Here is a 70,752-nt window from a genome sequence, read left to right on the forward strand (position 1 = left end):
CTACAAGAAGATTGAGACATATTGCAACAAGATTCTCCAAACCAAGAACCCAGGGCTATGATGATCCCAGTGTCCTAGATCAACAGTTCTCTAGTTGTGTGATCTAGGGTCCCTAAGCCTTTGAAGGGAGTCCACAAGGTCAAAATTGTTTTCATAATACTAATTTCTACTATGGTAGTAAATAGTGATAGCTCACATAAACAAAAAGTTCTATACATTCCATTATTTTAAAGGTTTCCAAGTATTTACTACTTTCTTAGACCCACCTTGGTGTAAAGTCCTTTTAGCTATGTCTGACTCTCCATGACCCCATTTGAGGTTTTCTTGGCACAGATACTAGAGTGGTTTGCCATTTCCTTTTCCAGCTTGTTTTACAGATGAAGAAACTGAGGCAAACAGGTTGAAAAGACTTTCCCAGGGTCACTCAGCTAGGAAGTGTCTGAGGCCAGATTTAAACTCAGGAAGATAAGTCTTCCTGATTCCAAGTCTGGCACTCTATCCACTGCACCACCTAACTGCCCAGAAGCTATGGTGCCTAATCCCATTCCTCTTCCTACTTTAATCTGCTGATAATGAAATCCTGTCCTTTGTAGTCCCTCCTACCCTTCCCACATCCACACCAATAACCTTCCTCTTACCAGATTGATGTCCTCTTGTAAGGCAGTCTCAGGGGTTCCATTGGTGGTAGGTGGGCTATAGTCCAAGACTTCTTTGTTGGCAGAGCCACCCAGTGCCCACACCCGAGGTGCCTTTTTGCCTTTCTCCTTTGGTGCATCTGATTTTGAGGATTTACTGAAAGGGGTTGGGGTTGGCAGGGGAAATAAATAGTAGATGAAAAAAGGAATAAGTCTATCCACCCATCCAGAGAATAGTCCTAAGTCTTCCCTGCCATCTGGGGTAGGGAAATAAAGAGTAGAGGGTGAGAAGGTCAGCTTACCTGGACTTCTCAGCACCTCTCCCATGCTTCTGCATGAATTCCTCACGCTTCTTGCGCATCAGCTCTTCTTTGGACAGTTCTACCCCATCCCCAGGGCCAACTGGGAGATCAGGTTTTCCTGTAGGGGCCCCTTTGCCAGCAGGTGAGGAGCTTTCAGGACCTGGAGAAAGAAACTTCATTAATGTAATGGGGACTGCTGTTGGGAGTCAGAAAGAACAGACACATCCTGTCTCTGACACTAGCAGTATGACTATAAGCACCTCAACCTCTGGGCCTCAGTTTCCTCCTCTATAAAGTGTGGATGAAGTTCAATGAGTATGTAAAGCACTTTATTTTTTTAAATTGTGTAAATGCCAGTAATTACTATATGAAGCTTTGATTAAGCCCAAGCCAAATTTAATTTGGGGAAAAAGTCTCTCATCCCCAAAGGGACAAGACACCTAGGAATACTCAGAATCCCTCTAGAGTCACTGGGGCCTCCAAAGCAGGAATGAGAGGTGATAATGAGAGCTACCAGGATAGCTGCTAAGGGAGAGTCTAAGAAGAACCTGAACGTATGGGTCCCTAAGTTTGTTGTTTCTCAACAGCCCAATACCTCCAAGCACTCGCAGATCCCAGCCTCACCCTCTTTCTTAGCCCCTTTATTTTTCTTGTTGCTCTTAGCTTTCTCCTTGGGCTTCTCCCCACGTCGTATCTCAATCATGGACCTCACAGTTTTCTTGGCCTTTTCAGAATCTTCAAACTTTTTCATGGCAGTGGGAGCACGGATCTTACTGCTCTCCTCTGCTTCCCTGCAGATTGATGAGGGAAGATGGTTATTTTTTTTCTCCCCACACAAAATAAAGGAAACCCAAGGCTAAGTAATGCAGAATTTCCAGGACCCTACCTCTTACTTAATTCAGAGATCTGTGATTTTGTCACACAGACTGAAATTTTTCTACATAGTAGGCCTTCAAGGGTTGTTGCGGTAAAAATTTCCTCTTCCAGCCAATTCACATCATACACTGCCCATAAGCCTGCCCCTATGGTGTCTATTCATTTGTGCCAGCTAATGGCAAGGAGTGGGGGGCCCTCTTACCGAAGCAGACGCATGAAGTCACTGTGAAAGTCAAAGGTGCCATTTAGTAGACTCATGGCATTATGTTGTTGGATTTCTGTTCGATACTTGTCTCGGAACAGCCGATGCACATCATCTATCAATTTGTCTACATATGTTAGGGTTAAGATTTTCTGAAAACCAACCTGTCTCAAGAAAGAGAGAACAAGAGGATGTGTTTATAGTCCGACTTCCAAAGGAAGAAGCCAAATGAATAATGGATTGCCTGGAGCTTCACCCAGACGTCTGTCTAGGAGGGGGCCGGGCTGCCCTACTCTTCCTCAACTACCCAAGTCACCCACTCTACCTGTGGAGCAAAGGCAGTCCTCCCAGCACCAAGCAGGCTGTCTAAGCTCCGTTACAAACACAGTTGCTTCTGCCCCCACCCCACTTACCACAAACACCAGCTCAAACTGGTTGTCCAGCTTGTATTTGAGTGTGAGTGCCTCATGGTTGAAGGAGTTGTTGCCTCCCCGCTCCTAGAGAGAAAAAGTCCCGGTGAGGGGGCTACCCCAGACACACCAACCCCTGCGAGGCGCTCGGGTGTGGGGAGGGTCTTGTCTCAGTGCTGCCCTCTCGGCACACCTGGCAGGGCCGGCGCGCGGCAGAGGGGATGGAAAAGAAAGGAGGACGGGAGGCCTTCGGGAGTGATGGGTGGAGACACGTACGTGTACACACACACAGATGAGACGCCAGCTGCCTTTGCCTGGGGTCCCGGAAGCCCGAGGGAAGCGGGAGAGGTCCGGGTGCGGGGGAGCCCTCCCAGGGCGCCGGAGGAGGGGAAGTGCGAGGCCGTGTGGCAGTTGGCGTTTCCCGGGGAGGAGGCTCAGGGGAGGGGTCCCCGAGGTCTGCGGTTCGGGGAAGGAAGGGGGACCCGGGGGCCGGGGTTGGGGGGAGGGGGACGGCTGGGGAACGGCACCTGCAGCAGCACGGAGCGAATCAGCGCGTTGACGGGCCCGGTGCACGAGTCACTCACGCCCTGGAAGCACCAGAGCACGAGCCCGCCCTTGGAAAAGATGGTGAAGAAGTCGAGCATGGCGGCGGCGGGCGGGGAGGGGAGGGGAGCGGACCGCAGCCGGGGGACTCGGGCCGCGATCGCCGCTGCTTCCTGCTGCGCCAGGCGCCGGACACGTCACACCAGAGGCCCCGGAAACCTGACAGCCGCACTTCCGCTTCAGGTCTCCAGGGCTTTTTTTTTTCCTCCCTCCCCCAACCCTGCCCCGTAAGCCTGGCGTATACCGAAACTGGCCAATGAGTGTCGGGGGCGGAGCCAGAGCTAATTGGAAGTTGCGTGTGATTCTGGCCAATGACGTAAGGGGAGTGTCCCGGAGTAAGCCAATGAGAATTGGCTGCGGGAGGCGCGGGGCGATGACTCTAGGTGTCGGTACCGGGAGCTGTGCCCTTCGCTCTAGGGTGCCATGTTCCGCCTGGCACTGCAGTTGGGGCTTTCCCGTGGGTTGCTGAGCCGGGGCTTGTGCACGCGCAGTAGAGGCCCGTTCGACGGTAAAGTGGGGAGAATTGGGATCCAGGGCTGTGATCCACTTCGCGGTCCGGGAGTGCTGCGCTGGGAAGCCTGCGTGCACTGACGTGACCTCCCTTCCAGGCAGAGCCCCTAGCCCGGGGCCACTCTTAGGAGCTCCCTTCCCGCAGAGCTGAAGGGGCGGGGGCGGGGAGAGCCCGGCTCTGCCCACGTGCACCTCGCTGGGTCAGTTTACCCACCTGAGTGAGGGGTCATTCAGCAAGAATTAGGGGAAACTTTCCTAGCAGTTTAGAGGGGGAGTGACGTCACTCACGGAGTCCCTTCCCCGGGTTCTGTGGTCGAGCACCCCTAAGTCTAGAACACGGCCCCTACTATGTGCCAGGCACTGTGTCAAGCACTTCACAGTTATCTCATTTGATTCTCACAGGCCTGGCAGGTAGGTGCCATGATTATCCCCCCGACATGCCCAGGGTGACAGCTAGTCAGCATCTGAGGCTGGATTTGAACTCGGGTCTTCTGACTCAGGCCAGCAGCCTCCCCATGAGTGGTAGGAGACTGCTGGGACATGCGAGACTGGGGAATGGCAGGGATGAACACAGCTGAATCTCAAACTGGGGGTCAGAAGGGACCTCTGAGGTCACTAGGCTGATCTGCTCATTTGACATTTGGAGAAACAGGCCCAGAAGTAGATTCTCCTACAGCAGGTGACCCTAACATTTCCTATGTGTCACAGACCCCTATGGCCCTCTAGTGAAGCCTGTGGACCTCATCTCACCATAAGGTGTGTAAGTAATTGAAAGAAAGGTTACATTTCAGTTAGATTTTAGAGAAGCTGAAGACAATTTTTTTCCCATTCCAAGTTCACATCCTTCCTTGAAATGCATCTGTGGAACTCTGGACCCCAGATTAGGAACCCGTGCCCTATAAAACAAAGAACAAAACAGGATTCAAACCCAGGCCCTCTGACTCCAAGGCCTAAATCCACTGAGTTGGAAGTTAAATTGAGAAGATACTTAAATGCCAGGTTAGTGAGTTAGGGTTTCATCTTTTAGACCATGGATTCTGTGCTTGTTCAGATGGATCTGAAAGGATAAAAGGTTAAGAATTCATGGGATATTATCAAGAAAGCGACTTTGTCATCTCTTCTAACTCCCTCATTTTACAGATGAGGAAACCGAGGCCCAGAGTAGATTCAGTGACTTGCCCAAGGTACTCCAGCTAGTAGTGTAATTGTTTCAAAGTGATGGGCCTGGTATCACTTGAGGAGTTTTAGGGGAGTAGGGAAAGGCACTAGGAGCCCACTTAGGAGACTAACTACAGTAAAGAAATTACAGTAAAAAAATTACATTGAGAGACTTGAGAAGTGGAGTTGAGTGGGAAAGCCATTCCCATGTCTTAGTCAGTCTAACCTGAGAGTTCTCACTTCAGGATGAGAAAGGAAGAGAGTGTAGAGTAGCTCTCTGTTAACTGTAGCCTCTCCCTATAGACAAAGATGAGAAGTGGGCAGAGTTTAAGAAGAAACTTCAAGTGACCTGGCCTGGAGGATCCTGGGAGCCATTTGTAGACACGAGCCACCTGCCCCCAGAACATGCAGATGTGGTGATCGTAGGGGGTGGTGTGATGGGTTGGTCTGTGGCCTATTGGCTGAAGCGGCTGGAGGCACGGAAAAATGCCATACGGGTACTGGTGGTGGAAAGAGATCCTACGGTGAGGACTGGATGGGAAAAAGGCAGGGGGGGGGGGGAGGGGGGTCAGATTATACCTCACCTGGGAGGGAGCTTTAGAGAGAGAAAGTGTTCCTCACTGCTAACTAGGTCAAAATGCAAAAAATTGTTGTTTGTGCCCAGTTGCCTTGGAACCAGTTATCCCAGGGCTCCTACCTGAGAGGCAGCTTACAGTAATTAAAGTGTTTTATGAAGATGGCTATCCCCAGTCCCATTTCCAAGAATGAGATTTCCCAGCTCTGGCCCTTGTACCCTCACTTCAAGTTGTGGTAAAGGCAATCAGACACCATAGCCTCTTGTTTTCTGGAATCTTCTAGGATCTCCTCCCTTCCATTAGCCAAATCTTTGAAGGTCATCATATATGCGTGCCAATTTGGGTATATTCCTCCTCTTGCTAAATCTCTCCAGTAGCTTCCATTGCCCAGTGCATTAAACATAATTGTTTAAATCATGTATTTTTAACTTAATATTAAACATCAGTATCATCAATGTAACTTTCTTTGCAATTGTTTACATTTTAAAAAATTAATTCCAGTGCCTATAATATCCTGCCAACCTTTCCCATATTCTCTTTAAGTCACTTAGGAATTTTTGTGAAAATTCATTCCAGTTTAATTTTCCTTTTATTAGATAATAGTGTATATTCTGTTATGCTTTTTCACTTTTCATCATTTCTTAAGTTTTTCAAGATTTCTCATCTTTGTCAATGTATATTTCATTATGGCATTACATTAACATATCACGATTTAACCATTTCCCTTTTGAATGTTTAAGTTACTTCTAGTTTTCTGCAATTTCAAATAATGCTGCTTTAAAAAAAATCTCTGAATAACATTTTTTCTTTTTGAAAATAGTAAGGGTACATTCCCCAAAACAAAAATAAGTAAAGGGGTATGATTATTTTTACAACTTTTACTGTGTACTATCAGATTGCTTTCCAAAAAGATTACTAATTTTCAATTCCACCAGGAAAGTATTAAATTTCAGCCTTACATCTTCAGCTCCCCACTATTTCCAGCCCTCTTTACTCAAATTGATCCTCCTTTTTCTGTACATCTGCTGATCTGAATTGATTTGTGCGTTGACATAAGGTTTCTTATTGATTTGCTTTCACATTTACCCATTTTGAGGGCATGACTCTCTTGCAATTCAAATTGACACCTCTAAGTATAGCACTCTACATATGATGTTTATCCCAATGACTGATTAAACTTTATCCCATATTGTGTCTTACAGTACTCTAGGGCCTCTACCAGGCTTTCCATAGGAGACATTCGGCAGCAGTTCTCGGTCCCTCAGAACATCCAGTTATCTCTCTTCTCCATTGAATTCCTACGCAACATCAATGTACGTGAGGGCTTGGGGAAAAGGTGGGGAAGTAATTGGTCTATTAGCCCAGGAGGAGAACAGCCTAGCCAGCTGAGGAAATCAAGGTTTATATTTAGAGGCAGGAGACCTGATTCTTTCTTCCCAGTAATGGTGATTCGGAGGCTTCTAAGTTTGGAAATTTCCTAGGTGCTAGGTCACTAATGGGAAGTCAGGGAGCTTTTACCCAGTCCTTATAAGGACCTCCCTGTCATTGCAGTCAGTTGTCTTCCATGGGGCATAATGGCTTTCATCCCACCCATATTCTCTACATCCCACAGGAATACCTAGCTGTTTCTGACGAGCCTCCCTTAGATATCCAGTTCAGCCCCTCAGGCTACCTTCTGCTGGCTTCAGAAGAAAATGCTTCACAGATGGAACACAATGTAAAAGTGCAGAGGTAGGTGCCCAGCAGGGACTGTGATCAGCACCTTCCAGGTGGCTCTCCATGCTCTACCCCCAGCTCTATGTATACTTCTTTGTAAGTCATTTAAGATGGAAGTCTTAGACCTCCCCATCCCACACCTAGAGACTCTGCTTCCTCCTGAGAATAAAGGGAGAACTAGTCCCATCTCTCATGAAAAGAAAACAGACATTTTTCTAGTTCTGGTCCTCCGTATTTTCTCCACCTCTCCTTTTTGTCTAAGCTCTTCCCCTTCCATTTTTCTTAGGCAAGAAGGAGCCAAAGTTTGTCTGCTGTCCCCTGAACAACTTAAAAACAAATTTCCCTGGATCAACACAGAGGGTATAGCCTTGGCATCTTATGGTGAGACTTCCCAAGGGAAAAAGGAAGGGGCCATCCTTTTCTAAAAAACAGGATTTAAGTGAGAGTCCTGGAGTGATGGTTTTTATATATATAGTCAATCTGCACTTCATCTGGCTTTAGCTTTTGTCTACTTGGATAGGTAAAGACACTCCCTTCTCACTGTCTTCCCTGCCCAGGGCTGGAGAATGAGGGCTGGTTTGATCCATGGTGCCTACTTCAGGGACTGCGCCGAAAGGCCATGTCAATGGGGGTCTATCACAGCCATGGGGAGGTCACAGGTGAGTCTCGTACCTTGCCCTTGTACTTTTCATGAACCAAGCCCTGAATGGAGGTTTTTATTTGTTTTAGGCTAAGCAAGGTAGGCAGTGGTCTAGGTATCCTCCTTCTTGCTTTAGCCAATGCCAGGCTCTACGATAGCCTGGGTTCTCTTTGAGCATCTCAGTCCTCTTCAGGTTGTGCTTAGACCCGTTCTTCCTAATTACATGATCTCAGCCTTCCCCAATACCTATAAGAAGCCCTGGTCTTCATCCTGCTTCTATACTGCCCCTTTTGGTGGGGCAGGCCTGGGCTCCTCCTCAGCTTCCATTCCTGGGACACAAGAAGCCATTTTCTCTCTCTTCTCCAGAGTTAGTCTCTTCAGTAAGGCCCATGGTGACTTCCAGAGGGGAACAAGTAAACATTAAAAGAATTTATGAGGTCCATGTAAGTATCCAAAGAAGTAAACAGTGACTATCCTTATTTTAACCTTCCCTTCTCACATCCATCTCACTTTCTTTCCTGCTTCTATGGGAGCTAATCTTTTGCCCACTGGCCATAATGCAAAAGTCAAGAACTCAGAAAGGAATGAATCTTTTCTGGTGCCTGGTGCTAGACAAAAACTGTCTCCTTCCCTACCTAGCCCAACCCTCATCTCCCTGATGCCCACAGGTGAAGATGAACAACAGCCTGGAGTACCAACCTGTGGAGTGTGCTATAGTGATCAATGCTGCTGGGGCCTGGTCTGGGCAGTTAGCAGAGCTGGCTGGAATTGGCATGGGGCCCCCAGGCACTTTGCAAGGCACCAGGCTTCCTGTGGAGCCAAGAAAAAGGTAATAGGGTTCTGGATAGGGGCAGGAGGAAGGAGGCCAAAAATTACACATTGGAGGAGGGGATGCCCACCTCCCCTGACTCTGGTCTCCCTGGAATATGGCAGGTATGTGTATGTTTGGCATTGCCCACAGGGGCCTGGCTTGGAGGCCCCATTACTCACAGACATCAGTGGAGCCTATTTCAGACGAGAAGGACTAGGTGGTCACTACTTAGGTGGCTGTAGCCCTACGGAGGTAAGCCGGGGATTCCAAATGAAACCTTTGGAAGGCAAGGGGAAGAGTTTAGATAATAAACTTTTGTGGTTAACCAATTATTTAGAGACTTTCTGCAGTGTGCCCAGCAGAGTTGGTACTACAGTCTCCTTGAAGTTTGAAATAGAGGAAAGGAGAGGTGGCAGTCTCCAAAAAGGAACTAAAAAAAGGAATCAGTTTCACCTGCTAAGCCTAAAATGTTATCTGTGGGGCAAAAGGGATCCCATCTTATCTCCCCAATACCCCAGAGATCATACCCTGCTTTCACCTTAGGAAGAAGAACCAGATACTCAAGATCTAGAAGTAGATCACAACTTCTTTCAGGAAAAGGTGTGGCCCCGTCTGGCACAGAGGGTTCCATCTTTCAGTTCGCTGAAGGTAACTGACAGGGAGAATTTTTTGTTGGGGATAGGGGGAAATAGCTTTGGGGGAATTCTGGTACCAATGGAACCTCTCTAACTCTTGTCATTGGGGAGTCGTTAAAGTGGTCCTAAAAGTATTTGTTGTTATCTATCCCATCAGGGAACTGGAACTAATGGGATAGAGAGGTGGGTTAGTGTTTGCCAAGTATAGGAGGTCAGAATGTTAAAATACTCTCCTTAACTCCATGTAGGTACAGAGTGCCTGGGCTAGCTACGATGATTACAACACATTTGACCAGAATGGCATAGTGGGACCCCATCCACTGGTCTCCAACATGTACTTTGCCACAGGCTTCAGTGGCCATGGGGTACAACATGCCCCTGGTGTGGGACGGGCTGTGGCAGAAATACTGCTGAATGGACATTTCAACACTATTGACCTGAACCTATTCTCCTTCAATCGATTCTACCTGGAAGAAAAGGTCCTGGAGGGCAATATCATCTAAACTCGTAAGCACCACTTTGCCAATCAGGCCCCATCCCTCACCCATATCTGCAGTCCCTTCCTGTAACCACAGCCCTCTTCCTATCTTGTGCCAGCATGGCCATCCTAGAGGTTCCCTTTCCCAGGTAGGAATAAGGTTGGATTTAGCTAGACTTGACCTAAGTGTCCTGTTCTCCCCTCTCTCCTTAGGTCTCTACCTGTTTGTCCATAAGGAAGAAGCTACCAAGAGCAACGTTGTCAGAAAGCCCCCTGCATTGCTGCCGCAGGGCCATGCCACCCAAGCTTGGGGGACACAGACAATTGAGGCTGGTTCCTAGGACTGCTTCCTGAGCATAGTTGGAGCTCACTCACAACAGGAAACCAGACTGCCCAGAGTACACTGAGAGTGCCAAAGTGCCTGGTGCCAGCTCTTCACTTGGCAGCTGTCTCACCAGCTTCTCAACTACTTAGCAGGCAAGGCCTGAGTACTCTGGGACTGCCTGAACCCAAGCCTATTAACTTATTGTTTTACTCTGGTCAGTAAACCCAATTGGCTCCTTCCCCACCAACACACTGTACTCTCTTCTTTAAAGCCAAGGGTAGGTGCCTTTGATAACCACTAACTACACCTGACTTTTCAGGACATGGGGAGCTGAGCTTCTCCACAAGAGCATTTCTGTGTCATAGGTCCTGATTCATGATCCAGTCATTATTGCTATGGCTGCCAGCCAGGAACCCATAGTCCTTAGTAAACAGGGTGAGGGCAGCAGGCTGTTGTCGTTATTATTTGTCCTCCATTCTGAACCAGATCGTGATATCAGGACAGTGATGCAGGTGAATTGGATTTAAGTGAGGGAGGGATGTGCAAAGTCACCAGCCTCACTTTCTCCTTTGGAAACATCTGGGTCCAGTGGCAAGATAAACATCAGGACAATTAGAAATGGCCCTTGGGAAGCAGGCAGGGAAGCATTGGAGAGCAAGACAGGTTAGATTTACCTATTAACCACAGCCCAGTATTCACAAGTGAATTACTTTGGGGAAAAAGCCCTAATTGTAAAGCCTAGTTTTCATCTACTGAATACCTGATAAATTTTTGTCCAAAAGAAGTTGTCATATACACAAGTCCTGGAGTCAGGAGGACCTGAGTTCAAGTCCAGCCTCAGGCACTTGACACACTTACTAGTTGTGTGACCTTGGGCAAGTCAACCCCATTGCCTTGCTTTCCCCCTCAAAAAAAAAGTTGTCATATAGTAAATAGTTAAGAGAAACTGTGTACATTCCTTTTAAACAATTTTCTTGAATTTGAAAATTCTTTGAATTAGGGGGCGGCTAGGTGGCACAATGAATAGAGCACTGGCCCTGGAGTCAGAAGGACCTGAGTTCAAATCCGGCCTCAGACACTTAACACAAATCTAGCCATGTGACCTTGGGCAAGTCACTTAACCACAATTGCCCTACCTTCCCCCCTCCAAAAAGCAAAAAGAAAAATCTAAAAGAAAATGCTTGAATTAGGAGGCCAGAGGACTTTTATGGAACACTCCACTGGTTGACTTCATTCATCCTTCGCTTCAGAGGTTGCTCCAGGAGTCTCAGAGGGTGGCATTGTGGTGTATGGAAAAGGAACTGAATCTGAAATCAGGACCTGGATTCAAAGCTCTGCTTTTTAATAGTTATGTCACTTAATCTTTTGAGATGTTTCATCACCTGAAAGGCAGTGTATAATGGAAAGCGCCTGGCTCTGACATGAGTTGTATGATATTGGGAGGAGAAAGGAAAGGAATAAAGCATTTATATGGTATGTACTTTGTACACTGTACTAAGCACTTTATAAATATTTGTCAGGTAGATGCTATTATTATTATTATTATCCAGTTCACAGTTGAGGAAACTGAAGCAGAAAGATTAAAAGTATCTAGCCCAGAGTCACAACACAAATGTGTGTCCCAGACTGGTTTTGAACTCAGGTTTTCCTGGCTCCAGGCCCAGCACTCCATTCAATGTGCCACCAGCTACCTCTGGGCAAATTACATAACTTCTCTGAACCTCAGTCTCTTCATCACTCATTATACCTACTATAGCACAGCTGTAAAGAAAACCTTTACAAACAAAAAGGTCAGGATTCCAGGAAAGCCATAATTTTCATTCAACAAATATTTAAGTGCTTATTACTTATCAAAAGGCAGCTAGGTGGTGAAATGGATAGAGCGTGGGGCCTGGAGTCAGGAAGACATCTTCAGGAGTTCAGATCTGGCCTCAGATACTTCCTAGCTGTGTGACCCTGGGGTAGTCACTTTACTCTGTTTGCCTTAGTTCCCTCATCCATAAAATGACCTGGAGAAGGAAATGGCAAACCACTCTAGTATCTTTGCCAAGAAAACCCCAAATGGAGTTATAGAGTAAACCATGTCTAAAACAACTGAGTAATAAATTATATACCAAGCATTATACTAGGTCCTAGGAATGCAAAAAAAACCCCAAAAACAAAAGCCCAGCCCCTGTTATCCAGGGATTTATCTGGAGCAGACAACACATAAATTTTTAAATATAAAATATAAAATTTTATATATAATAATTTATATAAAATTTTAAATACAAACTCTATACTAAAGAACTCCTGGGATCGTGGGGAAGGGAGCTCACAATTGCATATGAACTTTGAAGGAAGTCAGGGATTCTATGAGACTAGAGAGGGAGGAGAACATCCAGGCATGGGGGCAGCCTGGGCAAAGATAGATAAAAAGATATGTGTGTGTGTGTGTGTGTGTGTGTGTGTGTGTGTGTGTGTGAGATAAAAAGATCAAATGGCATGCATGGGAAACAGAAAACTGGACATTTTGCATGGGCTATGTTGCACGTGAAGGAAAATATGATAACATGCCTGGTAATGTAAACTGAAACAATTACAAAGGGCCTTAACTGCCCAACAGAGACCTTTGTGTTTTATCCTGGAGCTGCTAGGATAAAGGGAGTCATTGGAGCTTCTGGAGCAGAGTAATGATGTGGTCATGCCTGTACTTTAGGAATATTAATTTGGAAGCTGTGTGGAGGGTAGATTGGAGAGGGATTGGGATCCCAACTAGGAGACAGTTGCAATAGCCTGGGCCAGGTGATTAGGGTCTGAACTAGGCTGTATGAACGAATCAGGATCAGATTTATCATGGAACTAGAATTGACAAGAATCATCAATTGAGTGAACATAGGAGAAAAGGAAGAATTAGGAGGATTCTTACAGTTTCCAATCCAGGTTACTGAAAATGCCCTCAAAGAAATTGGGAAGTTACAGTAGAAAGAGGGAGTGTTTAGGGAGAAAGCAAGTTGTGGGACTGGGGGGTGGGGGTGGAGATGGGGCACAGTGTTAATGCAAGTATAAATCTGAACAAATCTACATGGATGTGATAGATGAACTTGATCTCAAGTTACATAAAAGAGAACCCAATAGAAGAGGGACATATCCAAGGTGCATCCACAAACATGGGGGTAGAACCAGGGTGATAATCCCTTGTTCTTCTGAATTGCAAATCACTTCAACATCATCCCTGACTCTTTCCTCCTTTGCTCCTTTCTCAGAGGAAGAGGTGACCCTTTAGCAAAGAAACTGAAAAGAAGTTGCCAGAAAGGAGAACCAGGAGAGAACAATGTTACACATACACAAAAAAATTCTTGGAAGAGAATGTCTAGGTGAAGGTGGTAGTCAACAATGCCAAATGTTGTAGAAATGAAGTTAAGCGAACAGAACTAACCAAACGATTTATATAGTTAACAACACGGTTGTGAAGGCAAATTACATTGAAAGACTTAAGAATTCTCATCAACAAACCCAGAGTACTTATGACGAAACATGCTACCAAAAAGGTAGTGGACACAGAGTGCAGACTGAGGCATATATTTTTAGGACGTGGCAATACAAAAATTCATTTTGCTTGACTATGCATATTTATTACATGGTGTTTTTTTCTTCCTTCAACAGGATGGGAGAAGGAGAAGAAAGAGAAGGTAGATTTTCATTAACTGGAAAAAAAAATTTTTTAATGCCACAAAAAAGGTCAAGAATAAGAACTAAAAGAAGGCCACTGGATTTGGCAAACAATAAATCACTGTGAACTTGGAGAGCAGTTTCAGTCAAATGAGGAGGTCAGAAGCCAGACTGTAAGGAGTTAAGAAGAGAAGTGGGATGAGAGAAAGTGGAGCAAAGAGCATATATGGCTCATTTCCTAGGAGTATGGATCCGAAATCAAGGATGGCAAAATTAAGCGAAGGCTTTTCAAGGATGAGAGATCTCTACATTGGTGAGCAACGGACAAGGAGCCAAGGGACAGTTAGAGAGAAGTGCTCATCTAATGTGTAGTCTCCAAGGGGGGGATGGAATCAAGGGCACTGCTTCCCCTGAGAATGGAGCAAAGGAGGAAAAGGTCGGGGATAATGTTGAGATGACTTATAATGTAGTGTTGAGAAGAGGCCTTGGTTTTTTCAGTGAAGGTCTCTGCTAAGAGGTAGGAAGTAGAGAAGTGGGGCAATAGAGAGAAGGTTTGGAAGAGACAGAATGGGATAGAGAGTCAAGGAAGAATAAAAGGATGGATAAGTGGTAGAAAGGACCCCATTGAGACTACATAACAAAAATGGGTAGGGAATCCACTGAATTACCTCTTTTCCTGATCCTTACACACAGTATTTCAACTGAGTGGAATATCTTTCTCCCTCCATATGAATGAGAGTAAACTTGGAAGTTGGGTTCAAGTATGGGTTTCCAGGCCAAAGAATATGGAATTAGGACAACATAGTTATGCCCCACCAACAGCTCCATCCCCACCTGTCCCTGCCCTTAGTTTGCTCCCAGCCCCTACTGTGCTTAGCTTCGCATTCCCCTCTACCTTGGCAAGTGTCCCTGAGGGTTTACTCAATAGCAGAGATAGCCCCTGCTCTGCCCTCACTAATGAACACTGGAGTTCACTGAGAAAGCATACATTAAGCATCTAATTTGTGCTAGGTACTGAGGGTGATAAAGAGTCAAATAATATAAAATTCCTGTCGACCCCACAATCTAGTATGGGGAAAATGAAACATGTATACCAATAAGCCTTACACAAATGAGGACATGACAAATGCATGATAATTATAAATAAAAGGCTTCAGGATAGGGAATTATGATAATGCCAGCAAAGGGAATCAAGGAAGACTTCACAGAGAAGGCAGAGACAATGCTCAAAGGTTAAATGGGATTTCAGTGGGTAGGTGTGGAGGAATGCAGGATTGAGCAAATAATGGTGATGGAAGTGCAGGTCATGTTTAGAAAATGATCAGTTCAATGAAGAAGAGCTTCCAAAAAGCTAGAAAGGTTGGAATAGGATCTTGAAGGGCTTTGGAGACTAAGCTAAAGAGACAATGGGGATCCATTAAGGTTTGTGATGGGATCTGAGCTGTATGTGAAGAAGAATCTGCTGGCAGGTGTAGACAACAGATTGGAAGAGGGAAGGTACTTGAGAAAGGTGGGTTTACTAGGTGGACACTGCAAGAGTTCAGTCCACAGTGAAATAAGTGCCATAACTTGAGAGATCACAGCAGAAATAGTAAGAAGGGTATTGGTGGAAGAGAGATTTTGAAAGTTCACTACTGGATATGTGGAAGGGCAAGGATCAAGGAGGGATCAAAATGGACCTTACAGTTAGAATGACTGGATAGTGAAATAGGGAGGTCACAGAAATAGGGGAGAAATAAGTTCAGTTTGAGATGGTGTGTAAACTTCTGGAAATGCCAGTCTGGATTTCAGGTGAAAGTTACAGATGTGTTTGGAAGTCATCAGCAAAGAGCTTATATTTGAAACTGAAGGAGTAGAAAAGGCCCCCAAGGAAAACAGAGGAAAAGAGGGACAAGGAGAGGACCCTGATAGTGTCAATGTTAAGAAATCATAAGATTTAGGTGCAGCCAGGTAGCACAGCGAGTAAGAGTACCAGCTCCAGAGTCAGGATGACCTGGGATCGAATCTGGGCTCAGATACTTAGCACCACACCCAGAAATAACTGGCCCTGTAACCTTGAGCAAGTTACTTAACCCCAATTGCTTTAAAAAAAAAAAAAATCAAAAGGACCTTAGGCGTCCAACTACCTCATTTTACAAATTAGGAAATTGAAACCTTTAAGGGGCTGAATGACTTGTTTAAAGTCACAGAGCTAAGTGACAAAGCCAAGATTTGCACCCCTCTTCTAACTCTAAACCCAGTGTTCTTTCCTGTACCGCAGGGGAAAGAAAAAAGAGAGGACAGAAAGGGAGCAGTTAGGGAGATAAGTGGAGAACTGAAAGAGTGGTGTCATCACAAAAACCAAGGAAGTATCAAGAAGAGAAGAATCACCATAGTCCAAGCAGCAGGGAGGATGAAGACTGAGACAATGCCTTTGGCATTTTTGACAATTTGACAATTAAGAGATTGAGGTATCTAATACAGCCTAGGACTGAAGCTGACCTAGACTCCCTCCCCTGGCCAATGAATTGCCTGGAGCTGATCAGACTTGGCCACTCCCCACCACTGGTTATTTTCTAAATCTCCCAAATCCTACCCTCTTGAGATTCCCGAGCTTTCTCTTCCAGCTTTTGCTTGTTATGCAAAACAGTCTAGGGTAAGAGATTGAGAGATGTGCCTAACCTCTCCCGCCTGCAACCTGGCCAATCCCTCTACTTAAACTTTTTACACCTTCAGCTTGGCCTCAGAACTTGTATAAATCCTGCTCCCAGCTCCCTCTTTGGGTACCCCACTATTTGCTGTGGGGCACCTCAAGCTGCACCTCACTTGCCCCAATGAAACACCTCTATTTTGCTGTGTTGGCTATTTTCTCTTGAATTCAGGTTCATGTAGGTCACCTTGGAGGGAAGTTTCAATAGAAGGAAGCCATGTTACAACAGGTTGAGGAATGAGGGGGGAGTGATGTAGGAATCAAGACAACTAAAGTAGATTTCTCATGCCAGAAATGTTGTGATGAAAAGAGTGAAAAAGAGGAGACTGTTGCTTGAGGAGAAAGAAACAGAGCAAAAGGGAGGGATTTTGTTTGTTTTAGCTAGGGGAGAGCTGTATGGCTATATAGGCAGAGGGGAACAGAGTAGGAAAGATTGGAAATTAACAATAAAAGGAATGATGAATAGAATGAGGTACTGGAAGATGAAGAAGAGATGAAAGTAACAGCACAGGTTAGCCTTAATAGGGAGCGGATTCATCTCTTCAAATGAGAGAGGAGGGAAGACATAGTAAAGAGGTTACAATACAGTTATTTTAAGGTGGAGTAGGGTTGTTGAGGACACTCATCATTAAGTGATGTCAATCTTCTCTGTAAAGTAGGAAGCACAGTCTTTGGCTGAAAATTTGGAGTGTGGAGGCAAGGTTTGGTGGATTGGAGGACAGAGGTCTGGAACAGCCTGTGTAGAGAATGAGGAAGGTGATTAAAAAAAAAAAAACAACTAAAAGATCCAACTGAGTTTATAGAGTATAAACTTAGAATGGATGAAATAAACAAGACTGTACTACTTTCTCTATCAGAACTAGGCACCTCCCGAGGGGAAATGATTAAAGCAAAGAGTAGGCCTTACTAAAGGGATAAACTAGGTAGAGGTGATGGAAAGTCAAAGTATTCTAAGGTGGTGGGAAGAGCATCCCTGAAATGCCTGACCACAGGATCCCTGCAGGCTGAGTAGGGAGGTCATAGATTCCACAGCAGGGAGGAGGGACTGATAGAGTAAGTAGGACTTGAGGTACATAATATAATGGCTATTGGAGACTGGTCTTGGAATTGCAGCTCTACCTGACACTTACAGGGTATAGTAATATACACTGATGATAATCGTTACAAGGTGGCCATGGTTGGGGGGTGGCTGAAATTCTGTGATGGAGATCATTGGAGTTAAAGAAATTGAGGAACCATGTAAAGTCCCCAAGGACAGAAGGATTGGGGATGGAAAAAGAAAATTGTAAGATAGGGGTCGAAAAAACGGAAGGGGGATTTCCTGGAGGTTAGTAGATGAATTCAACAAGAATGGGGAAGGGGTAGTTTAACCAGATGGCATGAACTTCAAAGGATGACAGGTTGTTGGGTAATTGTTGCAGAAGGTCTAGAAGTAGGAGGAGGAGAGGTGAAGGTATGCCATGCCCACTGACATCCTGAAAGTTGGAGGGGAGAAGATTCAGCCTTTTTAGAAGGGGATTGCCCAGGACATAGTATACTCAAGAAACAGCCAGGTTCCAGTTAGTGCTAAAAGGTGTTAGAAGTAATTAATGAAAAAGTCAAGTATTTGGGACAGTTTATAATAAGTGAGGGGGGCGAATCATGAGTAGAAGAGGACATGGGGAGAGGTGAGGATGAGAATCTAGGAGGAGGGAATGAGGGCTTTTACCTGATTGGATCTACTGAGATACAGACAGGAGAAAGATGGAAGAGTAGGGCAGGTGAGCTTGAAATGGGAGAGGGAGCCATGGTTCAATTCCAAGCCAGACAGAAAAAAATGTTACATGAAGATACCTAAGCTTAGCTGAGAGGGATGGGTCACCTGAGCTCCAACACCCTTTTATTTTGCTAAACATCTCAGACTTGTTGTTAACTGTCCTCTCCCCCCCTCTCCCCACTCCCAGTCTACAGAATGGAGGCTTAAGAGGTTGAGGACCTTTCTGGAAAGCAATTTGGAACTATGCCCAAAGGACTATTAAACTGTGCACACCCTTTGATCCAGCAATAACCACTGCTAGGTCTATACTCTAAATACATCACACACACAAAAAGAGAAAAGATTCTATTTGTACAAAAAATATTTATAGCAGCTCTTTTTGTGGTGACTTAGAATTGGAAATCAAAGGGATGGCCATCAATTGGGGAATGGATAAACAAGCTGTGGCATGTGATTGTAACACAATATTACTGTGCTATAAGAAATGACAAGCAGGATGTTTTCAGAAAAACCCAGGAAGACTTACATAAACTGATGCATAGTGAAGTTAACAGAACCAGGAGAACATTGTACACAGTAACAGCAATATTGTTTGATGAAGAACTGTGAATAATTTAGCTATTCTCAGCAATGCAATGATCCAAGCCAGTCCCAAAGGATTAATGATGAAGCATGCTATCCACCTCCAGAGAAAGAATTGATATTGTTTGAATACAGACTGAAGCATGCTATTTTTCACTTTCTTTCATTTTTTTTCTTTTAATCGGATCCTCTGGTACAAAATGACTAATCTAAAATCAATTGCTTATCATCTCAGGGAAGGGGGAGGGAGAGATAGAATTTGGAATTCAAAACTTTAAAAATGTCAAAAATTGGAAAATAAATAATTGAAAGAAATTCTGAATTTCAGTTGGAAATTTTTAAAATACATGTTGATGTTTTTAGCCTCGAAGGGAAAAAGATTCAGGGGGCCACAGGTTCCTTTACTTCCGTCTGGAACTACTTCTGCCTGAAACCACCCTCCTCTGACCACTCACTTCCTTTCTGAGTCAAAGGCGGAGCTAGAGAAACTACCGCAGCCTTGAGTCTAAGCGGGTGCCCTCCTACCTCTTCCCCTCCCTGGTGAGTCCTTGGGGTGGGGGAAGAGAAGTGGTGGGTTGTGGGCAGGGGACACCATGATATCTCCTAAGGAAGGACTAGTCTAGGCAGCCTGCAGACTTCTAAGATGGGGAGACAAGGAAGATTGCTGGAAAGAAAGCCTTTCAAACTCATCTGGGCAAAGCAGAACGGGACTGGAGGTGTTCCCGGGAAGGAGTACAGTACAGCAGCGCTGAATCTGAAACGGAAAGCCTGAATTCCGGCTGTGCTTTTGTCCAGAAAGGACCTTTCTGCCCCTCACCCCTCCGCCCCGTCTGTCCGCCCTCTGCGTGTCTCTGCTTTGGTGTCCTGTCCCATTCACGCAGGCTCCTTTTCCCCATTCCACCTTCTTCCTCATCCCCTCTCCCTTCAATCACTCTTGCACCTAAAAAAACGTGCAATCTGATTTCCGACTTGAGAAAGATGTCATTCTTACATTGTGTAAAAAAAAAAAAACAAAAGCAAGCAGCCGCCGAGTCTCTCCCTTTTTGTGTGTCACTGTGTTCCCGTCTCACTGTCTCCCTCTAGGGCTCTCTACCTGTCTCATGTCAACCTCCACATGTGTCTGCACAGGAAAAGCCACATGAAGGTAAGATGCCCCTTATCTGTTCTCTGCCTCTTGAAATGACTTTGCATTATATTGTATATATTTTGTATTTGTTTAGTTTGTGCATTTTATTTTATTATTTATTTTTGCTTTTTGGAGGGCAGTTGGGGTTAAGTGACTTGCCCAAAGTCACACAGCTAGTGTGTCAAGTGTCTGAGGTCGGATTTGAACTCAGGTCCTCCTGACTCCAGGGTCAGTGCTCTATTCACTGTGCCACCTAGCCGTCCCAAGTTTGGGCATTTTATATCCTATCAGTGGAATACAAGCTCCCCAAGACCAACGAACCCAGTTTCCTAGTAGGTAATTAATAAATATTTAGTGAACTGAATCTTTCTAGCTTTTTTAAATAAAGGAACTTTCTCCTTACATCTCTTAGAATCATTTATCCCTTTCAAAGTATAATAACCTACATGAGACCTTTCCTGATCATCCCCCCAACTACTAGTGCCTCCCCCTGAAAATTACCTCGTATTTATTTTGTATACATACATAGCTTTTTGAAGACAAGGGCTGTTTCTTTTTTTTTTTTTTTGTCTTTATATACCCAGTGTCTAGCATATAATAAGCTCTTTAAAAATATCTGTTGATTGACCTACCCATCTGTTTCAGCATCCATACTTAATGGCCTTAGATAGTCCAGGTTTCCTCACTACAGTGGTTCCAGGACTAGTGGCCATCATAACCAAGTAGGGCATGCTGAGTTTGTTAACCCCCGGATCTTGAAAACTCACAGCCTTTGCTACACTGATCTAGGTTTAATGAAAAATGAATTCTAGTAATTGTGAACCAGTCCTATGGAGAAATCAAGAAACAGAATCCAGGGACCTTTAGGAAACCACTCACCCTCTGAGGGTAAGGACTGTCCTATTTTGACATGATGGTATCTGTGAATATCCCTCACAGGATGACTGTTCCATGACACCTGACCTGGACTGAGGCTTCCCCTGTCCCACTGGTGTTCTGCCTCCCACAGATCAGCCCAAGTCAAGTGATATCAACCTCACCTTCATTTCCTTTCTCCTGAATCAGGAGGCCTGGATTTGATGGCTGGTGAGTAGAACTAAACTACTTCAAGGAAAGGGCTAGGTATAGGCTAGTTTCTTATTATCCAGATATAGTTCTTATATCTGGGGGGAGGAAGGGGAAGGGAGGGCTCTTAGGCAGAAATCCCAGGGAAATTGGGAAGTGAGAGGCCAATGACCCAGCTTGGTCTAAAACTCCATACCAGCAGACAGAAAGATCTGTTCTATTTCTGACTTTGCAAATAATTTTCTGTATGACCTTTTGGGCCTCATTTCCCCATTTGTAAAATAAGGGGTTTGGATTAGATGACCTCTAGCCTTACGACTACCTCATTCAAGTTTAAATTCTGTAATAAAGTCTTTATACCAACTAGAAGAAAAAAGGTTGCTCAGGTATTGTCCAACCAGTTTCTTCTCTAAGATTTTCCTTGATTCTAGATGGCCTTCTTGAGCTAGCGTCCCTCAATTGCATGCGTAGGGCACAGAGACCTGTCTGCTTCCATTTCAGTGCTTGCCTAGCCATCCTCATTCCCCACTGAGAAGAAAGCATCCAACTCAGGGAAGCACTAGATTCCAACACTTCCAACCCCTTCTGGCCCTAGAAAGAGCCCCATCTTGGTTTTCTGGAAGAAAAAAAAAGTCCTAGTGGGCTATATCTATCTAAGCCTCAGGAGATTTGCTGCTGCCTTGTCTCATTCCTGTTTTTTCCTTTCCCAGTGATGATCTAAGCTTTACTGGGACTATACCAGTGCCAGTTCTTCCTTCCCTTTGTTCTGTCTTTTCAATATAAATAATCCCTCCCTCACTGTCAAGATTATCACCATTCTCTGTTGCTCTTCTCTCTCACTTTCTCAGGCTGGTTCCGACAGATCCTGCGTAAGCCCAAGAAATGCCATTTGCGTCCAGACACTAGCACCAGGGATGTCCCAGAGCTACCCTCCCAAAGCAGTTCTCTACCTGAAACTGAGGAGTCCACCAAGGTCCCTACCCCAAATCCAGCAAACTCAGAGAGCACCAGCAGCAGCTCTCGTTGGAGTAAAACTTATGATGTGTGCATGTGCCACAGTGAGCAAGACCTGATACCTGTGCAGGAATTGGTTTCCTATCTGGAGGGTGAGCCCAATGGACTTCGATGCTTCCTGCACCTTCGGGACGCAGCCCCAGGCGGTGCTATCATGTCTGAACTGTGCCAGGCAATGGGCAACAGCCATTGCTGTGTACTGTTTATCACCCCCCATTTCCTTCAGGACCCATGGTGCAAGTACCAAATGTTACAAGCACTAAGTGAGGCCCCTGGATCTGAGGGCCACACCATACCCCTGCTGTCTGGCCTAGCCCGAAGCGATTACCCCCCTGAGCTCCGATTCATGTTCTATGTGGATGGTAATGGCATTGACAATGGATTTGGAAAGGTCAAGAACACAGTCTGGCGTTGTAAGTATCATGGGGAGGGCGGGGGGAGGAGAGGGGAGGTGGGACACAGAAGGCCTTTGATCCACCTGAAAAGTTACTTTGGTTTCTTTTAGATAGGGATGGAGACCTTTTTGGGAAGGGGCCAGGGAGGGACCCCAAGGGTGAAGGATACTGGTCTGCATGGGAGAAAAGGTACAGAAGGGAAGGGGAGGAATGTGATATTGCCATGGGTTTGGGAACAGGTTTGGGAATAGAGAAAGTGGCAGTGCCCAACTTGGAAAGAGGGAACCTCATTGTGAGGAAACTGAGTCCCATGACTCTGTTCCATCTCTTCCAGATCTGCAAAAATTTAGCTGAGATGTAGATACCATCTTATCAGCATGGAGCCCGGGACATTGGAGCAAGACTGGACTTGGAGCTAGAAGGAACACTAAAGGTCTCCAGAGGGCTCGGGTGGAGAACCAGACAGGTGCTATAAGGAGTGTCACGGCCTTGACAATGTTTCTGTTCTGCCTCTGAGATAGCCTATAGCTGGCTTCTCCAGTGCTTGGCGTTTTCCTTCCCAAGTACTCAACTCTGGCCGTGGGAAATTCAGGAACCAAGAAATTCAGGTTGCTGCTAATGTCACTTCCTTAAGAGTACTTCTTAGGCAGGATGAATGTGTCATTTTGTTTTCTGTCCAAAAGGGAGTCTTGCCGCCATACTTTTGTATGAAGCCTATCACATGCCTGTGTGTTCCTCCTCCTCATGCAGGGACACATTTGTGTCCCTGCCTAGGGAGAGAGCTACTGATCTGCTCCATCAGGCAGGGTTACTGAACACATCAGAGGTCTTGGTGTAGAAGGAATTCTGACTCAATTGAAGGAAATGTAACTGGTGCCAACTTCTCTTTGTGTGCAGCTCTCTTATTTCCCCAACCATCTCCTACCCATCTTCATAAAGCTCTTTAAATAGAAGAGTCCTATACAACATTTTTTTTTAATGAGATGTATGTCAGGGCTTTAGAATTATAAAATCATTTGGTCAATAAGCATTTATTAAACACATCATGTCAGGCACTACACTAAAGCACTGGGCATACAAAGAAAGGCAAAAGCCAGTCCCAGCCCTCAAGGAGTTCACAATCTAAAGGGAAGAAATTATATAGATATTATTTAAATAAATTAAAGCCCTAAACAGAAAAATCGGGAAAAGGGAAGGTACAGGGTTATGAGTAAGGAGGGGGATGGAAAAGTGGGATATAGAGAGAGGAATTTCTAGGGCCTCAGTACCTAGAACTACAACCAATTTGATCATCCATACTCAAGACACCTAGGCAACTTTAGTGGGGTACCAGCAAATCTTATACTGATTAATGACTTCCAACCGAGGAGATGCATTTTGTTGAAGGGGCATTTTTGTTTTTAAATCTTTATTTAGCTCTAATAAAAAGGTACCGGAGAGTTTTTTACATTAAAAAAAAAAGTTCCTTATATTTGAAAAGATGGAGAGCCTCTGGCTTAGAGAGAAAGGAATTTAACTTTCAGGGTGTGCAATCTCAGATTGTGGCATTGGAAGAACTATTGTTTTTTTCACATAATTTAATCTACTTCCCACTACACCCACCACCGAAGCCCCTTCCAATTTTTGCCTTAATTCCTTGCCTGCTTCCTCCTTCTTTCCCCTACCATTATTCTAGTTTATTCTTCTTCTTTTTTTTTTATTGGAGGGAAATTGGGGTTAAGTAACTTGCCCAAGGTCACACGGCTAGGTTTGGTTTTTGTATGTGTGTGTGCATGCTTGTTAAGTGTCTGAGGCTGGATCTGAACTCAGGTCCTTCTGACTCTAGGGCCGGCACTCTACTCACTGTTCCACCTAGCTACCCGCAATTCTAATTTATTCTTTACACTAAAGGGATTTGAGTGGAATAAGTTTATAGACAGTTGATGATCTGTATAAGAGGAGGTAATTTTTACACCAGAAGTTCCCAGCCTTGATGAAATCATAGGTCTGGACCCTCTAAACATGCTCTAGCTCTTGTTCAGGCCTTAAAATATTGGTTGAATTGATCTGAATTACTTTCAAGATTTTTATAGCTACAATAACAAAATGTTCTTTAAGGAAATAATGAATTAAATAATTGGAGAAATATTCATTGTTCTTGAATGAGTCACACCAATATAATAAAAATGATACTACTACCTAAATTAACTTACAGGGCTATGCTAATTAAACTACAAACAGAATCTTTATAGAGCTAGACAAAATGGTAACAAAATTCTTTGGAAGAACAAAAGGGCTAGAATTTCAAGGGAAATAATGGAAAAAGGAATAAAGAGGAAACAGCTCTCACATGTTTTGAATAGTATTACAAAGCAGTCCTCATCAAAACTACTTAGTACTAGTTAAAAAAAAAACAGAAAAAGAGGATTATGGAACAGAGGAGTCAGAAACAAGCAAGCTTAAAAGTGTAGTGTTTGATAAGTCTGAGAGCATAAATTACTTGGGGAAGAACTCCCTATTTGGTAAGAACTGCTGGGAAACTAAAAAGCAGTTTGGCAGACATTGGGTTTTGACCACCCCTTTTAGATCACCCTATTTGGCATAATAAACTAAAAAATGGTTATACCCATGGAACATTAAAGATTACATCTTTTTTTCATACTAAGAAGAAAACCAGATCAGATATCTTTCACAGCTTTGACTAGGAGACTAGTTCTTACCTAAAGAAGGAACAGGAGGCAATTCCAAAAGAGAAAACAGATTGTTTTGATTACATGAAATTTTGTGTGAATGATCTGAATTAAAGAAATGAGGATGAAAGGTAAGCACATTTTCTAGGTACTAAAGATCCTACCTGTGCTACTTTTTGGTTGAGCCCATCTCTGAAGTTAGTTTATCTATAGCTGATGGAAAAAAGGGTATTTTTCCTGAGAAGGGCCTACTACCTGAGCACATATCCAGCTCCTCCTTTCTCTCTAGGACTTCATTACTTAAAGGATGATGGGACTCCCAGCTGAAAAGAAACTTTAAGAACCTCTAGCAGAGGCTCTGAGGATGCAAAGACAGATTCTTTGTTTTCAAGCTATTCACAGTCTAATGGGGGGAAAGATGTACACACAAATAACTCATACTAGGAGGAAGTGTACAAAAGAAAACTGGCAAAATGCTATGCTAAACTGGAAAGGGGGAAAATATCTGACTCAGGTTGGAGAGGGAAGTCAAGGAAGTATTCTTGGAGGGGATAGTGTCTAAATTGGGCCTTGAAGGAAGGGACTTTGATGGATGGAACCAAAGTAGAATCAGACCCCATTCCAGCCACACAGATAGAAGATGGGATGGGAATAGGAATGAAAATTAGCCCAGTTTGCCTGAAAAACAATATTTTTTTTTCCATTGAGTAAGATGTGGGACTAGGGCTCTCTATCTTGCCCAGATTGGAAATTTGTCACCTACTCATGAACCTGAACCTACTGCTGAACTACAAGGAAACTTTGACATGTTCTTTTTCCCACCTAGGTCCCTCTTAGGCAACCTGATGGCACCCTGCTCTTGGGGGCTCACCATATTGGTGCCAGAGGTATCATAGGCAATCAATTCACTTTATCCATACTATAGTTCAAAACTGCCAAGCTCAAGCAATCCACCAGCATCAGGAACTACAGATGTGGCCCACCATATATGCCAAAGGCAAAAAAAGAAGAAGGATATCATTATGAAATAAGACTAGAAAAGTAGGTTGAAGCCAGATTGTAAAAGATTTTGCAGGTCAGGATTAAGAATTTGCATTACTTCATTCAAAAGGCAATGAAAAACAATTGAAAGTTTTTGATTAGAGGAGTAACATGATCAAATCACTACATTAAAAAGATTGCTTAGGAAAGTATATGAAAGACTAGAAAGTAGAGAAACTATATGCTGGAAGACTAATTAGGCAGCTATTATTATAGACTGAGCAAAAAGAAATAAAAAACAGAACCTACATGGTTGTGAGAGGAAGAGATGAACTTGGAAAGTAGAATTTGTACACAAGAAAACACAAGATAATCTGAGGAACTAGAGACCTAACAATTTAGTGGGAGCAGAAAAGGCTTCACTCAAGTGTTAGTGATGGCGCCCAAACTGAACCTGAGAGGAAACTGGTGATTCTACATGCCTGGTGAAGAAGGACTTATTCCAGGAATGGGGAACATCTTCTATGAAGACCCAAAAGCAGGAAAAGGAATTCTGAGTTTGAAGTATAATGAGTAGGTCTATTTGGCTGGCATGTTAGGAATATGAAGGGGAGTAATATAAAATAACTCTAGAAAGATAGGCATGGGTCAAATTGTAAAGAGCTACAAATGTTGAGGTTAAAAGTTTGTATTTTTTGCTAACAGCAATATCATCAATCTCATTCCCACTAAATTCAAACCAAACATCAGTATTTTATGGAGGGCAATTTTTTTTTAAAGCAATTGGGGTTAGGTAACTTGCTCAAGGGGCCAGTTATTTCTGAGTGTGGTGCTAAGTATCAGAGCCTGGATTTGATCCCAGGTCATCCCTACTCTGGAACTGGTGCTCTTACTCGCTGAGCCACCTGGCCACCCCTAAGCAATTGGGGTTAAGTAACTTGTTCAAGGTTACAAGGCTAGGTGTTTCTGGGTGGGTGCTAAGTGTCTGAACCCGGATTTGATCCCAGGTCATCCTGACTCTGGGGCCAGTGCTCCTACTTGCTGTGCTACCTGGACACCCCTCAGGAAGGCAATTTCTTAAAAAAAAGTGTTAAATACTTCTGGCAAAAATGATTGCCTGAACAGGACCTAGGCTGCCCTGCTCCCACATACCTACAAAGAAAATCCCTGAAGTTCAGACAAGAGTAATGATCAAGACATTCAATAAGAAACTGCAGCAAGTGATTTTTTACACCCCAGAACTGTACATAAAAAGTCAGCCAGAGGTCCATGGTCAATAGGAAAAGAGATTTCTCAAGCAAAGTTAGTACCAACAGTAGCAGAAATAGGACACATGCAGGCTCTGTGTCCAGGGGCAGCAAGAGCAGAGAACTTACCTGAAAAAGCCCCAAGGTAAGGCCCTTGAAATCCCCCTAGCAGTGCACAGTGACCACCACAATGCCAACCAGTATGAATATCATAAATGAAAACTATCCAGGTCTAAGAGAACTAGAAAGTAACTTACAGACATTAAGAATTCATCAATCATCAACTAAAAGAGCCCCAAAAGGAAAAGTCCCAAGAAGGTCAATCAGAATCTAGAGCTTTCACAAAGAAAAAGTACTATAACCATCCAGAAAGAAGCAGATAAAATACCAAGGAACTTCAGTTAGGATCACATGAAACCTGGCAGATTTTACTATAAATGAAAAGAGATCTTGAAATACAAAATTCCAAAAGGCAAAAGAGATATACTCATGTAATGGAAATGCAAATTTAAAGATCTTCCCTGCCCTTAGGCCCTTTGATAGGCTTAAGAGACTCTGAGAACCTTCCTTGATTTGAAAATATACTCTGCCTCCTAATAGGCTAAATGTGATCACATGGAGCCTGTGGCAGGAGGCTTGGTTTTCAGGAATGCCCACACCTTCATGCTGTGTGATTGGGCATTGGGTCAAGAGGGTAGTTACATTCTCTGACCCAGGAAAAGGCTATATAATCCCTGATGTGAGCTTTGCTTTGAGAGGTGTTCCATGATTTGATCAGATGAGACTCTGGGAAGCCATTGTGGAGAGCCCCCCGGCTTTGAAAAACCCAGATGTTGATTTGGTACGGTTGGACAGTTTGGAAATCTGTCTACTTGATCTGTTTCTCTGTCTTGATAATTCTGTCTGTATACTCTGAAGTTCGGGGTGCTGACCTTTTTCCCCTGAACTAGGTAAACGATATATATTTGACTAATTAAAGTAAGCTTGTTAACCCATTTTGAGTTGCTTTCCTTTAACAAAGCAGATCTAAGAACCTGTGTTGGCAGCCACCTTGGGGACCCTTGGGGTGCTTGCTGCTACAACTTACAACCAATAATAATTTACCATGCAAAGCTGACTATCATCCTCAAGGATAGAAAATGGATCATTAATGGAATACAGTTATCTCTTCCACATCCCAGATCTAGAAAATCCACATAAAAATTTTTGTCCCTCCCTTTGTACCAGAGAAGAAGTCTGAATTTTTTCAGAATGGAAACCATGATGGGGAAAGTCTCAATGTGGAAGGGAAAACTAGATAATTTTCAAGCATTTCTGATGAAAAGACAAAAGTTGAATAGCAACTTTGAAATATAAATACAAAAATCCAGAGAAACACGGGTAAATGTATTTGAACAATTAGAAAGAGCTATATGATGATGGGAAGAAGAAACAAATGTTCCTTCAGAACCTTGTCTTCAAAGGATATTGAAGAAGTTAAATAGGAAGAGCAGAGACCTCTGGGGGATAGATTGGTTCTGTTCTGAGAGTGTGAAGAGGAGAAAGAGAAAGGAAGGCAAAAATGAATACAACATATAAAACCAAAGTCACTCCCATAAGTGGTCAAATGAGGCAGCTTCATGTCACAATAGACAAACTGTTGAAAGACCAGTTGAAAGTTAGAAAGACCAGCCTCTGACACATATTGACTATGAAAACTAAATCAATTCATTTAATCTGCCTCAGATTCCATATCTGTAAAATGAGGATGTCACCTACTTCCCAGGGTTGTTGTGAGACAATATTTATAAAGCACTTTTCAAAGCTTAATATAAATTTTTATTATTATTATTTTGCCTTTTGGGGGGCAATTGGGGTTAAGTAACTTGCCCAAGTTTACACAGCTAGTTTTTTTGTGTGGGTGTTAAGTGTCTGAGGCTGGAACCGACTCTGGGGTGGCGCTTTACTCACTGCGCCACCTACTGTCCCCTGTTCTCAAAATTATTGCAAACTATTAACAAACATATGAAAGAATGCTACAAATCACTAATAAGAGATGAAAATAGAAATAAGAGAAAAAGTAAATGAAAACAAGCCTGAACTTTTACCTCACCTCCACTGGCAAACGTGATGAAAATCAGAAAAAGCCTATGGGGGGGAGGCAGTGTAAAGACAGACACATTCATTGTTGGTGGAGGTGTGAATTAGTATAAACATTTTGGAAAGCAATATAGAATTATGCAAATAGATCTTACTGATAAGTGTTCACTTCAAGATCACTGATAATAAGAAAGGCCCCTATATACACTAAAATATTTATATCAGCATTTTGTGGGAACAAAGAGCTGGAAACAAAGTCAATACCCATCAATTGGGGGATGATTGAACAAACTATGGTACATAAATGTAACGGAATATTACAGTATGAGCTATAAGAAATTACAAATGTGAATACAGAGAAGTACAGACTTAAATAAACTGATTTAAAAGTGAAGTAAATGGGGCCAGGAAAACAATATGTACAATAACTGCAAAAATGTAAATAGGAAGAACAATCACCACAAAATAATGGAAAATGAATATTGTAAAATGTGTGCCTCAAAGAAGAAATACAAGATGACACCTCCCCCTTCCACTCCTTTACAGCTATGGAAGTGAGATAGAGTCCACAAGTGTGGAATGTGGTATATGTTCTAAGATTTTTCCAATATTGATTTATTTTGCTGATTTACCCCCTTCCTTTCTTTAAAAAAGATTCTTTGTCATATGGGATGGTTATTTAAGAAAGGAAAAGGGGAGAGATAAGAGAATTTAGACAATGTACAAAAGACATCAATAAAATGTATGTTAAAAATAAGGAATACACTGTCAATAACATTTATCAAGTATCTACTGTATGCCAGGAATTGTGATGAATGCTAGAGATACAAATGTGAGAAAGAAATACAGTTCTTACTCTCAAGCAGCTTACAATCTAATGGGAAAGACAGCACACCAAAGGAAGCTGAAAAAGGGAAGAGAAGGGTGGGTCCCCAACATGAGGGTATGGTGGAGAAATCAAAGAAATCCAAAATGAATAAAGATGGATAGGAAATGAGATATTGAGGAGAATAGTGTAACAGCAGGCACCCTAGCACACCCAGGATGGCCGGCTAGCACAAGGGATTTGATAGCTTTACTGAAGGAAAGCAACCTGTTAATGCGGTCAACAATCTTTTTATTATATTCACTAGCTCAGGGGAAAGGTCAGCTCAGGGGAAAGGTCAGCATTGAGAACATGGAGAAACTACAGGCAGAGAAAATACAAGCACAGAAATTAGAATAAAGACCAACAGATAGGGCTCCATCTGTCTGAACACAGCAATATTGCTATATACTTTCTATACATCACTGAATCAAGGTTGCACAGGCATCTTAGCAGTCAGGTGGGCTCTGAATGTACTCAGAGTCTCGAGCAGGAAATCAAAAAATCCTTTTCATGAGCAACCCCCCAAAGCAAAATACTAACTTCACAGAATATATAACAAAGACTTGTCCCCTGACTGGCTGAGTGCTGAGGAGCTTGAAAATCCCCATGCCCTAGCACTTAAGTGGAAACTCCCCATAACCCAGAGTCTGATTAGTTCTGAGCCAGGGCTCTATATGCCTATTAATGGGCATGGAAGATTTTCAGATTCCCTTAACATTACAAATAGAAAGGGGAAGGAAGGAGTGAAACTTTGCTATTTCTCATCATTAGAATGCATGAGAAAACTAGACAAGGAAGGGGGAGGGAATGGGTATCACCTGAACTTCATTTATCTGAAATAGACAAAGCAGGATTGAACACACACACACACACACACACACACACACACACACACACACACACACACACACACACACACACACACACACACACACACCCCAAATGATTTAGGGAGGTATTAAGATAAAGGATAATAACATGAATGAGAGTCAAAAGCAAAACAAATTTCCTGATCCAGAAGGGGTTACTAAAAGGGAGGGAAAGAAAAAAACTAGAGGGGCGGCCAGGTAGCACAGCGACTAAGAGCACTGGCCCCAGGATAACCTGGGATCGAATCCGGGCTCATATAGTTAGCACCCACCCAGAAACACCTGGCCATGTAACTTTGAGCAAGTTACTTAACCCCAATTGCTTAAAAAAAAAAAAAGAACTAAAAATGAAGAAGGTCCCTAAGTTTGCATGTTAGATAATTGGGGAATGGCTGAAAAAAACTGTGGCATATGAATAATACAATGTTACTGTACTGTAACAAATGAAGAAAGAGATAATTTCAGAGATTTCTGGGAAGTCTGATGATGCAGAGAGAAGAGAGCAGAACCAGGAAATTATATATACAAAGACTGTGACATTGTAAAGAGAAACAGCTTGGGAAGATTTAAGTTCTCTGATCAATGCAATAATCTATCATGTCTCCAGAGGACCTGTGATGAAGCATGTTTCCTATCTGTTGAGAGTAAGGTGATCCACACAAGACAAAGAGATACAGTTTTGTACACAGACGTTGTATAGATGTATTTTGCTTGATCCTGTTGATAGGTCATAAATGAGGGGTTTTCCCCTCATTTTTCTTCTCAGTTTTTAATTGGGGTGAAGGTTTATTAATAATAATCTCCCCCCCCACCAAAGGAGGTCCAAAGTAACATTTTCACAAAGTACCCAGAAGAGAACAGAAGGAATTCCGGAAGAAAGCACAGATAAACAGGACAGCTTTTAAAGTAACGTGAACTTTTTTTTTAAGCAAACAATATGAAATGGAGATTCATGATTTCCTACAGAATCTTCTGCATTCTGCTGCATGAATGGGAATGCTCTTTTTGGTATTTAAGTTCAGAATTAAAAAAAAAAAAATATGTCAATCAAATAAAAGGCAACCATTTGAAAAAGAAACCAAAGAGTTAATGGCAATCTTTCCTCGTTTTTATTTTGTCAGGAATAGAGCAAGTGCCAAGTGTCTGTAAATACATGGAAAATATTTAATATTTCCCTATATTAAAACCTATATGTAGCCTGACTTATACATCTGACCTCTCATCTCCTATGTGTCCTCACCTAGCCTATTCTGTTTTAAAGAAATTTTAATTTCTATATTCAATTTTGTTTACTTTAAGTTCTGAATTTTCTCTGTCTCATCTCCCACTCCCACTGAGAAGTTAAGAAAACCAAAACCCATTATAAATATATATAATCAAGCAAAACAAATTCCCACATGAGCTAGATTCTTCTCTCATCCCCCCCAAAAATGGAAAAGAAAAGGAAGATAATATGCGTCACACATCTGCATTCTTGAATTTATACTGGGTTATCACTAGTCATCTTGGCTTATATCTCGCCACTGGACGCCAAGAATTCTGGAGGAGAGAAGCCTGATGACTTTGCTCTGCCTCACTTAAACCAAACTTAAATCAAATTCACTTGCAAGTTGAGAAATCACCATCCTGATGCCATCAGTCAAGTATAAAGGATGAACAACAAACAATCTTGAGTCCATAGCTCTCTAACTTGAGGTGGGTTGCATGTTTTAACATGAGTCCTTTGGAATTGTTCACCTAGTTTATTCTGGATACCAGGGTGTAAATAAGGGTGGTGATGAATAATTATTTTTATAGTATTTGTTAAGGACCTAATTGTACAAGTATTTAGACAGATTTCCCACTTTAGAGCTATAATGAAGGATAGAATTCAACTGACTGTCCCCTAGGAAACTACCCAATAAATGTATCATCAGCTGGGGAAAAGTCTGATCCTGTCCAAATTACCTAAGGCACCTCAGGCTGTGGATTAGACCGAGGTACATTCCATAGGATGACTGTGCTGTAGTGGAAGGAGCCTTGGGTTTAGTCTTAGCTGTGTGACCATGGACAAGGCTCTTAACCCCTCTCAGCTTCAGGTTCCCATCTATAACATGAAAAAGTTGGACACAGGGCCCAGCAGTCAAATTCTCTGATTCATGGAATGGATAGGATCTACATAAGCAAAATTCCTTGTAAGGCTATGGTTTATGATCTCTAGAACCACAGTCCAATTCAATTCAGTAAAAATTTACTTAAATACCTGCAATATACAAAACAATGCATAGAATCAGGGGTCGGAACCTGCCCTAGATACAAAGATAAATGACAGGCCCCAGCCAGCACCGTGATCGCAATGTCTGAGAGGAGAGAGAACATACACAAATAATAGCATAAGAACATACACAATACAAATAACACAGGTATAAGCTATTAGTGGTCACAGAAAGGAAAGCTCATTTACTCTGACAGGGAAATGTTGTTGCTGTTGGTTTTGTCCTCCCTTCTCAAAGACAACGATGACATCAGGAAGGTGATGCCATGACGTGCAAGTGAATTGAATTTAAATGAGAGAGGATGTAATGGCAAGCACAGAAGTAGTTCACACCTTGTTTCAGCTGTTGAATTAACATCTTGTTTCAGTTCAAGTTTCTTTTGAGCCTTGTATCAAGACTGTTAAAAAACAGAACATGTGAACTACACAACTTGCGAACCCTCAAACTCATGAACTCCTGCAACAGGAAGGGGAGAAGCTAATGACAATATATAAGGAGAATTTCCAGGCTAGAGTCAAGCAGAACTGAGGACTCTTGTGGTGGCAGTCAAGAAGGAAAAAACTTGTGGTATCCCAGCACTCTGCTTGTCTGTTCTGTCTGTGTTGATGTTTGTTTGTGATACTTTGTACAGAAGCCCTGGACCTTACTGGAAGCCCTGAAATAGGATTTTCTGGTTGTATGTTAACAGAAGTCCTAGAGGAGGGCTTTGGAGGTCCTGGAACTTACCTGATGATTTGTGCTGACCTCTTGGACCTTGTTTGTGGGTCTGTGTTGATTCCTATGTTGATTATTTGTGTTGAGTTCTCAGACCTTGTTGGTGAGTCTGAGTTTATTTCACTCAGATAGTGAATTGATGATGGTGCTGGCAATGTGCATAGATATTATTGTACCTCTGTCAAGCTTTGTCTTCCCAGAAACAGGAACTGTGAAGGACTTGTGGTGGACTGGACACTGTGAATTTCAATATGGAACAGGAACTGGATGAAGAACTGGACAAGGAGTTGGGAGCTGCCTGCCTTTGAACCCAGGTGACAGTTGGAGCTGGGACCATGGAAGCTGAAAACCAGCCTTGAGTCAAGCTGAAAGAAGACTTTACTTGGATACTGTGTACTGACTGAGGAGATTATGATTTTCTGTGACCTAGGGGTGGAGAACTTTGACTTTTGTGCTTTGTGATGGAATTAAGGATTTTGTGATTGACTAAATGAATGTACTTTGTTGAAAACTATATGACCGCTTTGGTGAAAACTATGTGGCCATTTTAGTGATAAGTTGTTGAGTTGTGACATGGTGAATGCTGTATTTTGATTTTCTATGAATGTTTTGCTCTGATTTGTTATTTAATAAATAGAGAGCTCATTATACTATGTAATCAGAATCCTAAAAGTTGTTTACACCAGAAGTCCTCTGGAAAGCTGCTCATGCATGGCTTTACAGAGGGCTGGGCAAAGTCACCAGCCTATTTCTCCTCCTAAACCATCTGGGTCTAGTGGCGAGATATAGATCAGGATGACTGGAAGTGGCCCAACAGGGTCAGGAAAAGTTTCATGGAGGAAGTGACACTGAAGCTAATTCTTGAAGGATGAATAGGAGGTCAAAAGACAGAGATTAAAGTTGAAGAAGACACTTCCAGACTTTGGGTATTACTGAGGCAGGTAGGTGGTTCAGTGGATAGAGCTGGGCCTGGAGTCAGGAAGTTCTGAGTTCAAATCTGGCCTTGGACACTGTAGCAGCAAGCACCCCAGCATCCCCAGGGTGGCTGCCAACACAGGTTCTTAAATCTGCTTTTCTAAAGGAAAGAAACTCAAAATGGATTAACAATCTTACTTTAATCAATCAAACCTATGTCATTTACCTAGTTCAGGGGAAAAAGTCAGCACCCCAAACTTCAGAGAATACAGAGCTTACAAGCAGACAAAAAATACAGACAGAGAAACAGATCAGCAGACAGGCTTCTGTATCAGCAAGCACCCCAGTGTCCCCAGGGTGTCTGCCAACACAGGTTCTTGGATCTGCTTTGATAAAGGACAGCAACTCAAAATGGGTTAACAAGCTTACTTTAATTAGTCAAATATGTATCATTTACCTAGTTCAGGGGAAAAAGGTCAGCACCCCGAACTTCAGAATATGCAGTCAGAATTATCAAGACAGAGAAACAGATCAAGTAGACAGATTCCAAACTGTCCAACCATTACATCCATACCAAATCAACATCTGGGTTTTTCAAAGTCGGGGAGCTCTCAACAACAGCTTCCCATAGTATCATCTGATCAAATCACAGAATACTTCTCAAAGTGAGCCCCAAAACAAAGCTACACATCAGGGCTTATGTAGCCTTCTCCTGGCTCAGAGAATGTAACAACCTCATTGACTCACTGGCCAATCAAAAAGTATCTACTGAAAAACAAGCCTCCCACCCCAGGCTCCAGGCGCACTTTAGCCTAGGGGCAGGGAAGATCTTTAAATTTGCATTTCCATTACAGCTTCCAACAGTCTGACCATTACATCCATACCTAGTCAGTTACCAGAGAGGGAAGCACCAACATCTGGGTTTTCAAGGCTGGAGGAGGCTCTGGTCAAATCACACAACTCTACTCAAAGTGAGCCCCCCAGAAAAACCTCACATCAGGGATTATATAGCCTTCTCCTGGATCAGAGAATGTCACAACCCTCTTGACCCACTGCCCAATCACACAGCATCAAGATATGGGCACTCCTGAAAAACAAGCCTCCTGCCACAGGCTCCATGTGACCACATTCAGCCTATTAGGGGGCAGAGAATATTTTCAAATCAAGGAAGGTTCTCAGAGTCACTTAAGCCTATCAAAGGCCCTAGGGGCAGGGAAGATCTTAAAGTCCCATTTCCATAACAGATACTTTGTAGCTGTGTGCCCTGGGCAAGTTACTTAATCTTTTTGCCTCAGTTTCCTCATCTATAAAATGGGGATAACACCTATCTCACACAGCTGTCACAAGGATCAAATGAGATATTTATAAAATCACTTAGTGCATAGCACATAGTAAGTATTATATAAATGTTAGCTATTATTATTATTAATAGGAAAAGGCACTGAGACCAGGAAGCAAAGGTGTCTGGGAGTGAGCAAGATTGGTTCACTGCAGGCTCCTGATTGGCCTCTTTCAGAAAACAGGCTTACTCTGTATCCTGTACATCTGCCCAGTAAGGTAGGTAACTCATAGAAAACAGACATATTAATCTCAGTGGCACTTCCACACAGCTAATCTTCACATCTTTACCTTGAGAAACTCACTGTGAACTATAATGTTTTGCATCACCCACCGCATGACTAGATAATTCACATCCAAGAAGGGGAAAGACTGGGATTTCTGGTCTTCATATTTTTTTTCAAATGCTTTATTAACTTCTGATTTATATCATTCATTTTCTCCAGATTTTGAGTTACAAATTTTCTCCCCATTTTCCCCCTACCCACCGCCCCAAAATAGCAGTCCCACAGGATATCCCCTCCTCCAATCTGCTCTCTCCCATATTTTCTCCCATACCCCTTTTGACTTTTCCAGGGGATCTCTATGCCTCAGTGCCTGTGTATCTTATTTTGCAATTACATGTAAGATGGTATTAATAATAGTATGTATATATATATATACACACACACATTATATATATGTATATGTACATATATATTTGAATATTTGATTTTAAAACTTTCAATTCCAGATTCATTCCCTTCCTTCCTTGTCACCCACCCTTAAGCAGTTCAGTATAGGTTGTACACGTGTGGCTAATGCAAAACAATAACATAGTAGATATATTGTAAAAGACTGACTATATTTCCCTCCCGACTATCCCACCTCCCACTTGTTCTATTCTCTACTTTTATCCTGTCCCTTTTCAAAAGTGGGTGCTTCCAACTTCCCTCCCCCCCCCCAGCCTGCCCTCCTTTCCATCATCCTCCCTCTCATCCCCTTCCCCCCCTATTCTCCTGGAGGGTGAGTTACCCTATTTAGTGTGTATTTCACTCCCTCCTCAAGCCAGATTAAATGCAAATAAGGTTGACCCATTCCCTTTTGCCTTCCTATTCTTCCCCTCCATTGTAACCATTTTCCCTTGCCTCTTTTGTATGAGATAGTTTACCCCAATCTGTCTCTCCCCATCTCCTCTCATTATATTCCTCTCGTCTCTTAATTTCAACTTTTAAGTATCATCCCTTCCTGTTAATTTGGTCCTGTGCCCTCTATCTATGTATACCTGTAAACATATATACACACATTCACATATGTATTCATATGCCCATATACCCTCCTATATAGACATATATATACATATATATATATATATTTCTAATCCCTTCAACTACTGAGAAAAGTTTCATAAGTTACAATTATTGTTTTTCCATGTAGGAACGTTAATAGTTCAACTTTGATAAGTTCCTTATGATTTCTTTTCCCTGTTTACCTTCTCATGCTTTTCTTGCTTCTTGTATCTGAATGTCAAATTTTCTATTTAACTCTAGTTTTTTCAGCAAGAATGCTTGAAAGTCCTCTATTCCACTGAATGACCATATTTTCCCCTGAAACATGATACTCAGTTTTGCTGGGTAGGTGACTCTTGGTTTTAATCCCAGCTACTTTGCCCTCCGGAATATCATATTCCAAGCCCTTCGATCCCTCAGTGTAGAAGCTGCCAGATCCTGGGTTATCCTGATTGTGTTTCCACAATATTCAAATTGTTTCTTCCTGGCCGCTTGTAATATTTTCTCCTTAATCTGGGAATTCCTATACCTGGCTATAATATTCCTCGGAGTTTTCTTTTTGGGATCTTTTTCAGGAGGTGATTGGTGGATTCTTTCAACCTCTGTTTTGCCCTCTGGCACTAAAACATCAGGGCAGTTTTCTTTGAGAACTTCCTGGAGGATGATTTCTAGGTTCTTACTTTGATCATGGCTTTCAGGTAGTCCAATAATTTTCAAATGATCTCTCCTGGATCTATTTTCCAGGTCAGTGGTTTTTCCAATGAGATATTTCACATTGCCTTCTATTCTTTCATTTGTTTGGATCTGTTTAACAGCATCTTGATTTCTCATAAAGTCATTAGCTTCCACTTGCTCCAATCTAATTCTGAAGCAATGATTCTCCTTATTGAGCTTTTGAGATTCTTTTTTCATCTGGCAAATTCAGCTTTTTAAGGCATTCTTCTCCTCATTGCCTTTTTGAACCTCCTTTGCCATTTGAGTCAGTCTGTTTTTTAAGGTATTATTTTCCTCAGTCAGGCTGTTGACTCTCATTTCATCATTTTCTTGCATTGTTCTCATTTCTCTTCCCAATTTTTCCTCCACTTCTCTTATCTGCTTCTTAAGGTCCTCTATGGCTTATAACCAGCTTATATTTTCCTTTGAAGATTTTGGTGCAGGAGTTCTGCCTTCACTGTTTTCATCCTGTTCCATGCTTTGCTCCTTTTTGTCCCCAAAATAGGAGTGTAATGTTGGAATCTTCTGTCTGTTTTGTTTCCTTTGCTTGCTCGTTTTGCCACTCAATTACTTGACTTTTCGGCTTTTTGCCACAGTAGGACTCTGCCACCAGACAGGGGAGCTTTCATCCCAAACACTGGGGTTTTCTCAGCTGCCGGAGGTATTAGATGGGTGTCCTCTCTGAGGTCTCCACATGCTCTGGCAAGCTGGACACACACCCCAGGATCTCTACCCTAGACTGCAATCCAGATCCAAGCAGGTTAAAGCAACAGTGATTACCCCTCAGACTGGTGCTTGGTCCCCCTACACTCTGCAGTCCAGGAGCTGAAGCTGCCACATGGTGCTGGCTGGCTGTGCTGGTGGTGTGCCAGGGGTAAAAGCCACGCACTCCCACTTACTGGGTCCCAAAGTCCAGACTGCACTGGCCTCTCACTTTGTCCTTCACATCTATGTGTTGATAAATCTGGAAACTGCCACCTCTACTGCTGATCTGGCGTCCCTCTAGCCTGCAGCTGGTCAGGCCCATCCTGGGGCTAAAGCCTTGGTGTGGGGCTGGGCTCTGCTCCCAGAGCGCTGAGCTGGATTCCTGCCAGCCTGCCGGGCTGTCCTCAGCGGGAGGTTAGCTTCTCTGTGTCATTTTGTGAGTTCTGCATCTCCAAAGTTTGTTTAGAGTCCCTTTTTGACATGGATTGGGGAAGGTAGAAGCCGGAGCCGCGGGAAGGTCGTGCTTCTACTCCGCCATCTTGGCTCTGCCCCTCTGGTCGTCATATTTTGATTACTCCTTCAAATACTGTTACATTGCTTGATTTTGTTTTGTTTGATTTTTGTTTTCTTTTACATGCACTGAGCTCCTCCTCCAATGCTGTCCATACCAAGCTTCTCTTATCCTCGGATTAGAGTTGTCAAGTCATGGCCCTAATGTCATTTAAAGAGGCAGAAGATCCTCTAAAAGACCTTTAAGGATTTTGCCATCAAGGACTGGAATGTGATAAGAGCAATATCTTAAAGCACTATTCTCCAGAAGGTTGGGCTAGTTTTTCCTTAAAAGAGACTAAAACTATCCTCAGGACTTAATGGGTCTTCCTTCAAGCTTGACACATGCTTCTGATCTGAGCTCTAGCTTGGCCAATACAGAAGTAAATCAATACTGTTTTCTTGCTAAATGTCCTGTTCATGCTATGACTAAGGAAACTTCCTTCTGTTAACTGTCATACAGTCTATGAGTGTCTCATTTCATTCCAGTCTCTAATATGAACCATCAGACCAAGTGTTGTGGGAATTAGCCTATAATATGATTGAACAAGAGAGGTGAGGGAAAGGAAGAATTTTTAGAAGGCAGTTCTCTGATGGTTCTGATTGTTGCTCCTAAAGTCCCTACTAATCCTCCTCTTTATACCACTCCTCCTTCCTTCTGCGGCACTTCAGGGGCTACATTCCAATACACATTAAGAGTCAGAGGGCTACTCAAAGATCACAGACTGGCTAGAGAGAGAGGGGATTCCTTGACCCAGATGTCTGGAAATTGTTCTTTCAATCCAAGCTTCGCCCTTGCAGTTTTTTTCTAGGCCCTTGGAGCCTGGGCCAGGCTGGACTAGGAGGATCAGATTGAAAAAAGAAAATCAAAAGAAGAACAAGATGCCTCTTCCAGGATAAATTAATCACTCTAAATCTCATCACCATAATGCTAATTCAAGCCATCTCCCTCAGCCTCCTCTACCCTATCTGAGGACTAGAGGGTGAAGTACTAAATTCTTTCCAAAACTTTCCCTTATAAGGGGCAGAAATTGGACTTCCAGCTCACTCTGATGTGATTTGAGGGATGGGGGTGGAGTTGAGAGGTTCAGTGACCCCTCAAGGACTGAAGTACAGGAGAGGGTCATCTGGAATGAATTCAGGGACTCAAGCATTCTTTAAGTCAAATTGGCCAAGGTTTATTGCAATGCCAATATAGTGGGCATAGCTCATTAAAGAACTTGCATTCCTTAAGGAACTTGCAACTTAATAGGAATGATGCTAAAGCCTATATAGCAAAAGTAGTGGGTAAAAGCAGGAAATTCTATGACCTCCCCCCCACAACTACCTCAAATACCTAAAAAATATGACTCTAAACAAATTTTACAGCTACAGAACGCACAAAGTGACAGAGAGAAATAAATTTCCTGTTGAAGGCAGCCTGGAAGGGTTCATCGCAGTGTGCTGGGAGCCAAGTGCAGTCCCACGTGAGCCACACAGTTTTGGCCCTAGGGAGGCAGTGGTGGCCAGAGCAGACTTCAGGAGAGTGAATCACCAGCAGCTGTGGTGGTTTCCAGACTTTTCAACTTATAAACACCAAAAAGAAAGTAAAAGGTCAGTCAGGAACAACGTTGGAAAGGAAGGGTGCGGTCCAGCTCCTGCCCCCAGGGTGAGAGGTGGTGAAGGCATGGGGCTGACTGCAGCATCTGATGCATGGCTGTCTCAGGACCTCCTGCCCTACAGATTGTAGAGGGACCAAGCAACCATTCAGAGGGTAATTGCTCTTGCTTTGAACCACTTGGATTCGGGTCGCTTTCTTGGGCAGTGGTCCTGGGATGAGAAACGCCAGTTTGCCAGTGTGGTGTCTGTAGAGAGGGAGCTCTCCCCAGATCTCTGACATTGGTGAAAACCCCAGCAATTTGGGACAAAGCTCTCCTCTCTGGAAGCAGAGTTCTACCGTGGCAAAGAGCTCAAGACTCAAGTAATTAACTGGCAATATGAGCAAGCAGAGGAAGTGCTATCAGCCCATAGAATCCTTTTTTAGGGACAAAAAGGATCAAAGCATGGAACAGGAGGAAGACAATGAAGTCAAAACTCCTGCATCAAAAGCTTCCAAGAAAAATATGAATTGGTTACAGGCCATGGAGAAGCTTAAGAAGGATTTTGAAAATCAAGTAAGAGAAGTGGAGGAAAAATTGGGAAGAGAAAGGAGAATGATGCAAGAAAATCATGAAAAGAGAGTCAACAACCAGACTGAAAAAAAATAATACCTTAAAAAATAGACTAACTCAAATGGCAAAAGAGGCCCGAAAAGCCAATGAGGAGAATGCCTTTAAAAGCAAAATTTTCCAGATGGAAAAGGAATTTCAAAAACTCACTGAAAAGAATAATTCCTTCAAAACTATATTGGAGCAAATGGAAGCTAATGACTTTATGAGAAATCAAGATACTATAAAACAGATCCAAACAAATAAAAAAATAGAAGGCAATGTGAAATATCTCATTGGAAAAACCACTGACCTGGAAAATAGATCCAGGAGAGATAATTTAAAAATTATTGGACTACCTGAAAGTCATGATCAAAAAAAGAACATAGAAATCATCCTTCAAGAAATTCTCAAGGAAAATTTTAGAACCAGAGGACAAAATAGAAATTGAAAGAATTCACTTATTACCTCTTTAAAAAGATCCCAAAAAGAAAACTCTTAGGAATATTATAGCCAAATTCCAGATTTCCAGGTCAAGGAGAAAATATTACAAGCAACCAGGAAGAAACAATTTAAGTATTATGGAAACACAATCAGGATAACACAAGATCTAGCAGTTTCTACATTAAGGGATCGAAGGGCTTGGAATATGATATTCCAGAGGTCAAAGGAGCTAGGATTAAAGCCAAGAACCACCTACCCAGCAAAACTGAATATAATGTTTCAGGGGAAAATATGGTCATACAATGAAATAGAGGACTTTCAAGTATTCTTGATGAAAAAAACAGAATTGAATAGAAAATTTGACTTTCAAATACAGGAAGCAAGAGAAGCATGAGAAGGTAAACAGGAAAAGAAATCATAAGAAACTTATTAAAATTGAACTATTTATATTCCTACATGGCAAAACGATAATTCTAACTCATAAGACTTTTCTCAGTATAAGGATAGTTAAAGGGAATATATATGTATGTATATGTATACATACATATATATGTTTATATAGGAAGGTATATGTGCATATAAATACATATGTGAGTTTGTGTATATATGTGTACATGTATACATAGACAGAGGGCACAGGATGAGTTGAATAGGAAGGGATAATATCTAAAAAATAAAATTAAGAGGTGAGGAATATAATGAGAGGAGATAGGAAGAGATAGAATAGGGTAAATTGCCTCATATAAAAGAAGCAAGAGAAAACTGTTACAATGGAGGGGAAGAACAGGAAGATAAAAGGGAATAGGTTAACCTTATTCTCATTGAATTTGACTTAAGGAGGGAATAACATACACACTAAATAATAGGGGGGAAGGGGATAAGAGGGGGGATGATAGAAGGGAGGGCAGATTGGGGGGAGGGTAGTTAGAAGCACATACTTTTGAAAAGGGATAGGGTCAAAGTAGAAAATAGAATAAATGGGGGGGCAGGATAGGATGGAGGGAAATATAGTTATTCTTTCACAATATATCTACTGTGGAAATATTTTGCATAACTACACATGTATAACCTATATTGAATTGCCTTTCCTCCCAATAGGGGTAGGTGGTGAGGGAAGAAGGGAAAGAATCTGGAAATCAGTGTTGAAATCAAATGTTAAAAGAAAAGAAGAGAAAAGAAAAGTAGTGGATTATCTGGAAGATATGTTAATTATTTGATAACCTACAACCTTGGTTACGGGTGTCATTCACTACAGGAAATCAGGAGAAAGTGTTTCTCAGGGGTGTATTTTTGGTCTGTTACATCTGTACCAAGATAGCTTTGAGAGTTGATATATATAGTTTGACCTCTGAATTGAATATGATAACTTTGGAAATCAATACATGATAATTCTGTGGTTACAAGACAGTCTTGTTTTTACAAGAGAATTTCCTCAGAGGTCAGCTTGTTCTTGTGATGGGGAAAGATAGTTTGTTTTCTTGGGGCCAACTTATGAGTAATTGTGGGAAAGTAGTTTGTCTTATTGGGGCCCACTTATGAGTTATTGCTGGGCATAGTGTCCTTGGGCTGGGAAGAAAACCGTCAGGGATAGTGTTTTGAAGCTAGGGAGAAATGTGATCTTCGAATTGGGGTCTAAGCACAAGAATCCTTCACTCTCTATCTGTAGGTCTCGCTAGTTACAACTGCACGGAACAAGATACCCAGGTATCCCATGGTGTTCCTTGCTTTCTAACCTTCCAGTTTCCTTCTCTGTGTTGTCTTCCCCTATAGATAGATAATAAGCTCCGTGAGGGCAGTGACTGTTTTTTTCTTATTTATATCCCCAGTTTTTAGCATAGTGCCTGACACATAGTAGGTATTTGATAAAGGTTTATTGAATTGAATATACACTATTCTATTCTATTGGGCAGCTAGGTAGTACAGTAGCTAAAGTGCTGGGTCTGAAGTAAGGAAGATTCATTTTCCTGAATTCAAATTGGTCACAGACACTTACTAACTGTGTAACCCTGAGCAAGTCATTTCACCCTGTTTGCCTCAGTTCCTCATCTGTAAAAAGAGCTGGAGGGGAAGCGAGGTGGCATAGTGAATAGAATACCTGCCCTGGTGTCAGGATGACCTGAGTTCAAATCTGACCTCAGACACTTGACACACTTACTAGCTGTGTGACCTTGGGCAAGTTACTTTTCTCCAATTGCCTTGCCTTCCCCCCTCAAAAAAAAACCACATTAAAAATAAATAAATGAAAAGAGTTGGAGAAGGAAATGCCAAACTACTCCAGTACCTTTGCCAAGGGGTTTTGGAAGAGTCAGACATGACTGAAATGACTGAACAATAACACCCTAGTGGTCTCTCACCTCTCTGCTATGAGGGAGGAGATATGTTTAAGTATTTGTTCTTCAAAATTTTTTGTGATCTTTTCATTTATATTGTTGAAGTCATTGTGCATATTGTTATCTAAGTTCTAAGTTAGGGATTTTTTCTAAATCCCTCATATTTGTCATTTTTTTAACTGCACAATAGTATTTTATTACATTAATACACCACAGTTTTTCAACTATACCCTAACCAATGGCCACCTCCTTTGTATCTAGTTTGCTCTGCAGTAGCAAAGCATGCTGCAGGGAATATTTTGGCATATTTTCTTTTGCTTCTTTGTTGACCTTTGTTTCTGCTTGGACATGGGGTACATACCCAATTAATATGATCAATAGGCCAAAGAGTAAGGACAGTTCAGTCATTTTTATTGCATAATTCCAAACTGAAATACAGTTGGGCTCCACCAACAGCCTTGCTGTGTCTGTCTCTCCCTGGGGCTTGACAATGCCATTTCCATCTTTTGTCATCTTTACCAATTTGCACAGTACAACGTGAAATGTCAGAGTTATTTCAATTTGCATTTCTCTGCCTATCAAAGATTTGGAGCATGTTTTCATGTGATCATTTATAATCTTCAATTCTTTTGAAAACTGTTTATCTGCACAGTTGGAGCATATGCATTGTAGAGCTGGGAAATGGTTCAGTTATTCTGAAAAGCAATTTGGAACTATGCCCCTTGGCCTAGTGATATCACTATTAGTCCCATTTCTCAAAGAGATCAAAGAAAGAGGGAAAAGGACCCATATGTACAAAAAGATTTATAGCAGCTCTTTTTGTGGTGGCAAACAATGGGAAACTAAGTGGATGCTCATCAGTTGGGGAATGAAGAGGCATAGTTTAATTTATAACTTTATTAATAATGCTAGCATGTTACCAATAAAATGGGCCAGTGACATTCTCGACTGCCAAAGATGAATCATGGTGATGGGCTCAGAGTTTATATGCCCTTGGAAGAATGGGTGTACCTGAGGATGACAATCACCTCTGATTAGATAACAATGAATGAGAGAGAATGAATATTATGAGAGGTGTGCCTATTCTAATGAAGGGCTGGAGGAATGTAACTGATGATGTCATTTGCTTCTAAATTGTCCAGCCTTGAGCAATGCAATCAAAGAATTTATCCCAGGGGCAGCTAGGTGGTGCAGTGAATGGAGCACTGCATTACATTTCTTGGGTAAGGCTTACTACTTTCTCATCTAAGCTATTTTTCATCCTTTCAGTTATCTCCTCAAGAGCTTTTATTTCATTTCTAATCTTGGTTCATTTCTTTGAGGTATTCATGTAATTCTTAAGAAAATCCACTTTTTTACTGAGCTGATTTTATGAAAAAACAAAGATAGATAAACCTTTGATTAATTTGATTTAAAAAAAAAAAGGGGGGTGGCTAGGTGTTAAAGTGAATAGAGCACTGGCCCTAGAGTCAGGACTTGAATTCAAATCTGGCCTCAGACACTTACTAGCCCTGTGACCTTGGGCAAGTCACTTAACCCCAACTGCCCTGCATTCCCCCCTCCAGAAAGCAAAAAAACAAAAACAACAACAACAAAAAAACCCCAAACAAACCCCTCAAAACCCCAAGGAATTTATCCCACCTGGGTGGGGGCTGAATTAGATTGACATTATAAGCAATGTCCTTCAGAGACTGAGCCTTAAAATAAGGGCTTTAGAAAAAAAGGAGGAATTCTGGATCTCCCTAAATCATTGGTTATTGATAATAATTTCTCTCAGCTCTGTTCTTACACTTATTCTGGGTCTCTGTTTCCCCCTCTTAGAAGATAAGGAAGTTAATAAAGGTAGTCTCTAAGGTCTCTCTTCTATTTCTGATTGTTTAAATGTCTGAGATTTGGATCCATTTGACTCCAATCTAGGTTAGCAGTAGAATTGAATGTGCCATTTTCTTTGCTCACTCCCTGGGGCCTCAGTTACCTTTTTAGTAAAATGAAGAGTTTAGTCTAGATGATGCCTAATGTTCCTTCCAGCTCTAATATGATACTCTGAAGGTTTGGGGAGTAGTTTGCTTCAAGCCTTCCTGTCCCCAAATACTGTTTTCCTAAAAATATTACCACTGTACCTTTATCTTCACTCCCCCAAGTAATGAAACCTTTTAGATACAAATATAGAGAATCAACTCCTGATAATTAGGTGCTAAGATTTGCTGCTGTTGTCTAGTCATTTTCATCTCTGACTCTTTATGGATCCATTGAGGTTTTCTTTGCAAAGATACTGGTCTGTGTAAGCAAAAGCAAAGTGGGTTTTTTGTTTTCTTTTTAGAGTTCAGTTTCCCAGGCTCAGACTAAATTGTAAACATCTGAAGGATTAATCTCCTTTGAACCCTGATAATTCACAGCTGTGCTGATTCAAGTAGGTTTCATGACTTCTGGCTCTGAGCCAATCAGGGGCCGAGTCTTTGTTATATATTCTGGAAGGGTGGCATTTTGTTTTGGGGGTTTGCTCATGGTAAAGACCTTTTGATTCCCTGGATTGGACTCTGAGTAGCCATTTGTTAGGAGCCCCTCCTCTCAACCCCCCACTACTCAGATGTTGTTTGTGCTCCCCCAGTCTGGTGGTGTATATAGGTGGTTGTATTTCTTTGTTCAGATAGTTGGAGCCCTGCCTGTTGATCTTTGTGTTAATTTCTCTGCTTGCATTTTCTCCAAGTTCAGAGTGCTGATGTGTTCCCTGAACTACTGAATATAATTAAAGTAGGATTGTTAACCCCTTTTTGAGCAGTCTTTCCTTTAAAAGCAGATCAAAGAACCTGAGTTAGCAGGCCATCTTGGGTGTGCTAGGATGCTTGCTAATATAGTCTTCCATGTCCTTTTCTAGCTCATTTTACAGATGAGGAAACTGAGGCAAAGAGGGTTAAGTGACTTTCCTAGGTTCACACAGCTAGTAAATGTCTGAGGTCAGATTTAAACTCAGGAAGATGAGTTTTCCTGACTCCAGACCCAGCACTCTATTGATTATGCCTCCAGTAGTAGTCATGTGGTAACTTGAGTTCTTTGCCTCTCTCTTCTGTTCCCCTAAATGCTCTCAAAGTGAAGTTACATTTCATGATGTTTGCCCCAGATGCAAAATTCATCCTTACATTTCTGCTTTTGCCAGATTTTCATCTTTGTCCTGCCCCTAATTAAAGGTATAGGTCAAAGCTCTGCCATATGGAGCTTTTCAATAGTCTCTTGGTGACCTCATCAGCTTCCATAGGTTCAAATATCTCTAGTTAGTCAACAAACATTTATTAAGGGCCTACTATGTGCCAGGCATGGAGGATAGTCAAAGAAAATGCCCAAAACCAAGAGATGGAGTCAAATATATCCATTAATATATTTAGCAAGGAGGCCAGAGTCACTGGATCAAAGAATACATGGAGAAGGGGCAGAGGAGTAGGGAATAAGATGTAAGAAGACTAGAAAGATAGGAGAAGGTTTTGTCAGGAAAGGCTTTGAAAACCAAATGGAGGATTTTGTATTTGATCTTGTAGATGACAGGGAGATACCAAAGTTTATTTACTGGAGAGAGTATGTGTGACAAGATCAGACCTGTGCTTTAGGAAAATCACTTTGGTGCTCAATGTAAGATGGACTGGAGTAGAGAGGGACTCGAGGCAGGCAGATCCACCAGCAGAATATTGTAATAGTCCAGTTATGAGGCAGAGAGCAAGGAAGCACCAGAGTGGTAGCAGTGTCAGAAGAGGGAAGGGAGTATATTTGAGAGATACTGCAAAGGCAAAATCAATGGGCCTTGGCAACAGACTGGATATGAGGGGTTGATGTGGTTGTGAGGGTTTCAGGGACTCTTAAGGACCAGGGTGCAGGACAGGGTGGTCTGGAAAGAATTCACAGAATCAAGCATTCTTTAAGTCAAGTTGGTAAAGGTTTATTTTTATATTTTTCAGCAAGCAAAAGTTTTTAAGGAACCTGAAACCTTGGAGAGGTTTGGTTAAAGTTTATATAGGATAAACTATAGTAAAACATGTTCTAGGTATGCTAATTAGGTGATTCAGGGTGGGATTAGGGAGTGGTTAAGGAGTGGTCAGTTCTTAAAGGAAAATGCACATTTGTATCCACAGCATGGGCCTTCTATCCAGAGTTCACTAGGAAAAGCCCAAGGGTGAGGGGGAGCACATGGAGGTGTGGTTTTTAGGTGTGCTAAGTCACTAAGTTAATTAGCAGTCAGGGCCAACTGAGGATTGCCCAGTCTGCTACCAATCAATGTCTTGTTTGACAAGATAGATGTAGGGAATGTACATATGTCTTAAATCTAGGTAGGATACATATAATGAGGAGTCTAGGATGCATATAATGAGGTAGGGAGTTGGTATAGTCCAGTGGGTACTGAATATCTTTATGAGCCAGTACAAAGCCAATTCAAACTAATACTTCCTACAGGTGCAGTTTGTTACTATACCAGGGAGAGGGATAAGTGTTTTGTAGGGCCCACTCATGAGTAATTGTTACCGTGTTTCCCCGATAATAAGACCTATCCCAAAAATAAGCCCTCCCCTTACTATGTAAGATTCCTCTAAAATAAGCCCTCCCCCGAAAATAAGCCCTATTGAGATTGCTACTGTAGTGAAGGTGATCCCCTGCGCTACACGCTACATTACGGTACCCTCTGTATGCACCGTCCCCCCCCCCCCCCGTGAAACGCACGCCGCGCTCCGAGCTGCATCCAATCAGAGCTGCAGCAGTGAGCGCATCATCCTGTTCTTCCCCAGTGATTTGCTTATTGAATAAAGGTACATTTTTTTGTTCACATTTACCTGTTTATTAAAATAAGCCCTCCCCTGAAAATAAGCCCTCTGGTGTTTTTCTGTCCAAAAAAATAATAAGACAGTGTCTTATTATTGGGGAAACACAGTAGGCACAGTGTCCTTGGGCTGGGGAGAAACTGCCAGGGATAGTGTTTTGAGGTCAGGGAGAAATATGGTCTTGGAATTGGGGTCTGAGCACAGGCACCCAAACACCCATCAGGGTAAGAGTAAGGAATCGAGGATGACAGGAGATGACTTCCAAATTAATATATCCAGACTTAATTTCTCTCCTGGACTCTAGTCCCTTCTTTAAGCATTTAAAGTCAACATGTCATCTCTTCTGACCTTCCCCTTCCTTCACATCCTCCCCCAATTTAGTAATCATCCTGAGACACAAGTCAAAAATTTTCAGTGGTTCCCTATTGCCTCTAAGATAAAATACCAATATTCTAGCTTGGTATTTAAAACACGCCAAGATCACAATCCAATTGACCTTTCCACATCTATTTCATATTACTTCCTTTCAAACACACACAGAGAACATTCCAACCAAGTGGCTTACTTGTTCCCTAAATTCATAATTCCATCCCTAACTGGAAGGAATTCCCTTTACCTTCAATATATAATTCCTTAAGGTTTGCAAAGCACTTTGCAAATATTATGTCATTTAATTCTCATAATATCCCCAGGGGTTGTTATTATTATTATTATTATTCCCCTTTTATAGATGAGAAAACTGAAGCTGAAAGAGGTCAAGTGACTTGTGCTCAGAATCACATAGCTAGTGACAGGGACAGTATTTAAACTCAAGCTTTTCTCACTCTAGGTCCAGCACTGTACCCACTGTACCACCTGGCTGCCTCCAAGACTCAGCTCTGATGCTAACTGCCTAGTCTTAGTCAATAAATATTTATTAAGCACTATGCTAAACACTTCAAGCACACACACACACACACACACACACACACACACAAACACCCCACAGTCTCTGCCCTTAAGGAGTTTATAATGTAAAGGCAGAAATACAACACATAAAAGAGATGGGGGTGGAGGGGAGGTTGGGTGGCTTCTCCCTAAACAGAAGAGTTCCCTAAATTAGAGAGGCAGAGGGTACTGATGAGCACCAAGTTGGATTGGATCTTGCAAGATGACATTTCCCAATGATGGGTTTCCTGGAAGTATGGTGGGGAAGCCATGGAAGTCCAGAATGAGTGTTGCTGAATAGAAATAAGAGCCTTTTTGTGCTTTCTCTCTCTGCACATCACCTGGCTTTTATTTAATTGTATACAAGCTGTGGAGTCTAGTAGAAAGTAAGCTCTTTGGGGGCAAGGACTATTCCCTTTTCTTCTTTTGTATTCTGCAAAGCCCTGCCTTTAGGAAGTGTTCAAGAAATTATTTTCTCACTATATTATAAAGCAGTAATCATCAAAACAATCTGGTACTGTCTAAAAAGTGGAGAGGTGGATCAGTGGAATAGATTAGGTATACAAGACACAGTAGTCAATGACCACAGTAACCTAGTGTTGATAAACCCAAACACCCAAGCTTTTGGGATAAGAACTCACTATCTGACAAAAACTGCTGGGAAAACGGGAAAGCAGTATGACACAAACTAGATACAGATCAACATCTTACACTGTATACCAAAACAAGGTCAAAATGGGTACATTATTTACACATAAAAGATGATACCATAAGCAAATTAGGAGAACAAAGGATAGTTTACCTGTAAGATCTATGAATAAGGTTAGAACTTATGATTAAACAAGAGACAGAAAGCATTGTGAGATGTAAAATAGATATTTTTATTATATTAAATTTAAAAGGTTTTGTGCAAACAAAACCAATGTAACCAACATTAGAAGGAAAGCAGAAAACTGGAAAAATAATTTTAAAGCAAGAGTCTCTAATAAAGGCTTCATTTTTTAAATACATAGAGAACTGAGTCAACTTTATAAGAATACAAGTTATTCCCCAATTGATAAATGGTCAAAGGATTAGAACAAGCAGTTTTCAAGTAAAGAATTCAAAGCTATCTATAGTCAAATAAAAAAATGCTCTAAATCATTATTGATAAGAGAAATGCAAATTAAAACTACTCAGAGGTACCATTTCACACCTATCAGAATGGCTAATACAACAGAAAAGAAAATGATAAATGTTGGAAAATTGGGACGCTAATGCACTGTTGTTAGAATTTTGAATAGATCCAACCATTCTAGGGAACAATTGGGAACTATACCCAAAGGGCTATGAAATTGTGCATGCTTTTTACTCAGACAATACTACTGCTAGAAGTGTATCCCAAAGAGATTAAAAAGAAAAAAAAGGGAAAAGACCTATTTATATAAAAATATTTACAGCAGCTTTTTTTTTTTGTAGTGACAAAGAATTAGAAATGGAAGGGATATCCATCAATTGGGGAATGGCTGAACAAGTGGTATATGATTATGATGGAATACTATTATGTTATAAGAAATGACTTCAGAAAATCTAGGCCTTACACTAACTGATGCAAAGTGAAGTGAGCAGAACCAGAACATTGTACACAGTAACAGCAACATTGTAGGATGATCGATTGTGAATGACTTAGCTCTTCTCAGCAGTAGATGATACAAGACAATTCCAAAAGATTCATGATTAAAAACGCTGTCTATTTCCAGAGAAAGAAGATAGAATCTGAATGCAAATCAAAGCATACTATTTTTCACTTTTTTATGTGTGGGTTTTTTTTTTTTTACAACATGACTAACATGGAAACCTGTTTTGCATGATTGCTCAAGTATAAAAACGATATTAAATTGCCTACTATCTCAGAGGAGAATTTGGAACTCAAAATTTTTTAAAAAATTAATGTTAAAGATTGGTTTTACATGTAATTATGCAAAATTTTAAAAAAATTAAAAATTATTTTCTGAGTTTAGCTGAGGCTAAGGATTGAGCATAAACTCCTAAACTCACCCCCACAATCCTCCCTAATGCGGGTCACATTAGTACAGCAAGTTTGTGGGCATGGCCGACACTAAAATAGCGGATTTCGGACCCGCGGCATGCTGGGAATTGTAGTCCCTTTCGGAGACTTCCTTTTAAAACCGCGAAAAGCTTTAAAGGCGCCATTCCTCCCCGCGCATGCGCACATCACAAAAGGAGCTGGCATGGCGGACCCATCCGTTCCACCCGGCAAGAGAAAACGCGAGGAGGAGGAGGAGAAAGAGGAGGAGAAGGAGGAGGAGTCGCTTCTGGCTCCTGGGCCAGGGGGTGATAAAAAGCCCGTAGGGAATGGGACCGCTGCCTCCACCCGTTTTCCTTTCTCTGGCTTCCGACTGCAGAAAGTGCTCAAAGAGTCTTCTCGGGATAAAATAATTTTCCTCCATGGGAAGGTACCATTCTTTCCGCTCTTTGGGGGAGTGAGGCGTAAGGGCTTGTACCAAGCCTCACATTTGTGGCTCCTTCCTTTCCGCGCTTATGCTTCGGGGAATGTACCAATCATTGAAGGCGGTAGACGGGATGTACCAATATTTGAATAAGGGAGACGGGATGTACCAATTTTTGAATAAGGGAGACGGGATGTACCAACCAGGGACTAGAAGGGGGAAAATGACAGCATTTACTCTGAGTTGAACTGAGAGTCCTGTGCAAGATTTATTCATTCATTGTGTTGTTTGCTCGAATTTCGTTTCCGGGAGACGTCGTTATTGGACTCGTGTCAGAGCTCTTGGCTTTGACACTTTAATTTGTTCTTTGATCCAGGGCAAGAAGAAGAATAATAGTAAATGATTATTTATATACTTTTTGTATACATTTATATATTGTCTGCTTTGTGCCAGACCCCTTTGTAATCATTATCTCATTTGATCTTCACAGAAACCCTGGGAGGTAGGGGCTGTTATTACCCCCACTTTACAGATGGGGACACTGAGGCATAAAGGTTAAGTGACTTGCTCAAGGTCAAGCAGATGTTATAGGAGGTTCGATTTGAACTCCAATCTTTCCGACTCTAGAGGTAGTCCCCCTATTCCCTGTGCCACCTAGCTGGCTCCAAGTCAGAGACTCAGTCTCCTGCCATTTGCCTCTTTTTGTATCCTCAGGGCTTAATAAATGTCTGTTGAATTATTGAATTTGCAAATTCAATGCGGATAATACTTGTTCTACTTCTGTCATAGGGTTTCCTTGAGAATTACTTTGTTGACTTTAAAGTACTTTAATAGGGGCGGCTAGGTGGAACAGTGAATAGAGCACTGGCCCTGGAGTCAGGGGGACCTGAGTTCAAATTTGGCCTCAGACACTTGACGCAAAAACTAGCCGTGTGACCTTGGGCAAGTCACTTAACCCCAACTGTCCACCAAAAAGCAAAAAAAAATTTTAAAATACTTTAATAATGTGAGCTATAAAACGAATTATTATCACTAAGCTCTAGGATATATACTAAGAATGTTGGAGGCATGCCCCCTGGGGGAGGTGTTTCCCACCTTTCTGGGGCACTACTTTAATGCAGGAGGCAGAACAAATGTTTTTAATAATGATAATAGTTCCCATTTATTTATCGATTTAAGGTTTGCAGAAGTGCTTTGCAAATCTCCTTTGATCCCCATTGTAACTGTGGGAGGTCGATGCTATTATTGTCCCCTTCTTATAGGTGAAGAAACAAACCCAGAGAAGTGAAGGGATTTATCCAGGGTCAAGCTGTTAATAAGTGTCTGAGGCAGGATTTAAGCTCAGTCCTCCCTTCCTCCAGATCCAGTGGTCTATTCACTGTGCCACCTTGCTGACTTTTATTTTTTATTAATAAAATTATATCTAATGATTTATTAATAAATATAACAAGACCACACACAAAAGGGAGCTGAAAACAATCACCAAGTACTTACTAAACACAACGTTCCAGTTGCTGAAAGATCTAAGACAGAAAATTGAAACAATTTCTAATCTCAAGGAGCTCAGCAGGGAGGTAATCCTTGAGAAATTATAATTGGTTAGTAATAGCAAAGAGAGCACCGCTTAGTCCAAATATCACGGCTGCGTGACATCCCTAACTTTCTCTGATCTTGGGAGTATCAGGTTCTCTCACCCATGGCTAGATTTGAGGTCAGTAGGCCTAGGCTTCTTTGTCTCTAGTTTTTGGCCAAGTTCTCTAGGTTCCGCACATCTCTAGTCTAAAGTCCCTACTGATTAGTTTCCAAAGAACCTTGTGATCTAAGAGGGGGGAAAGCTTAGATTCTAATTCTGGTTTCAGTACTGACCAGTGTGTGACCTTGGGCAAGTTACTTAACCTCTCTGTTTAAGGAAAGGGGCCGGGTTAAAGTGATAGGGCAGTTTTAGCGGCTGACTCTCCACAAGGACCCGGAGGATAGTGTGAAGTCAGACAGGCTCTGGGGTAACCTCGTCTACCTTCTCCAGGCTATAGTGATGCTCTGAGCCTCCCTGATTCTTCCTCTCCCCACAGGTAAATGAGACCTCTGGGGATGGAGATGGGGATGATGCAGTTATCATTCTAGAGAAGACTCCCTTCCAGGTGGACCAGGTGGCTCCGCTCCTGCTGGGGAACCCAGAACTCCAGTTACAGTTCTCCAATGACATCTACAGCACCTATAATCTGATCCCACCACGGCTGCTGAGCGGTGAGCATGGGGGATAGGAAGGGAAGAAAGAATCATTTGTACGTTTCTAGGTTTCTGTGTGTATGCTAATTGGGGGAGCAGTCACAGGCTAGAGTATAGAGTAGTGTGTGATGTGATGAGGGGCAGGATTTGGCAGAATTTAAGATTTTGCCTGTAGTATATTTTAAAATTTGAAGAATATCCATCTTTACATCTCTGCATTATTGTTGTGAGGTAAAAATTTACCAATTTTCTTTCAACAGTTATATTTTATTCCAGTTCCTTTTATAATCACCACCTCTAAATGCAATACACTTTTTGCAGTGTACTCTGGACTTTAATTTCTTGCTTTTGGCTTGACTTTTGCTCACACTGAAGCATTAAAACACTGATTTACATTCATGAATCTTGCTACTGTCTTTTTGATTAATTTAGTCTTGGCCTCTTCATCAAAAAAGGTTTTCTTCTTCTTCTTTGAAAATGTCTTCAGATCCTTGATGTGCAACAAATACTTTTGCAACAGAGAACACAAACACTTGGGTCCTTTATTTGAATAAATCTCAATTTATCTGCCTAAGAAGTCTGAAATAATTGGCCATTCTGGATTTGCTTGCTTAGAAGTTGTCATTTTGTTAAATGTACCCATCAATTTACAAGGGTGGGAGATAATCATAGCAAAAGGCACTTTGATGAACTGTGAATCACCACACCTCCCAAACAAAAGACTCTTTTGGCCATTTTTTTTTACGCCTGCTTGTATAATTTTCTACTACCACAAACATTCCACTTACAAAATGATGGAATCTTTCCTTAAAGACTATTCCCTTTTTATTTTGACCATTTCTATAGTCACTCCCATCCCCATAATTGTGCCTCTTTGATATTTTGTAGCAAGCATATACTTTTTCCTGCTTTTAATTCGTTTTTAGGGATAATTACTCTAGTTCTTATAGTCTCTACTAAATGATTCTGGGCTTTCCCTGTCCTTTCTGAATAATTTCTGCTTTGTGCAGAGCACTGTGTTAGGCACTAGAGAAAGAACTTGTTTAGTCTAAGACATAACCTCTGCCCTTATTGAATTTATAATCTGTTGAGGCACAAAACAGAAACACATATGTTTATAGTACACCGTACTACCTCATAGCTACGTCAAATAGAGAAATAAAACAAAGTCATCTGTGAGGTCTGAAGGTTCCAGTTTGGAGTTTGGAGGGAATCAGGGACAACTTCAAAGGAGATTTGCTTATTTAGTTTTAAAGCCTAGGTATGAATATAATGAGTCAGGAGGGTTAGGAGAGCATTTCAGGCCTCATGAACAACAAGAGGAAAGGTACAGAAGAAAGAAAACAGAGACTCTTTATCAGAGTGCAAAGAGCCTGGTTTGGCTGGGGTATAGAATCTGTAGAAGAGAATATAAAATAAGACTGATAAAGTCTGTGATGTCAGACTATAGATGACCTTGAATGACAGGCAAAAGGAGTCAGAGGTTTACACGTTTGGCAATAGAGAGCCAATGAAGATTTTTGAGTAGAAGAGTGACATGACCAGATTCATAAAAAAATATTGTAGTCTGATAGAAGAATGAAGGATATATTAGAAGAAAGGAAAAGAAAATGGAAGCAGTAAGACCTGTTAGGAACTATTGTGGTAGTCCAGGCAAGTGGTAATAAAGGCCTTCTACTAAGATGGGAATAGTTGAGGGATGAATGAAAGATACAACAGGATTTGGTAAATAATTAGATGTGATAGGTGAGGGAAAGGAAAGGATCAAAGGTAATAAATGTTTGTTGAATTAAATGGCAAACACCAAGATTTCCAAAGAAAGACTGGTGAATAGTGACAGAAATAATTGACAGAAATAATGAAATCAGAAGGGAAAGTGGATGTAAACCTGATTTTGGACATATGAGTTTGAGGTGACAGAGTCAGCTAAACCCAGCTAAAATTGCATAGTTAGTTGGAAATTTGGAGAAGTCCAACATGAAGATACCGATTTGGGAATTATCAACATAGGGGAGGTGGTATTTGAAACCGTGGAAGAGAATGAGATGGCCAGAGGATAGAATGTAGAAAGGCTTTACTGCCAGAGCATGACCTTGAGAGGATGGAGTGATATTACAAAGAAGGGATAGAAGAATTAGCCTGAATGAGAAGGAAGGGTAACCCCTCTTCTGTCACCAGAGGGAATAAAGTGAGTGATGATGCTGAAAAGTTTTGTTGAGCAGAAGAGAGGAGCTGAGGTAACTAACTTTGGATGGCCTCATTCTTTTGAGTAAAATAGGAAGCTAAGTCTTTTGCTCTAAATGTTGTAAATAAGGGGCGGCTAGGTGGCACAGTGAATAGAGGACGGGCCCTGGAGTCAGGAGGACCTGAGTTCAAATCTGGCCTCAGACACTTAACATGTACTAGCTGTGTGACCTTGGGCAAGTCACTTAACCTCAATTGCCCTCCCAAAAAAAGGCAAAAAATAAAATAAATGTTATAATAGAGGTACTGTTGAGGTCCAAAGGAGTTTGGAAAAGCTTTGGAATAACTTCTTCCTTCCCCACTCAACCCTCTATTCCCAGGCTACCCAAGTGACTTATTCTAAGCCCCATTGCCTTCTGTGTGATCTCTATAATGTCTCTTCTCTCCACAAAATCACAGAATCCAAGCTGAAAGATAAATCTGAAAGCTATCTGTATATTAGGAATTGTATGATTAGGAATGTATGTATGATTAGGAATCCCCTTACCTCATCCCCAGATAGTGGTTATGTAGGCTTTACTTCAAGACCTCTGGTGACAGAAAACCCACTACTTCCCAAGGCAGCTCATACTACTCTTGGGTAACTCAAATTATTTTGTTTTTTTCTGGAATGTACAAATGTTTTTGTGGGTTTTTTTTTATTCATTCCCAAATTCAGAATAAATTATCTGTAGGCTTGGTTAATAATGACAACAAACCATGATTTATTTCATCACTTGAAACCAGTAATTGATGGTTTTATATGATTTTCTTAAATACCAGCCTTTATTTAACTCACTTTTTCCAGCTGACTTCCCTGAAGTTAGAGAAGAATTCTGTCTTGTACCTTGCATCATAGCTCCTAAGGATGCTATCGTGTTCCATAGAATTAGAGCATGCTGCTTCCCATTCCTCCAACCATCCCACCTATCATGTTCTTTCTCTTCTTGAGGAATTTCAGTGACTTCAACTTCTGCTGTAGTTAACAGAGAGATTGTACAATTCTTAAAACCTCAGTTGGCTTGATTATTTCTTTTTCAACCATGCTCACATAATCTCCAAGCATGGCATCATGCTTGATCTCTGAGGACCTTTTTTTTTAGACTAGATATCTCTATCTCTACCAGGCCATACCCCATGTCAGTTATCATAGGAGCTTTGACCTGTGCCACTTGTTAGTTCATCCTTCCTTAGGTGGCTTGGCGATCTCCCTGACCCAGGGCTCACTGTATTGGTGCCACAGTTAATATGGACACTCAAACAGCTTTAGTCCTATTGCATCACAGAACCCCCCAACGCCAGCCTCTGCCTCTCCCAGTAGCAAGAACTACAGGGTGTGCACTGCCACGACTGGCACTGAGGGGCTTTGTATAAAATTTTCTCAACTATCAGTGATTATTCCCCAGTTAATATTCTTAGCAGTGGGAACTGCAGGAATTTTCAGTATCTTTTAAGTTATTTCTATTCCAGTTTTTTTTTTGGGGGGGGGGGGAGTTTTATGAATTAATAATTCTCAGGCTAGAATGCACTGAAGCCAGGCAGGCACTGCTAACTCCTAGAACTTTGCCTTCAACAGTGCCCTGTATGGCATTTAGTACATCAGTAACTCTTTCTTTTCATTCAGTTTATTACATCTGTTTTATCAGAAAGCTTACCAGCTGTTCACTTAACTTTTCTTTTTCATAGTCAATACCTGTAATGTCTAACTGTTCAATGATTTCTTAAGTCTAATTTTCAGTTTGGGATTTTTCACCCTTGCATTTCAAAAGCATGACATCATCTTTTGTCATAAAAACCTCTCCATCTTTTCCAGAATCATGAATATCTTAAATGTTAAGGGTCAGTCTTTCATTTCCAAACACTGCACCGCTAGGAGTAGTAGTAACCAGTGTCCTTAAGCTGGTTTTATTTTTCTGTTGTCACCAAAACCTTTTACTGCAACAACTGACGATCCAAATTTTAGCCTGTTCAAAACCAGTGTACCAAGTGGTTCTCCTTCGGCCTCTTCAGCAGTTATGATCAAGGGCTTATGGCAACCATATGAAATTTCAAGAGCGGGTACAAGAGATCGGACCCTAGAGACCTTTTTTATTTAATAGGCATCTTGGAATTCACATTTCTGACCTTTGGCTACATTAATAAAATATGGAAAGAGAGGACCTCTGTTAAACTCCCTAACTTTCATCATTTCTGCTTTCTCGTCAATTATTTTTCATCCTTTATTGTAATGTTTCTCTTTCATGCAAACTTCTTCATTTTATCACATATAGTTGCCAGTTTATCAGTGTCCATTTGCAGAAATCATAGCTAAGTGATTTCTTCAGGAGATTGTGACAGCTTTAAGCTGCTCTTCAGCTCAGCAGTGAGAGCGTCACTTCCAGCATCACTCCTCTCCTGATCTCCCCCAGATTTGCCTCTTTGCTAATCTTGCGAAGCCTTCTTAACAATGTCTGTGCAGGGACAATGGCCGTGGTAGGACTGTTCCCAGTCTTTTCATTTATTTCACTAGCAGAGTCCAGAACTTGTGTTTTTGTATTTGTTCTTCAAGTCAATCGATTTTCCTACAATCTCCCCATCTTTTACTACCTTGAGTCTTCCCCAACTGTTTTCAGTGAATTGAAGTTGACTCTTTTGGCCTCATAGTAACAGCAACAGCATCTACTAAGACCGACACCATGAAGCATTTGGGCTTAGGCATCTGCCTCAAATTTGACATCTTTAACATAAGCACAAGTCAGATGGAGGAACAGTGAGTGTCCTGGACCCTGGTTCTATCTGATGAAAAAGTGATCAGCTGAAGCATTTTTGCAAGGGGGGAACAAAGGGGACTGTGGATGGGCAAGGGGCAAGCAGGTACTCAGTGCATGTCATCAGTAATGAGTGAGGGGCTGGCAGCTCTAACTGTTAAGCCTGTCTTCCTCATGTATAACCAAGATCTACCTGTTGGTTCTAGTTCTGCTCTCTTGGGCCAAGTAGGACAAATCTAATCCCTCTTCCATATGCCAACCCTTTCCATAGTTGAAGACCACAAACACATCTCCCCTAAGTCTTCTTTTCCCAGGCTAATCTCTTCCAATTTCTCCCATCAGTCTTTATGTAGTATGACCCAAGTTAGATTTGGAGGCTCCCCATCTGGACAGTTTGGGGGATGGGAAGTTTTTACCAAAGAGATACACAACCTCCAAAACATGATGGGATACTGATGGTCAGTACCACATAATGGAATCCCATGCCCGGAAGCAGGATTTAAAATGCTGATAATGAACAAAATGCGTACAAAAAAATTTAGATTATTTTACACATACATATATATTTTCAGTGTAGTGGACACTAAACATATGCTACACTGTAGTTCCCAGAAAACCTTTTAAAACTTTTTATTTTAATTATAAATTTGACAAACATGAACTTTCCATCTACAAATAAGAACAGAAAAAAGAATTGTATATGAAACCATAAATCTCTTACAGTTTTTTTTAAAGTATGCATTAAATTTAACACAACAGTACCCATACTACTCCTTCTGAATCTCCTTCTGCTTCTTCCTTCAGATTAGCTAGTAATTAGACAGTGCCACTCAGAAGAATTTCAGTTGCTTCCTTTAGCGTGGGTTCCACAGGCTATCAACCACCGAGACAAAGGTTAGGGACAAACTCCATTGGTCCCTTTCTTTCTTTATAAAGTGTATTTTTGAGATGGCCATATGGAGCCTGACCACAGAGAGGAAATTGTCACTAGGAGTTCTCATACAGCACTGAGCTAGGGCTTGAGTCACGCTAGGGACAATTAAGAGTTTGAAGGGACCATAGAATTCGTTTGCAGTCCCCTCATTTTATAGATGAGGAGAGGGGATGTGACCCACTTTTAAGGTCCTTTAGGGCAGTAACTATGTCTTGAATATCTCCCTTTATGCGGCCCACTACAATGAATTGCACAGAAAAGGTGCTTAATAAAAATCTTGAATGGATGAATTCCAGATCCTCAAATCCCGATTCAGTTCTGGGCAGATTGGAGAGCAGCCACAAGGTGGCAGTGTTACTGTGGCTGTGAGTGAAGGCAGCCTGTCCAGAGCCCGAGTGGGTGAGTTCCTCCAGGGAGCCCCTGGGAGGTCAGAGCCCCCTTCCATTGAGAGTCTCCCTGGCCGGCTCTGCAGGGTCTCTTCCTATCTCCCTGCCTGCTTCTGCCCCTCCACACACAGCACATCAATAGTGCCTGCCCCTTAAGGCAAGGGTTCTTAGTTTTCAGCATTCCCTTCCATAAGCTTGAGTTTTAAATTTTCTCCCCCTTCATCCTTCCCTCCCCCCTCCCCAAGACAGCGTGCAGTCCTCTATAGGCTCCTTCTTATTAAACATGTTTTTACATTAGTCATGTTGTAAAGAAGAATTAGTACCAATGGGAGGAACCATAAGAAAGAAGAAACAAAACAAAACAACCAGAAAAAAGAGTGTAAGTAGCCACCTTCCATCTGCATTCAGGCCCCATAGTTATTTCTCTGGACGTGGACAGCATTTTCCATCGTAAATTTTTTGGAGCTGTCTTAGATTAAGACGGGTTCTTATCCTAGCTCCGTATAGTTGTCTTTTTAAAAACATTTTGATAACTATATTTCAATATAAAATTGGTTTCCTTTGTCATCCTATATGTTTTATTTCATGCATTTAAAAACATTGTTCTGAGAAAGGGTCTGTAGGCTTCACCACTGGACACTTTTATCACTTAGTTAGCAAGTGTTTATTAAACACTTACTATGTGCCAGGGCTTGTGCTGGATGGTGGGGACACAAAACCCCTGTGTCCTCTAGGAAACTCGTCTGCTTCTAGGCTCTTCTCTCACCTCAGGAGATTTCTTCCATTCCCATGTTTCTCCCTCTCTGCAGGACATTTCCAGCTCCTTGGCCTGCCGCTTCATTTTCACCTCAGCTTCTCCCTTATGCTCTTTTTTTTGGAGGGGGGAAGGCAGGGCGTTTGGGGTTAAGTGACTTGCTCAAGGTCACATGGCTAAGTTAAGTGTTAAGTGTCTGAGACTGTATTTGAACTCAGGTCCTCCTGACTCTAGGACAGATGCTCTATTCACTTCCCCACCTGGCCTTGGCATCCCATCTCCTCCTCCCCCCCCCCCCAATGCCCTTGGGTAGGATTCTTTCTAATCCTTTAGAGCTCAGGCATCTGTAAATATCATCTAATCCAACCCTCTCATTTTTCAGGTGACATTTAGTTTAAATGACTTGTTCAAGGATGTATAAGAAATTAGCAGCAGTCCTAGACTTCCTGACTGATAGTTCAATGCCCTCCTTGCATTGTTATTCTTTGAGCTGGGATTGTAACAGAAACCTTTGTGGTTTGACGACTGACAGCTCATCTTGATGCTCTGTAAAACCAGCCAGGGTAGGTCTGATCTCTGAACATTTAGGCAGCCAATGAAGTTCAGCCTCTGGCTTTACTAATCCTACTGCTCAAAACACTGGATTCTTCCATCACAAGCCCATTCTGTGAGATTTCAGTGACCTTATACCTGGGGAGGGAGATATTTCTGAGAAAGGAAGGGGGGGTTGACTTAGAAGCCAGGACTACCTGCTGAAAAGGCCAGTTGTTTACCCGGATGTACAACAAGGGAGTAGAGCACCCGGTTCAGTAGGAGGAGGCAAGCATCTATGAGTGAAGGGAGAATTAAGGGTGAGGAGAAGAGAGAGGAACCAGATCTTGGGAACCATACCCTAATATTCTTCCAAGAAACTTTGGGACTTTAACCTCAGGCCAGCATTGGCCTCCCCAATTTTACATGGAGGAAACCTGAGCCTCAGAGAGTGGAGTAGTACCTAGAAAGAATCACTGGAGAAACCACTGTCGGGCTTATACAGAAACCTTATTTGGGGGCAGCTAGGTGGTACAGTAAATAGAGCATTGGCCCTGGAGTCAGGAGGGCCTGAGTTCAAATCCGGCCTCAGACACTTGACACACTTATTAGCTGTGTGACTTTGGGCAAGTCACTTAACCCCAGGTGCCCTCCAAAAAGCCAAAAAAAAGAAAGAAAAAGAAACCTTATTTAAGAAGCTACTTTTAGTGAGAGTTTTCAGTTCAGGTTTTTTCTTTTGGGGTTTTGAGTGTTACTTAATTTCTGTTTTTGTTGAGCTTCCCTTCCTCTTCATGTTTTGAATGGTTATTTTCATTGGGACCTTTTTTTCTCCCTGGGGAAATTGTAATTGAAAGCATTCAGGAGAAAGGCTGGCCCAGATGCTACGGCTGCACAGAACTGCCATGCCAGGGTGACTTAGGCCCTGGACAGAATTGTACAGTGTGTCTGCGTTCGCTAGCAGCTGGAGTGGAGGACTGGGTACCAGGCATTCAGGGCTCCACTCCATCACAGACCAGCACAAGACTTGGGCAACATCCCATCTGATCATGGGTGTCCTCTTTAGCTCTTTTTGCAGCTGAACCGGAGGAGAGTAGGTACTAGAGTAATGACAGTAGTACAAATGGCCAGGGACAGTCTTGGCCAGATCTCTTCTAAAGGGATGATGTGGCCATCTTGGAGAAGGGGGAGGAGAGGGGGAAAAAAAGCTGGAACTCAAAATCTTATGAAAATGAATGTTGAAAACTATCTTTACATGTAATTGGAAAAAAAAGGCTATTAAGTAGGAAAAAATAAAAATAAATTTAAAAAAGAGAGAGGTGATATGACCTTGGAGAAGTCACTTCCTACCTCTAGGCCTTAGTTTCTTCTATAAAAGTAGGGGACTCGACCAGATCATCTCTGAGAACCATCCTAGCAGTAATAGTCTAAGAATCTAGGGCTGCATAGCAGTCAGGCTTCACCCATTCTCAATCTGTAGAGAGGAATGTAGCTTTGAGAAAGCTTTAAATTGGAATAAAACCCCATTGTGGCCTAGGTTAGACAAGGATAGAATTTTGCTGATACCTGAGAGGAAGGTTTCTGTCCCATGCCTTTTGCCTCTTCTGTATCTCCAGTGCGTAACATAGTACCTGGCAAATAGTAGCTGTTTAATAAATGCTTATTGACCAACTCAACTGAATGACGGTCCTTTGGCTTTATAACTGGTATGGTGAAAAAAAAAGTTGTGGTCTGGGGCCTGGGTTTGATCTGGTCTCTGCTATTTAAGGGATTTATTCCTGCAAGCTCATTTCCTTGTTTGTCCAGTGAGGTTTGACTAGCTGATTTCTAAGGTGCTTTCCAGTTCTAGAGCCTGAAATTTTCTTTTATTGAAGCCGTAGACCATCCCGCTTTAGAGAGAGATAAGTTGGTGTTTAAAGGAGAGTTAGTTGAGGGCTTTCCAGATGTATTCTCTATATGGCACTGCAGGTAGAAGGCCAGATTGATCCAATGGACAGATCAGCTCCTGTAGACCTGGCCCAGCTAGGACGTTTGTGTTCTGAGCAGCCAGAATCCTTGTGGCATGAAAACTCCAAGCCTCACTGCTCTCTGCAAAGATAACCTACGTATCTTGGAATATTTCAGGATCTCTTCTAACTTCCGTAATAGATCCTTGTGTGTGACCAGCAGTCATGTGGAGCACATTAGTCAGGAAATAAAAAGTTTTTGAACATCTCTGTGTAAACGCTAAATCCCACGGTTACAGCCCTCAAGGAACTTACCTAGACTATGCTAGTAGGGGAACAAGACATACACATGAAAAGTTAATGATCTAGGTAGTATATTACTTAGTCCATCAATAGGCATTTATTAAGCACCTACTATGTGCCTGGGACTGTGCTAGACACTGGGGATACAAATACAAAGAGTGAAAGAGCCCTGATTTAAATTCTCTTGTGAAAGATATGTACACATGCATATTTATACCGAATAAAAGCAAAATCAGTGCAAGGGAGTTTAGGAAGAGGAGGCACTAGCCTTTGGGGGATCAGGAAAGGCTTTAAGTAGAAGGTAGTGCTGGAGCATAGATAGTGTCATGGAAGCAACAAACATGAGCTTGAATAGACTTTGGGAGATGGTGGAGGATAGAAGGGCCTGGTATGCTGTGCATGAAGGGTTGGAGGCAACTGAATGACAAGTACATTATAATTGATGTAATTGATTCTGCAAGGCAGAGGTGATGAGAGAGTATATCCCAGGGATGAGGGATAATCAGGGCAAAGGCACAGAGACTCTGTGTGTGTGTGTGTGTGTGTGTGTGTGTGTGAGAGAGTGTGACAGAGAGAGAGAGAGAAAGGAGAGAGAGGAGAGAAAGGAGAGACAGAAAGAGAGAGAGAGATTGAGAGAGACAGAGAGGAGAGAGAGAGACAGAGAGAGAGCACAAAGAGGCTCATTTGGCTAACCTGTAGAACATGGGAAGGGGAGAGATAAATAATGAAGCAGGAAAGGGAGGTTGGAACCAGGTTGTGAAGGACTTTAAATGCTGAACCACTTCTGATCCTAGAGTCAGTAGGAGAACATTGGACTTTATTGAGTGGGGAAAGTGACAGGGTCAGACCTGCTTAAGGAAAATCACTTTGGCAGTGGTATAAAGGATGAATTGGAGTAGGGAAAGGCTTGAGACAGGAAGGCCAACTAGGAGGCTCTTAAACTGTTAGTCCTAGCAAGAGGTATGGTACCCTGGACAGAAATAAGGAACTTCAGAAAACAAGTGGATCTGAGGGGAGTGAGTTCTACTCTATTTTTTTTTTTGTCTTTTTGGATGGGGGAAGGCAGGGAGATTGGGGTTAAGTGACTTGCCCAAGTCACTAGTGTGTCAAGTGTCTGAGACTGGATTTGAATTCAGGTCCTCCTGACTCCAGGGCCAATGCTCTATTCACTCTGCCACCTAGCCACCCCTTCCTTGCTCCTTTCCAGCATCAAGAGTCTACTGGTAGAGTGCACAACCGTCCATCAAATGTTATCTCTTGCTGTTGCCATATGACCAGTCCATCTTCTTTCTCACTCATACACTTCTTGGATGACACCTTTTACTTTTGTTCTCCTTCATCTAATTAGGTTTTAGTGGGTTGCGCCTACTCACAAAGGCCTTCACAAAGTCCTACTCTGAGAACCCCATTGTAGTATGGAGATGGCCCCGGGTTCTTGCAGGCAGTACACATGCCCAGGCGGGTTATACCATGCTAGAAAGCTCAGCTTCAGCAATAGACTGAGTTTGCTTTCTGAAGCCAATCAGTTGGCCGGCCAAAGGGATAGATTCTTTGGCCACAGCAACCCATGGAATAAAGGAAACTTGTTATCACATGTCAGATGAGTAGTCTGGATAATGAAGCCTGCAGGAGATCAGAAGAGCCAGGGATTCCAGTGAGCCAGGGCAGGCAGGAAGAATTCTAGCAGGAGGCAGAACGGGAGTCAGGGCTTCTGGTGTAAGGTTTGGATGAAGGGGTATTCTGACAATGTTCTGAGCACAGGGGCAAAGGGAGCACATCTCCCACAGCCCACTGAGGAGAGCTATTTTGTTTCTGTGTGAACTGGAGATGGGACAGGAGGAAGGAAGAACAACAGGAGAGGGCAGGGACCTGTTCTAGCTTCCCTCCCAGTCAGGCCCTTTTGTGTATGTCAGACCTCCTGATACCAACGTATTAAAGTTTTCTTGAGGGTTTTGGAAGGAGGCAAGGGTAGCATGAGTTAGAGCAGATTGAGTTCCAGGTATCTTAGGTGAGGGGCTACTCTCCACCACAGGCCGGTAGAGGACTTTTGCTGTGTCCCATTTCCATTGGGCCTCTGTGTGGGTATTCTTGGAGCAGAGTCCAAGGACAGCCAATCAGAAAGATGACCTACCTTTGATCCTAATCTGTGAAATGTAGCTAGGTACTTGTAGTACCTACCTCACAGGGTGGTTGATGGGCTCAGATGGCATGAAGAATGTTAAACACTATAAATCTGAACAGGTTATATGTATTTCTGCTCTCATTAGCATTCTTAGATAGTTCTCTTTTTCTTTCATTTACATTTTTATTTTTTTATTCTGAAACTCACAAACATCAATGAACATGAGCCACATACATAGAATGGAAAATGAGGCCCATATATGAAGCTGTGAATTTCTATGACATACGGCTTGCATTTAAAAATATATATATAATAAATTTCATTAATTAGTTTTTTTTTAAAGGATGACCATGTCTATTCCCATGTTTTCTATTTTTTTTGGAAGGGGGAAGGTGAGGCAATTGGGGTTAAGTGACTTGCCCAAGGTCACAGGCTTAGTAAGTGTTAAGTGTCTGAGGCCTAATTTGAACTCAGGTCCTCCTGACTCTAGGGCCAGTGCTCTATTTACTGCACCACCTTTGCTCAAGACCTCAAAGAGAAGAAAAGTCAAGATCTGTACCAGTTGCTTGCCACCTTTCTCACCATTACCTCTACTTTTTTGTTTCCCTTCTTCTGCCTCGACCCACTCACCCCTCCCCACCTGGGCACCTGTAACAATCTCATAGTGTGCTGGAGGTCCTCTTTCCATTTTCTCTTAAAAGTCTTTATCTTCTGTGGGGGCCAAGCTTCTTAGATTCTACTGAAAAATGGCATTGCTTCAGGCTACCAAAATGTATGCTTCCATAGCCAGCAAAAACTAGTGAGTTCTCCTTCTGAGGTAGAAGCCCTTAGTGGGGCCAAGGCCCAAGTCTTAGTGGGCAGAGTCAGGGCCTTTGTCAGCAAAAAAGTTCCGCTTACTCAGAGGACCTGAGAGCTAGGCTTGGGCTGGAACCAGATTACCCACAGTGGTAGCTTATTCCATTTCTTCATTTGGCTCCATCTATAAATTCCAGCCTGTGGTAGCCTGCTCCCTTTGCCTCTCCCAGATTAGTGGTTAGTCTCCTGGAAATCTTCATGGGGTGCTAACTTTAAGTTTTAGTTTGATGCTTGATCTTCCTCTTCTTTTTTTGGAGCCAATTAAGGTTAAGTGACTTGCCTGGGGTCACATAGTTAGCAAGTATCTGAGGTCCGATTTGAACTCAGTTCCTCTTAACTCCAGGCCCAGTACTCTGTCCACTGTACCACCTAGCTACCCCTGAGCCCCCTTTTCAGAGTACCGTCCTGTGCTTTTTCCTAGTCTCCCTTTTCTCCCTATTGGCCCAACCCAGCCCTACATACACACAGGAGACGACAGTCTGTAGCACATTTTCCATTAGTTTTTTTTTTTGCAACTTGGCGTCTATATTCTTCTCAACATGAAATAAGGAAATGATGAGATAAGTACTTAGGGGAAGAGACTATTTTTTTTATAGCCCAGGAGTATCATATATGATGCTTCACATTATGGTATGGCATATTCTCTCTCTTTTAGAATAAACTTCATTTGTTATGGAGTTTAGAATTCGGAACCAGAATTCAGTAGTATGTGTATTTCCATACTTTCACTAGGAGTCAGCTATCTTGATCCTCACATTTTGCTGAGTGACATAGATGCTGTAGTTCCACAATATAACATTTCCCATCCTCAGAGTCTCATAGTTTCCTTCTCTCTCCTTTCTCTACCCCCTACCCCCATTCCTCTCAAGCCAGCAATGAGTGTATAGATTGAAGCCACTTTCCTGGGCCTCCTCTGGTTAGGGGTGAGGATGTGGAGGCTGTGCTTAGGATAGCAGAATTTGATTTTGAACTAGGAGACCCATTCAACTCCCTGGCATTTTGTCAGTTAGCTTACTGTGGCTGGTGACTAAGGAAAGGAAAAGTCTGAGTCTCTCTGCCATAGCCTTCAAAAGATTAGAAGGAGAAATGGGGGAACTAGGGTCCTATAAATGAATCCTGGCAGACCTAAGACCTTGCTAAAACCAGGCCTTTGCCTCAGAGAGCAGCCTTAATCTTTAGTGGTACCAGGTAATTAGTGGTTTGGGGATATGCTTTTGAGACTTCCAGCAACTGAACCACACCCTTTGGCCCAATTGATCCTCTCTTTGGAGGTATGTCTGCAGTTTTCCTGAGAGGGTGGAGGAATAATTCTGTAATTCTTGGGTTCCTGCCCCCTAGCTGTTAACCGTCCAGCGGCTGCTAGTCTGCCCCTAACCTCCAGACCTACCTCTTACCCTTAACCTGGAGTAGGTCCTAAAGTGCAGCCTTTTGACTGAATCAGATTCCGTCAGAGGGCTGTACTTGAGGATCTAGCGGGCCACATGTGGCCTTGAGGCCACAAGTTCCCCACCCTTGCTCTTTACTTTAAATTGAGAATGATGGAGAGTGTTGGCTAGCAAGAGAAAGGCCCTAGAATAGGGTTCTTAACCTGGAGTCCATTAACTTGGTTTTTAAAAAATATATTTTTATAATTAGTTTCCTTTGTAAGCTTGTGTGTTTTAGTTTAGGCATTTTGAAAGCATTATTTTGAGAAGGGGTCCACTAAGGGGATTGTGACTTAAAGAAAGTTGAGCCCCTGACCTAGGAAGTGAGCACCTCCTTCCCACCTGCCTCTGCTCTCTTGGTTCTCATTGTCCAGAGCATCTCTGACCATAGGCCTGAATCCATGCCCAGCCAAGTCGCCAAGTCACCAAGTCGAGGTTTCTACACATCTCTTTACGTATTTGCCTTGACTTCGTTTTGAGGAAAAGTCTTCATTCCCAGATTCTGTGTTTCTGTTGTTTCTCCCTTCTCTTCTGGGCCTAGAACATCTGGGTCAGATAAATAGAAACTGGCTTATTGTAATGAAGGGAGAGCAAAAACCACAGCCTGAGCCATTGAAATGACCTCATGCAGTAGAAGTCGTTAGGGACCACTGGAAAACAGTCTTGTTTGAACATGTGTATGGGAAGGAGAGCAGACTGTCTGTGGTTTGCATTTTCGTGTTTCATTTGCAGTGGCGTTTTCCTGGGGATTTGAGTAATCTGGGTTTGGCAGGGAGAAAGAGAGGCATCTGCTCTTCACTCTTCTCTAGTCAACTCCCACCTGCAGCTCTGTCCCTTGCCTTCTGCCTCTGAAAACAGCTAGTCCTGGGTGCCATGACTGCAAATGAAAGAAGGACAAAGGACTTGGTGGCCATCCTAAGAGTACTGGAGCCAAAAGGCAGGCAGCATGATTATTTGAGCTATCAAAAGGGACATGTGTATGTCAGAGAAAGGGTGTGTTTCGGACTAACAGCCAGTCCTCCTGTGCTCCACTTTTTCCTCCCCTCTTGTCCTAGGCTGCACTGAATCTCTTGGGTGTCCAGTTGTCGTCATTCACTGTTCAGAGCTAGATTTGGCCCTAGTGTTTAACACTGTGGATTTTTTCTTTCAGATAGTGGTGATCTTGTTCTCCTAAATCTTAGAAGTTTGGTATCTCTCTAGCAATTTGGTCTCCTAATTGAAGATAATTTTCTAGAGAAGTTGTTTCTAAACCTATAGAAGAAATCGGTTCTTGTAAGAGAATGTGGCCCTTAGGCTACCATTTTGTATTCAAATGTGCCTTTGATATTTAGATATGAAGGCGTTATCTGATGGTCCATTGCAAAGAACCAAGAACTGACTTGTTTATTGGCTTGCATTAGACCCTTTCTCTGCTCTAGGACTTGATTGACTACTCTGAGAACCCAAAGGTTGCAAAACTGAGCCATACCTAAGAGCCAGGGAGAGTTCAGAGAATTGTATATTTAGACCTGGAAGGAACCTTAGAGGCCATCCAATCCAACTCCCTCATTTTACAAAGAAGTAAACTGAGGCCAGGGCAATTAAGTGACTTAACCCAGGTCACATAACTAGGGAAAGCCTGAGACAAGGTTTAAACTCAGGGCTTTTCTATGTCTGGCACTCTTATCTTAATGAAGACCCTACTCTGTTTAACAAACATTTGTCTAGCATCTGTTGTGGACCTTTCACTAGGCTAATCACTTGTTAGTCTGGTAATATCCGGATCCTGTTGAAACTTAGTGAGAATTTGGGTCTTAGGTGATGTCCCAGTTCCTCTTACAAGTTGCTGTCACTGGATGGGTCA

General features: G+C 42.2%; 4 protein-coding genes and 1 pseudogene across 6 annotated transcripts in view; 3 read left to right on the top strand and 2 right to left on the bottom strand.

The window, feature by feature from the left end:
* The window catches only part of SRPRA (SRP receptor subunit alpha), a 6,781-nt gene extending 3,571 nt beyond the window's left edge, over window positions 1-3,210 (bottom strand). Inside the window, exons 1-6 of the mRNA XM_069079863.1 lie at window positions 2,953-3,210; window positions 2,429-2,512; window positions 2,016-2,179; window positions 1,562-1,728; window positions 938-1,097; window positions 639-792 (exon numbers count right to left, since the gene is read on the bottom strand). Of these exons, the coding sequence (XP_068935964.1) occupies window positions 639-792; window positions 938-1,097; window positions 1,562-1,728; window positions 2,016-2,179; window positions 2,429-2,512; window positions 2,953-3,069 (846 nt within the window). The 5' untranslated portion in view covers window positions 3,070-3,210. The remainder of the gene's footprint in view (window positions 1-638; window positions 793-937; window positions 1,098-1,561; window positions 1,729-2,015; window positions 2,180-2,428; window positions 2,513-2,952) is intronic.
* A 141-nt stretch (window positions 3,211-3,351) lies between these two features.
* On the top strand, window positions 3,352-10,123 carry FOXRED1 (FAD dependent oxidoreductase domain containing 1). Of its 2 annotated transcripts, XM_069079864.1 has the most exons (12): window positions 3,352-3,536; window positions 5,000-5,220; window positions 6,474-6,584; window positions 6,884-7,002; window positions 7,274-7,368; window positions 7,545-7,646; window positions 7,994-8,070; window positions 8,296-8,456; window positions 8,561-8,690; window positions 8,982-9,086; window positions 9,322-9,580; window positions 9,765-10,123. In XM_069079864.1, exons 1-11 carry the CDS (start codon window positions 3,452-3,454, stop codon window positions 9,574-9,576), a joined length of 1,461 nt encoding a protein of 486 aa, XP_068935965.1. In that variant the 5' UTR covers window positions 3,352-3,451; the 3' UTR covers window positions 9,577-9,580; window positions 9,765-10,123. The 2 variants fall into 2 exon arrangements, with proteins under 2 accessions (XP_068935965.1, XP_068935966.1); XM_069079865.1 differs by lacking the exon at window positions 5,000-5,220 and having other exon boundaries at window positions 3,380-3,536.
* A 3,522-nt stretch (window positions 10,124-13,645) lies between these two features.
* Window positions 13,646-24,341, top strand: TIRAP (TIR domain containing adaptor protein). 2 transcript variants are annotated; one of them, XM_069079866.1, is made up of 7 exons: window positions 13,646-13,840; window positions 18,918-19,094; window positions 19,638-19,698; window positions 20,620-20,766; window positions 21,594-22,172; window positions 22,265-22,343; window positions 22,489-24,341. In XM_069079866.1, exons 4-7 carry the CDS (start codon window positions 20,760-20,762, stop codon window positions 22,502-22,504), a joined length of 681 nt encoding a protein of 226 aa, XP_068935967.1. In that variant the 5' UTR covers window positions 13,646-13,840; window positions 18,918-19,094; window positions 19,638-19,698; window positions 20,620-20,759; the 3' UTR covers window positions 22,505-24,341. The 2 variants fall into 2 exon arrangements, with proteins under 2 accessions (XP_068935967.1, XP_068935968.1); XM_069079867.1 differs by lacking the exon at window positions 22,265-22,343.
* Window positions 24,342-52,185: 27,844 nt separating this feature from the next.
* DCPS (decapping enzyme, scavenger) overlaps window positions 52,186-70,752 on the top strand; it is a 39,623-nt gene continuing 21,056 nt past the window's right edge. The window contains exons 1-2 of the mRNA XM_069080830.1: window positions 52,186-52,467; window positions 54,531-54,705. Of these exons, the coding sequence (XP_068936931.1) occupies window positions 52,243-52,467; window positions 54,531-54,705 (400 nt within the window). The 5' untranslated portion in view covers window positions 52,186-52,242. The remainder of the gene's footprint in view (window positions 52,468-54,530; window positions 54,706-70,752) is intronic.
* On the bottom strand, window positions 54,712-61,818 carry LOC138154779 (60 kDa heat shock protein, mitochondrial pseudogene; annotated as a pseudogene).

Source organism: Petaurus breviceps, unplaced genomic scaffold (genome assembly GCF_028583685.1).
Source record: "Petaurus breviceps papuanus isolate PSGF00001 unplaced genomic scaffold, PetGlider_PUasm1.0 91133, whole genome shotgun sequence".
Taxonomy (NCBI): domain Eukaryota; kingdom Metazoa; phylum Chordata; class Mammalia; order Diprotodontia; family Petauridae; genus Petaurus; species Petaurus breviceps.

Coding starts and splice junctions, on each gene's coding strand:
- FOXRED1 (XM_069079864.1), top strand. CDS start 3,452: ATGTTCCGCCTGGCACTGCAGTTGGGGCTTTCCCGTGGGTTGCTGAGC. Junction 3,537..4,999: donor CAGTAGAGGCCCGTTCGACG/GTAAAGTGGGGA, acceptor CTCTCCCTATAG/ACAAAGATGAGAAGTGGGCA. Junction 7,369..7,544: donor TATAGCCTTGGCATCTTATG/GTGAGACTTCCC, acceptor TTCCCTGCCCAG/GGCTGGAGAATGAGGGCTGG.
- TIRAP (XM_069079866.1), top strand. Junction 22,173..22,264: donor CAAGAACACAGTCTGGCGTT/GTAAGTATCATG, acceptor GGTTTCTTTTAG/ATAGGGATGGAGACCTTTTT.